This window comes from Mustelus asterias, chromosome 9 (genome assembly GCF_964213995.1).
Source record: "Mustelus asterias chromosome 9, sMusAst1.hap1.1, whole genome shotgun sequence".
In the NCBI taxonomy this organism is placed as follows: Eukaryota; Metazoa; Chordata; class Chondrichthyes; order Carcharhiniformes; family Triakidae; genus Mustelus; species Mustelus asterias.
In genome coordinates, this window is record NC_135809.1 from 76,407,543 (window position 1) to 76,479,631 (window position 72,089).

The following is a 72,089-nucleotide window of genomic DNA, read 5'->3' on the forward strand; positions in this document are numbered from 1 at the left end:
ACCAGTGGAACCAATCTAAAGCCCCTCTAATCTACACTATTCCAATATCATCCATATGTTTATCCAATAACCATTTGAATGCTCTTAATGTTGATGAGTCCACTACTGCTGCAGGCAGGGCATTCCACGCCCTTACTACTCTCTGAGTAAAGAACCTACCTCTAACATCTGTCCTATATCTCTCACCCCTCAATTTAAAGCTATGTCCCCTCGTGTTAGCCAACACCATCCGAGGAAAAAGGCTCTCACTATCCACCCTATCTAATCCTCTGATCATCTTGTATGCCTCTATTAAGTCACCTCTTAACCTTCTTCTCTCTAACGAAAACAACCTCAAGCCCCTCAGCCTTTCCTCATACGATTTTCCCACCATACCAGGCAGCATCCTGGTAAATCTCCTCTGCACCCTTTCCAACACTTCCACATCTTTCCTATAATACGGCGACCAGAACTGTACGCAATACTCCAAATGCAGCCGCACCAGAGTTTTGTACAGTTGCAGCATGACCTCCTGGCTCCGAAACTCAATCCGTCTACCAATAAAAGCTAACACATCGTACGCCTTCTTAACAACCCTATCAACCTGGGTGCTAACTTTCAGGGATCTATGCACATGGACACCCAGATCCCTCTGTTCATCCACACTACCAAGTATCTTACCATTAGACCAGTACTCTGTATTCTTGTTACTCCTTCCAAAGTGAATCACCTCACACTTTTCCGCATTAAACTCCATTTGCCACCTCTCAGCCCAGCTCTGCTGCCTATCTATGTCCCTCTGTAACCTGCCACTTCCCTCCGCACTGTCTACAACTCCATCGACTTTCGTGTCATATCGGTTAGCTCAGTCGGATGGATGGCTGGTTTGTGATGTGGAGCGATGCCAACAGCATGGATTCAATTCCCTTACTGACTGAGATTATTCATAGCCCCACCTTCTCAACCTTGCCCCTCCTGAGGTGTGGTGATCCTCAGGCTAAATCACCACCAGTCAGCTCTCTCTCTCAAAAGGAGAGATAGCCTATGGTCATCTGGGACGATTCGACTTTATCTTTTACTTATCCCCATTGCATTCTACCTAACTTCCCCTCATTTAAATGGCTTCCTAGACCATGGTCAGTCTGCTCATTCACACTACAGCCCTTGTTCATGTCCATACAAGCTACAAGAAACCTGAAAATGTTGCTCTATGTCAAAAACTGAGGCTCCTCCACTCTCACTTTTTTGATCCCCTTACCTCTGTCTTGCAATCACACCATACTCACCCTGACCAATTGAGATGATGTTAAACTCAAGGGGATGAATGCCTTTTGAAAGAAGTAGCATTCCCTTTTCCTGCTGCATTGCAACACCAGCAGTGTGGCCTCCACCCATTAACTTTGAGCTGAAGTTCTTCAAGCTGTTTACAGAAGCTGTGCTGAGCAAAGTGTCTGCTTCCAGGTGGAGGCAGTTACTGCTCAGCTTCTGCCATGAGGATCTACCGAGCCTTCCTGAAAGGCACCAGGAGCTTGCTGAATGTGTATGCTCCCAGTCCCCTGAAGCTGAACCGCTGAGTTCAAAGCCAAGACAAAAAAGTGCAGATCAGAGCGAGCACAGTCCTATGATTGCTTCTGCAATCTGTTGGATCTGTTCCCCAAGGCAATTGCCAGTCTATCTATACAAGTTCTTGACACTCTACAGAGTGGGTATTGATAATGCTCATGGCCTGGATGGACTGCTCCACCATCTGTGTCAGAGTACACAACCATTCTGCATCTCCGCCAAATTTCCACATACCTTGTGCTGGATGTCTAACTCATTGTCCAACTGAGACTCAGTCTCTGGGATCACCTTGAATGCACCTCTTACTGCCTGAGGCTTGCCCCACCACACTCTCCAGGCGCTGCACATGCAACTGTGAAATGCGCTCACCAGATTGTGCTTCCCCTTTCACGGGGGAAACAACGTTGGCACGGTCGCACAGTGGTTAGCACTGCTGCAATACAGCACCAGGGACCCAGGTTCAATTCCAGCCTTGGGTCTCTGTTTGTGTGGAGTTTGCATGTTCTCCCCATGTCTGCATGGATTTCGTCTGGGTGCTCTGGTTTCCTCCCACAGTCCAAAGATGTGCAGGTTAGGTGGATCGGCAATGGTAAATTGCCCCTTAGTGTACAATGTGTAGGTTATATGGATTAGCGATGGTAAATGTGCAAGGTTACGCAATGGGCCTGGTTAAAATGCTTTTTGGCAAATTGGTGCAGACTCAATGGGCCGAATGGCCTTTTTCTGCACTGTAGGGTTTCTATGGTCACGCTAATCCCTGCCAAGATATCAGTATCTGCACTGGTGCATGGACAGGATATGATGCTGCACCCTCCAAGACTACTTTTTCCTTGGAGGCTATTGTGGGTCCCTCAGGACTGGTGGTCACAGTAGCCAATGGTTCACCTGCACAAGAGATACAAAATAAAGGACATTATTTGCCATTTACAACCTTCATTGTGTTTGCGAAGGCAGAATCTTAACGACATTAGCACTATATGGAGAATGATATGATTGCTTGCTGGCATTAAACAACTTCCAAAGTGCTCACATGGTCCATGACCCATGACTCTTTGAATGCTTAAAACAATGTGCAACCATAGCAGCATACACTCTCCCTCTAGCCCTTTACATATCTCTTTCCAACTTTGAATAATGCCCCTTGCAATCTCATGACCCCAAGGCCTTCCTCCAATTTTACCTCTGCCAGTTGACCAGCTCCATTCACTCGCTCACAGCTGCAGAACCCCTTCCTCCAGCAGGTTGAGCATAGCCAGGTCAGGCATACCACCTTCAGTTCTGTTCTTCTTCCTGACATTGTGGGCCCATTTTTCCTACAATGTGGTGTGACAGTGCCATGAATTGGATTTGGTGCAGATTCGATGGGCATTCAAAAGGACACTCATTTCATAGTTTCATGCACTGTGAAGTCTGCACAGTCTATACAAAAATACCATATGCCATCCACACCTCAGCCTTTGTACACACACTCCCCCCACCCCAGATCCCCAACATCACCTATATAGGTATGGGAGCCATGCAGTGTCATTTGCCTATAATGTTGCCTTGGACTTCTGAGCTATAGACAAGGCACACATGACCCATCGCCTTTCATGTACATTGATGTCCAATACTTAGTCATCCTTACGGACATCAAAAGATCATTAAGCCTCTCCCAACATGATCTCCAGGTTTGGTTTGAGATGCTTTATCCATGCTGCTGTCATATGCTGCTACCTCTGTCCAGGCTACTCTGATGAATGCGAGTGGGAGCTTTTCTCTTCATATCGCCTGGCATTAAGACCTCACATCTTTCAATCACAGTCTGGAGCAGGGCTCTGAAGGAGTGATCATCCAACCTTGGGGCAGTTAAACCCCGTCTTCCCTCCCTGTCACCTTTCTCCCTTCTCGTTGTCATCTATGAGGGAAAAATGTAATTAAGATTCAGATACACCTCATTCCATTATTTCATTATGTTAATGCTCACCTTGTATGCCATGTGTATTCCTTGCCAAAAGTGTTTAATGCTGATCCTGAGAAAATATTCAAAATATCTAGACGAATAAAACTTACATGAGCCAATGATTACAAATTTTCACACAAGTCCACAAAACCTTTCTTACTTCCAATTGAATCAAATGTCAGAAATGCAATCTTCTTCACACACCCTTCTTCAGTTCCAATGCCAGATATCCCACCCTCCAATGCCAATGAACATAAAGACAACAGTTAAGCAACGTTGCGGCTGGAAAACTAACTGGCAGCTATTAATTGGGTCACTGCCTTTTTATACAGTATGTTGGAAGGTGGGAGTCTGTAAGCAACCCATTTCTGGGTCCAGCTCCCACCAACTACCACAGAGCATATTATTCAGCCCTTATTCTCAGCTTCTCTTCTTGCATATCTTACTTTCCTCTTCAGTTATCCTCTCAATCTATCATATTTGATCTGGTTCTTACTTGAAAAATCACTTAACTTGCATCATACAGCTTTTCCATTTCATCAAGATCTCTCTCTCATCATCCAAGGAACCCCATTTTTCCACTCTTTCTTTACCAGGTTATTAATTAAAACTTTGTTTCAGTGCACAAAACTGGATTAAAATAGTCTTTAACTGTAGAGGTAGAGGCAAATATTAAATGTCAATATAGTTATAGAAGGGTTACTGCAGCTAGTCTCACTCTTTTTTTTTATTGATGGATTGCAAAATTTTCTCTCTACAGATAATTATTCCTCCTTTGAAAGCTGCAATTGAATCTACCTCCACTACAATCTCAGGTTGTGCATTCCAGGTCCTGACCACTCACCTCACTGCATGAAAAAGCTTTTGTTTGGTTGTCTCTTGTTTTTTTCCAGTCCTCTTAAATCAGTGTCGTCTGGTTCTCAATCTTTCTGCTAATGGAAAAAGTTTCTCCGTATCTACTCTGTCTACACGCCTCAATATTTTGAACATCCCTTTGAAAACTCCTCATAACCTTGTCTCCAAAGAAAATGACCCCAGATTCAGGAAGATTGTTCCCAATGGTGGGGGGTGTTCAAAACTGGGATCATAGTTTGAGGAAAAGGATAATCCTTTTAGAACTGAGGCGAGGAGAAATGTCTTCATCCAGAGGGTGGTGAATGTCTATAATTCACTTCCATAGAAAGTAGCTGAGGCCAAAATGTTGTCGGATTTCAAGAAGAAATTAGATATAACTCTTGGGGCTAAAGGGATCAAGGGTAGGAGGGGAAAATGGGGGATCAGCATATTGAATTCAACAATCAGGCATGATCAAAATGAATGGCGGAGCAGACTTGAAGAGCCGAATGGCCTCTCCTGCTTCTAGTTTCTATGACCGGCAGACAATGTAAAAGGGAATCCCAAAGTCTTCTATAGGCATACAAATAATAAAAAGGGTGGTGAAGAAAGGTGTAGAGCTAATTAAGGACCTGAAAGTGAATTTATGGGTGGAGGCAGGGAGTATGGCTGATATATTGAATATTTTGCAACTGTCTTTACTTGTTACCTAGGCTATCGTGACAGAGGGGGCAAATCTGTCCCTAGGAGGGTTCAAAATTGATAAGGAAGATGTGTTGAATAAATCATTGGTACTTAAAGTTGACAATGCACCAGGACTGGCTGAGATGCATCTAAGCATATTGAAGGAAAGGAGTGTGGAAATTGCAGGGGCACTGGCCATAATCTTTCAGTCTTTCTTAGACTCAGGAGTGGTGCCAGAGGACTGGAGAACTGCGAACATCATGCCCTTATTCAAAAAGGTAGTAAGAATACACCCAGCAATTACAGACCAGTCAGATTAACCTCAGTGGTAGGGAAGCTGTCAGAAACAATTTTAGAAACCAGCTCTGTTGAAAAGTCATATGGACTTATTGCTCTTTCCACAGATGCTGCAAGACCTGCTGAGTTTTTCCACCATTTTCTGCTTTGTTTCAAGAGCAATTATTTGGAATAGAATTAATAGTCACTTGGAAAAATGTGAGTTGATTTTTAAAGAGGAAATTATGTTTAAATAACTTACTGGAGGTTTTTTTGAAGAGATAACAGAAATGATTGTTGAGAGTCATGCCGTTGATGTGGTGTAAATGAACTTTCAAAAGGCATTCGACACAGTTGCCAAACATCAGAATCGTTAAAAAAGTTATAGCGCATGGATAAAAGGAACAGTAGCAATGTGGATACAAAATTTGCTGAGTAAGAGAAAACAAACTGTAATGGTCAATGGTTATTTTTCAGGCTCGAGGAAGTACTTTTTAATGGAAATCCCCAGGGTCGGTACTGGGACCCTTGCCTTTTAATGATCTAGATTTTGGTGTGCAGGGGACAATTTCAAAGTTGGCAGATGAGATAAACTTCGAAGCATTATAAACCGTGAGGACAGTATAGAACTTCAAAAGGACACAGAAGTTGGAGGAGTGGGCAGATAGATTCCAGATGAAGTTCAATGAAGAGAAATGAGAGTTGATATATTTTGGGAGGAAGAATATTCACAATGTAAAATAAGGCGGCACCACTAAAATAAGGAGCAGAGGAACCCAGGTGTATAGGTGTACAGATCATTGAAGGTGGCAGGACAAGTGGAGTGCAGATAATAATGTATACAGTGAGCTGGCTTTATCAATAGGGGCATAGAGTACAAGCAGGTTATGCTAAACTTACATAAGACATTATTTAGACTCAGCTGGAATAATGTGTACAGTCTTGGGCAGCACACTATAGGAAAGATGTGAACGCATTGGAGAATGTGCAGAAGAGGTTTACCAGAATAGTTTCAGGAACAAGAAACTTGTAACTTCAGTTATGAGGATGGATTGGGAGGTTGGGACTGTTGTCCTCGAAGAGAAGGCAGCTAAGGGGAAATTTGCTAAAGATTTTCAAAATCATGAGTGGCTGAACAGAGTAGATAGGGAGAAGTTGTTCTTGTAAATGGATGTAGAGTGAAAAAGGCTAACAGATTAAAAGTGAAATTCAAAATAAGCAAATGTAAGAAAAAGCTTTTTCACACAGTGAAATATTATGTCTGGAATACACTGCCTGGAAGTGTGGAGGAATCATCCTATTGGACGGCAAAAGGGCAGGAGAATGGCATTAAGTTACAATGCTCATGTGCAGAGCCGGTATAGCCACAGTGGGCCACGTGGCCTCCTTGTGCAGCAAAATAATGTGATAGTTAATTGAAGTACTCTCAGTCAAATTAATTAAACATGATCTGTTCTGAACAAATCTGTGCTGGTTTTCCTCAAGTATTCCACATCATTAGAAATAACTTAATTTTTCCACATTATCACCGTTGAAAATTTTCACATTACCAAGGCAAAACTAACCAATCTGTAGTTGCTAGCTTTATATGCCAAAACAAATATCTGAAATGTAGCAGAGAAAGCACCAGATTAAGGCCCCTTCCTGTTCTGTAACTTCTTGGTTTATCATGTGTTTCTGGTTCTTGGACAACAGTTGCTGACCTTAAACCGTGAGCAACAATCGTCAAAAAAAGAGAACCCAACTTTTATAAGGTAAATACGCTAACATCTGTAATAGGCAATGTGTGGTGATTGTCCCTTTAAGGACAACACAACAGAGCAAGAATCACCGGATTCAGATTAGTCATCGGGACTCACGGCCCAGAAATCACCCCATGGGGAGGAGTTCTTCTACCTAGTGCAGAGGAATTTCGAATTAGCTACAAACATCCAGTTGTTGAAGATTACTTGTAAATAAATCTCTTTTCGTTCTCCTACTGACGTTTATGCAAGTGCACTTTTACATCTGATGACGAAGATCAATTATCCTGGCCCTACCTCTGGCCCAACACCTGTGTGTATCTTGTTTAAATCAAAGTCTGAGAAAAAGAAAAAATATACTCACCAGAGTACCTCTCTTTGGGCAAATAGACCCACTTGATTCCTCCACAGAGAACTGAACACGAAGGGCAGAATTTTCCCAAAAAATGACGTGTCATTTCCGAAGCGAAAACCAGTGCAATTCGCAGTGGACAATTCTGATTGCAATCTTCCCACAATTAGTGTAATAGAATAAACCCCCACATGAATCACGCTGAATTAGAGTCCTCAGGTGCCCAATTCACCCTAACTGGTGCTCAGCTGTACACTATTAACAAAGGGGGGTGGCATTTAAATAGCCCCCCTGTACTCCCTCCCAGTCAAGCCAGGAGGATGGCAGCGTGGAGGCCTGCTCCACACTTCCTGGAGCAGATTTTTCCAGGCTTCTGGACAAAGTGGAGGAGAGGCAGGGCGCCCTGTACTCCACAAGTGGGTAGAAGACCCAGAATTAGTAAGGCTAATTCTGTCTGGGAGGCAATGGTTGTTGTAGTCAGTGCCAGGAGCCTGACACAGAGGACCAGCATCCACTGTGACAACAAAATGACTTACCTTCTTCGAGATGCAAGTGACCACCGTCTCCTCCTGGCATCATTCCCATCTGTCACATCTGTATCAAAATTAATCCACTCCTTGAAACCTCGCAACGTCCCAGCATCTTCCTTAAATTCCCTGGTACTCCTCATCATTACCCCTTTCTGTCTAGGAACGGTGCCCACATATTCTGCCAGATGTAGAACTCTGACCCATCATCCGCCTGGCTTACAATCTCCTCTTTCGTGTCCCCGCAGAAGATAGCCTGTAATAAAAGGGAGAGGGAGAAGTCAGGCAGGAGAATGCCCAGACTCTTGTCCCCTCTCATTCACTGAACACGTCTCTTGTCTTGAAGGATGAACAGCTGACGAGACCAGGCAATGTGGCATCCCTGTTCCCTTGCAGCCCCAGCAGCACCTTGGTGGAAAGCTCTGAGGAAAGCACCAAAAAGGCATCACAGGCATCACCTGGACCATCCACCAATACAGAGCCACACACCTCAGTGGGCAATGTTAGCAGCAGTAATTTAGGGTGACTAGCTGGTGAGCATCACACAGCTGCTGAAGCACATAAGATAGAGACAGGAATGTCCCAGGGATCAGACAATCGGAGGTCTGCTGAGTCGCAGGAAACAGCTGGCCCCCAGCCAGATCCCAAGCCACTGGAAACATTTCTGTCCAAGTTGCTAGACATGCAAAGGCAGAGCTGGGAAACATAGGAGGGACTGTCAGTGACATTTCAGTAACTGCAAGGCCAATTTGAGGAGCCGCAAAGCCTTTAGTTGTAGGATATGGTGCTGGCATTGCATGGCACCCAGGCTAACACCAAGAGTGGCGATCGCAATGGAACACCTGGGGCAGGATGTCTGAACCATGTGTGGAGGAGTCCAATGTATGAAGCAGTCTCTGAGGACCATAGCTGAGGGTCTCAAGAATATGGGCCAGTCAAAGAGGAGCCTGGTCCAGACAGAGGGCCATGGCTAAGGGGCTCCAGAGCTTGCACCAGACACAGAGGACCCTTGCTCAGGGCCTTAACACCAGAGTGCAGACACTGGCAGATATCCAGTACTGGCAGCATCAGGTGATGCAGAGGTTTCTGGAGCTCACTCCAGCTGCCCCTTCATCCCAGGGGCCCATGAGCACCGAGAGGGAGGAGGAAGCGCTGGAATCCATACCAGGGTCTGTCTGTCCTCCATCTTCCAGTTCCTCCTCAGCCATGTCCTCCACTCCTTTCTGGTCCTCCCCCTCATCAGAGGAAGCGGCATGTTCCTCCTCCTCCAGAATGTCGTCCCCTTGCTGCGCAATGTTCTGAAAGGCACAGCAAACTACGGCAATGCGAGCAGCCTTCTGGGGGCTGAATTGAAGAGCACCAGTATGGTCCAGGCAGCAGAACCATATGTTCAGCAACCCTATGCACCGCTCGATAACTGTCCAGGTTGCACCCTGAGTCTCATTATAAAGTGACTCCACCTTGGTCTTGGACCTCCGCACTGGCGTCATCAGCCGCCGTCTTAACAGGTAGCCCTTGTTGCCCACAGGCAGCCCTTGTTGCCCACAGGCCATCTCAACAGCCTGGTGTGATCCTCGAAGACCCCTGGTACCTGAGTGGCCGAAGGAGAAGCTGTCATGCATGCTACTTGGGTAGCATACACACACATGCATGACGTTGAGGCAGTGGTTACAGATGATTTGAACATTCAGGGAGTAGAACCCCTCTCAGTTGACGAAGGGCATTCCCTGATGCCACAGTGCTCTCAAGACAATGTGCATCTCATCAATGGCCCCCTGGATCTGAGGCATCCCTCGATGGCGGTGATTCCTGCTGCTCGGGCATCCTAGTGGGCCTGGTCTAGGATGTAGTATGAAGCTGGGGCATAAACAACATCCATGACCTCGCCAGTGCACTTGTGCACTGAGAATTGAGATATTCAACAAAGGTCACCGCAGGAGCTCTGAAATAACTCAGTTGCGAAGATGTTCAGGGCTGCCATAACATTTACGGCGAGTTCCTTCTCCTCTACAAGGCGCAATTTCCGCAAGGACACAGCATCAGTGCTATGTCAGCTGGCCTTGGTCAGCTGGAATCTTTGGCAGCACATGGAGTCCGACACAAGTAGGCAGTTCAGATCAAAAAGAAAGCCTGTTTAAAAAAAACGCAGGTAGAAACTACAGCAGCTCAAAAAAGGAAGTACCTCAGGCTTAATGGAGCATGAACTGATTGTAATAAGTGAACTGTTTGATCTGCCCTGGAGCTGCCAGTGAAATAAGTTTTTAGCAGCTAATAAAACATCTAGTCCTTGTGCAAAACAAACCTGGCTAATTCCCTCTTTGATTTACTCTGGAGCGGTCAATCAACAGTAAGAAGTCTCACAACACCAGGTTAAAGTCCAACAGGTTCATTTGGTAGCACAAGCCACAAGCTTTCGGAGCATTGCCCCTTCATCAGGTGAGTGGGAGGTGTGTTCGCAAACAGGTCATATATAGACACAAACTCAATTTACAAGATAATGGTTGGAATGCGAGTCTTTACAGGTAATCAAGTCTTAAAGGTACAGACAATGTGAGTGGAGAGAGGGTTAAGCACAAGTTAAAGAGATGTGTATTGTCTGCAGATAGGACAGTAGTGAAATTTTGCAAGCCCAGGCAAGTCATGGGGGTCACAGATCGTGTGACATGAACCCAAGATCCCGGTTGATGCCATCCTCATGTGTGCGGAACTTGGCTATCAGGTTCTGCTCAGCGATTCTGCGTTGTCGTGTGTTGTGAAGGCCGCCTTGGAGAACGCTTACCCGAAGATCAGAGGCTGAATGCCCATGACTGCTCAAGTGTTCCCCGACAGGAAAAGAACACTCCTGCCTGGTGATTATCAAGCGGTATTCATTCATCCATTGTCACAGCGTCTGCATAGTCTCCCCAATGTACCATGCCTCAGGACATCCTTTCCTGCAGCGTATCAGGTAGACAACGTTGGCCAAGTTGCAAGTGTATGTACCGTGTACCTGGTGGATGGTGTTCTCACGCGAAATGATGGCATCCATGTCGATGATCCGGCATGTCTTGCAGAGGTTGCTGTGGCAGGATTGTGTGGTGTTGTGGTTACTGTTCTCCTGAAGGCTGGGTAGTTTGCTGCGGACAATGGTCTGTTTGAGGTTGTGCCTCAAGGCAAGAAATGGGGGTGTGGGGAAGGCAAGAAATGGGGGTGTGGGGATGGCCTTGGCGAGATGTTCGTCTTCATCGATGACATGTTGAAGGCTCCGGAGAAGCCTTGGACTTTAACTTGGTGTTGTGAGACTTCTTACTGAGCTTACTCCAGTCCAATGCCGGCATCTCCACATCATGGCTGTCAATCAAAGCAGTTCTAAGATTTTTCAGAGCAGCTCATTCAAGCTAGAGATCTCCTCATGAAATTCAAAGCTCCTGTCAATTAGGATAATCCATATTTAAATATATTTAAAGCAAGCGAGAAGCTGATCGGGGCAGGCACAGCCGGTCGGGAGACTCACAGCAAGTTGGAAGCCTAGCAAGAATCCCGATTTGACCCTCTCACCCGACTCAATGGGCCATCGGGACTCTCGGCTGAGGCCAGTGGCCCTGGAGTATCAACCATTATGAAAGGCACCACGCAGGAGGAAAGTTCCAGTCAGACTGAAAGGGATGCTACAACCGAGCATTTAAAATTCAACAAAAACATGCATCACTCTCTAAACAGCTGCCGTTAATGATCATGTCCCATGGTTCCCCAAGATTTCTGCAGGAGGAAATACCTTTTCTCTATTTATCCCATTGAAACAAGAATTTTAAACTTCTCAATTTATCATAGATTCCCTACAGTGCAGTAGGTCATTCGGTGCATCGAGTATGCACTGACTCTGACAGAGCATCTAATCTATGTCCATCCCTATAACCCAACATATTCAACTCACTAGTCCTCCTAACCTACACACTACCGCCAATTTTAGCATGGCCAATCAACCTGGTTTAATCAGATTTTACTCTTCAGTACCCAATAAAGCCTTGACTGTGCAGCCGAGGCACTGCAGGGGCTGGGGTTTATTACTGGCTGCTTTAAACACATTTTAATTTGATGTTTTTAATTTTCCTTTCTTCTTTGTTTCAGGCGTTTCCCCTCCTTTTGGGACTTGCCCCTTTTAATTTATCCCTTAGTTAATTTAATGTGTTAGACAAAAAGATTGACTGTGCAGCCCGTCACAATCCAAATCTTTTTGTTCCCAAACACACTTTTTCAGATTGTAAATTCTGACTGAGAGTTCAGCCAGTAAGATTAGAGACATTACAAAGTAAACTTTGCCATTTTTGCAGTGACTGGACAATAGTGAAATGGAGAAGGGAGAGATGGATGGAAGAGAAACACAAACATGTTTCCGGGCTCGGATTCTTTTTGACACCAGAAAGACTGCGGGAGAATCGAAACAAAGTTTAAAATCAGACAACGCTGACAAAACAAACCCGAGTTAGTCTCCAGCTGCTGATGGTCCTGTAGAGCTGGGGAAACACAGCCAGCACGGCCCGACTTTCCCCACTCACTGCCTCTGCACTCGCTTTTCTCGCTGCGCTGCGCCGCCTCCTCGCGCTTCCCGCCCTCGCGCTCGCCACCGTTTGCCGCTCTTTCAAAAATAAACCGGCGCTGGCGCGCGGACTCAGCAACTCCCGCTTCAAACGGCCCCAAAGTGGCCGCCGCCCTCAGCAAAGCCGAAAGGAAAGAGTGATCTGACTTTGGAGAAACAATGCAGTGAACACAATAGAAATAAGAAATAAACGAGTTACTGCTGGAAGTATGAACTGCAGGTCCGGACAGATACACAAACGATGTTTGAATTCTTCCTCGTCACTGATGTTCGACCACTGCAGACTATAACCAACTCCCTAATTCAGGCACCATACAGAGCAAATTCTACCCATATTGTTCCATAACTTGCCCAGTTTAGACAATGTTAAAATCCTTTAGGCATGATCTTACCAGCTTGTCACGCCGAGCGATCAGCAAGGCAAGCTGGGAAAATAGCGTGCAAAGCTAAAAATCCGATTTGTGCCTGCGCCAAGCGGCTCATGATCTTCACAACCCTTTAGGAATGGTGTGAATTGCTTCATGCCCAGAAAGGGTGTGCAGCTGATTAGCATGAGATTGACTGGATTTCAACATCAATAGCCATTTTGGCGCACATGTTTTCCCTATCCCAGCGGCTTCCCACCTCTCTGGTGTGACCTAACACCAGCTGAATTACAGCTGATCTTTAAAAGTGGGGCTCAGCTGCAGCAGCAGGGAAGGAGAATGAGTACCAGTGAGCACCAACCTTTGAGGTGAGGGTGGGTGGACGTCTCAGCCGCAGCCATGATGCGGGGTGAGGTGGGGACTTGCATAGGTGCAGAGGTTTGGGGGAGGCTCATGCTTATCTAGGGCCCTCAGGTCAGGGTCACTGCTAGTTTGGGGCTCGTGTTATGTATATTTGCCCAGGCCTCTGAAGGACCCCTGAGTGGTTTCACATGAGGACGATCGCCCCGCCCCCCGCCAAACTCCACTGATGTCGCCACAATTATCCTGCCATTTTCCTGCTGGATAGGCTCTGTGGCTCACTGCTGACATTCCATCCCAGGCCCCACAAAGAGAAACAAAGCAGCAGCTCTGGCCTGAATTTTGCATAGCTGCAGGTCCCTTCCTGCATCTCTTCAAGGGTAATCATGTCAATTCACAAATTCACATTTGACAAGGAGGGGGCTGTAGAAGCTGAAGATGGTGAGGTTCCCCCAATGTTCCTCTGGAACATCCTTAGAACTAAATGTGCTCTTTCAATGGCTTGCAAGGATGTATCTCCTCCAGATCCCATTGGGCCACCTGCAGGATTGTCCAGTTCATGGTCTGCAGCTCTTCACTTATTCCACAGACATCAGTGCCCAAGCTCTGAACTTAATGGCTTTGGCTATAGAGGGAGGTGTTCAAGACATCCAGCTGGCTCAGCATGCACTCCAGCTGCTGCCTCATGTAGCTCATATCATGTTGCCCACTCTCTCATCGGCAGAACCCCTGCACTGGGATCCCTGAGACATGGCCAAACGTATCTGCACCATGGACTCCTCCATTCACAGAGCATGATCTCTCAATACCTCAGGGAACTCTGCCAGTTGCTCGCACAGCTGCTGCCGAAGATCTGAACAATGAGCCCCAAATGGTGACAGCTGTGGCCCTATCTCACAGCATCAGTATTTTGTCCTCCCACCTCCAAGGGAGACTGCCCATAGATGCTTCTGCCTCAGATACCTCCTCTTGCATTCTGATGATGCACTCTTCACTGACCTGAATCTCAAACCATCATAGAATAGAAACACTACAGTGCAGAAGGAGGCCATTCGCCCATTGAGTCTGCACTGACCATAATCCCACTTAGCCCTATCCCCATAACCCCATGCATTTACCCTAGCTAGTCCCCCTGACATAAAGGGCAATTTTATCACGGCCTATCTACCTAACCCACAGATCTTTGGACTGTGGGAGGAAAACAGGGTGAGATGTTAAGGGGTTAGCATCCCATTAATTTCCTATGATCTTGGCCATTTGAAAAACTTAACTACATCTTGTTGTTTTGAACAATTTGTGAACAATCAGCACATATTCCCTATTCTGAACTGCTCCTGACCTTGTAGATAAACTCCTGCTCGAATAGACCGGTCCAGATTGGACTCTGCTAATGTGTCCTTGTTTGAGGGAGATAACATTTGCTTTATGTGCAAAGTAGCGTCCCAAGATATATGGGAAACTGTCGCTATCTCACACTCGAACAATGGTGGACGTGTAGTTTCAATGGCAACCGGGGGTGGGGTTTCGACATATTTATGATTTTTCTCATACTGTCTTTGTATTTACTGTTGCTAAGCACGTGATCTGGGTGAAGTTATACTGTGTACGTGACTATTGCTGTAAAAAGAGTATAAAGGGAGGAACTTCCCCCCTGTTCGGGGAGTATTGCTCGGCGAAACTCAGAACATTGTGCTGAGTTGGAAAAGCGATTCTCTGGAAGCTTGTACTTGCTTGAAAATAAAGGACTGGATTTTCTCATACAGATCAGTGTCTTGCTCTTGCATCAAGTACGTAAGGGACTCTGAAAAATGAACCTTGACAATTGGCGCTGCTGATAGCAGGGTTCCAAGATATACAGCTGTTCTCTGAGGCGGACTGAATAAGTGATCGCCTGGGTGTCGGTTACATGAGACGAACGGGCCCACAAGGTAAGATTAAAACATTGGTTTTTCCCACTGAACCTATTACTCAAGTCGACCCCTCATCCCCCGAGGCTCTGTGTTGACGGAACTCTGAGACGACTTGCGTCCTTGAACACTGACTAGTCCTACACCGGGAGGTTCGAGTCCCTCGGTTGCCTTGGTGGTTCGAGTCCCCAGGTAAAGATAAAGGGTGATTAGAGGCCCCAGATAAAGGTTCAGGGTTAGAGGCCCCAGGTGAAAGTTCGGGGTTAGCAACCCCACAATCCCACGTAAAGGTTCAGGGTTAGAGGCTCCAGGTTCGGGAGTAATTGAGGTTCGAGACATTGGAAATATTATAAATTAATTGGCAAGATGAAAATTGATTGGCGAAAATCTAAGGTTGACCTAATAATTTGAGTACTTTCTGTATTTCAGTGTGTTTGTGTGGTCTGGTTGCTTGTCGAATGTAGGTGGTTGTTGTTGCATTAGATTGAAAGCAGGAATTGTTAAAGCCTGTTTGTTTTTGTGGAATATTTATTAAATTGTTTTCAAAAAAAAAGTAAAGGGTGATAATTAGGTGAAGTTGGAGACGTGACTGCTTGTGCCGATCGAAGGGAGGTGTCTGTCTCAAATGCGCAGCCTTGGACTGCTTGTTGGGAGGGGAAATCCCCCATGCAAAGGTCAGGACACTGAAGTGGGCGTAGAGGCAACAAGGCACTGCAGATTGTGAAGCACAAGTGGTCAAAGTCTCTTAACAATGGGTCAAACTTTGAATAAGTCAGGGGATGGGACCCCTTTATATAAAATGTGTCGTGAAAACCCGAAAGACGAGGAGCTACTCAGAAGCTTGTCAGGGTGTTTAAACAAAAAACTGAGAAATGAAAATTGGCCACGAGGGGGAACTTGGGATTTGGACAAGTGTATTAAAACAGAAGAGGCTATTAGAGAGCCGATGAATTAACCGAGAAATCAAAGCTGACCAGCTGGGGGGGGAGGCGGGGGGGAGGGGGGCGCGGGGAGATAGTACACGTAGGAGAGGGATCAGTGAATGTGATAATGAGGGGAAACTCAAAAATTGGGAGGTTTTGAAGTTGCAGTGTGAGGATCATGAAATGAATGCAAGGGAAAGGGTTAAACAAGAAAGGCTGGAAAGGGAAAGACGAAACCGAGAAAAAGGATTAGAACGGCAAGCCGAACAAAGGAAAGATAAAAAACCAGAGGTACCTCCTGACATATCTGGCATGCTAATGTTGTTCCAAAATACCGATACTGACGAACAACCGGAGGAGGAGGATTGGAGAAGGTAACCTAGCACTCTGACCGCTCCCCAAATCCAACCCCAACCAAACAGTTACCAAAAAAAAACTTGCATTTGCGCAGCACTTGATGACATTGCTACAGAAATATTTCAAGGTGCTCCAGATACAATGAATTATTTTCGCATGTAGGGACTGCAAACAAATCCCTATTTGGCCTCATTGTGCAACAAATATTTTCCCCAAAATTTTAATTTTCAACATCTCATCTTGTCAGGAGTTACAGTATAACAGAAGAAATACTGGTGAAGTGCACATAAAGTTGGTGAATGCAGTGGTTGTGATTTTTGAATTTCTAGACTTAAGTGGCTCATTAAACAATTTATATTTGTAACACCAAAATATTTTCATTCAGAAAAACTGAAGGAAGCTCAGCCTTTTCAGTGTTGGTTGCAAAAGAAAGATGTGCAACTGTAGGAAAGAGTTTAAAAAATATAAGTACAAGTTAAAAAACAGCTGCTTCAGCATGTATTCCCGGCGCACCTACACCAAACGTAAGACATTTCAGTGGCAGATTAAGTACCCATTATGCATTTTTTGAGTCAGAAACTTTCATTTACACCTTGGATGTATGAAAAACTAGTAAGGTTTTTATGCAAAATGGAAGCCAACTTTACCAGATTAGGGTATTGAAAATAATGTGTAGGGGGGGGGGGGGGGGGGGGGGGGAAGATAGCAACACAATTACCAACACAAGCTTATAAAACTGGAGTTAACTGGAACTTATACAAGGTAACCAGTATATTGAGGCTCAACTCTTCTAGCCCTTTTTAGATCAATTTGAAAGATGCCAATTGAAGTTTACTCTGTAAATGGCCCATTATGTACAGTAGACATTTACATTTAGCTAATTTAATTAGAAAATATCTCATTGGCTCAATAATTTCCAGTTTAATTTTCAACATTGGTCAGTTTTTCCTTCTGAGGGTTAGCAATTAAGTTTGCTGAAACATTTGGAAATGAGTTCAGACAATTTGTATTAAATTGGCAGAAAGTGGTTTGTGTAAACGCTCCTGAATCCACAATGGTCAACTTACTGTTGAGAGATACATGAATAAAAAGTGCGAAAGGCAACATTGTGTAAAAATACTCCAAGTCCTTCTCAGCCCTCGTACTGTTGTTGGTATCGTAAATTAAGCTCTCGCAGTTCCTGCTCTCGGACTCTCCATATTGAGGGCAAAGAGGGAACAGATGCACCCTTCTTATAGACTCACGCTTGTCCTACCTTGGTTATTCTGCACTTTTCAAAGTCACTAAACACTCCTTTCATCCTTTTATGTACAATTAATTGCGCGATGTTAAATTTGTGGCAGTTGTATTTCCCCCTTCCAATTTCAATAATAAAATTACATCAGGGAGAGAAGGACAGGATCCTTTTAAAACTCATAGGGGAAACCAGAAAAAACCTCTTTCACTATCTTGAGATTAAAGTGACACAATGCCACCATCTGCTGGCGGCTCACAGCTACTGCAGTCACTGCTTTTTGTGAACCTCAAGACAAGTTCAGTAACTCCATGCCTGCACCTGGGAACCGGTTACTGCAGTGTGAATATTGAACAATATTAACAGGGATTAAATTTATCCTAAAAGGAACTGATGTTTTCAGGAATAAATTAATAATCTGCCAATCGGAATCAATAATAATATTACCTATTTAAAAAAGGTTAGATCTCTCACTGTGACATGATCACTGAAGTTCCCTTCACTAAAAAAATTAAAAACTATTTGTATTAGAATTTGAACAAAAGTATTAAGAGTGCGCAGTGTCTAGGTACATCTTTCACTGCCTTGTTGTTCTGCAGGTTAAATTGGTTGGTCTGAAGCATGATAGACCAAAGAGGGGAGTAAAGGGTTAAAAGAAACAAGCTGGCACAGAGAGAGAGGATGTAATTGTGCGATCGAGAGCCTCATGTGGTGGAATAGGGTATAGCAGATCAAAGTGAATTGCTTCTCTATGTGCGAGTTTAATAAATTACTTTTCCCCCAGTTGAAATTTTACGATAGTGCAATTGAGGCAGGGTCAGGATTCCTTAGTCTTGGTGGCCATGGTCATTTTCAAGAGTAGAAATCGGACAGAGATTTGAGCTCTGCCATGTGGGAAAGATGGCATTACATTACATCTGAAAAGTTGTAAGGAGAGTTAACCATTTAAGCACACAGTAGATTCGATCTTGTATCTGCCTGTGTTGGTTACAAAGGCAGAGCTGTAGAAATAATTAATCATGCACATTTTTGAGCGCCCCTCCAGATGAGTTCTTAGACCTTATCTTGTTTGTTGACGGCAGCTCATCTATGTCCCCCTTGGGTAACCCCCTCTCTGGATACGCGATTGTCGATGCCGCCTACATATTAGAATCGGTGGCGTTTGACCCCCCGGTGTCTGCTCAGAAAGTAGAACTTTTTGCCCTCACCCGTGCTTGCATTCTAGCCTCAGGAAAGTCAGCAAATATTTACACTGACTCTCAGTATGCCTTTGGCGTCTCCCATGACTTTGGCCAACTATGGTCTCAGCGTGGGTTTTTAACGTCCTTGGGCACGCCCATCCAGAATTCTTTGTATGTCCAAAACCTTCTCCAAGCAATTCTCCTCCCTAAACAATTGGCTATTATCAAATGCGCTGCCCATGCCTCCGATAACTCTGCAGTTACTCAGGGCAACGCTCGGGCTGATCAGGCTGCCAAACAGGCTGCCGCAGATCAAACATTTATTGTGCCCTCTATGAGCAAGCAGGCGATAAATCGCTCGCCTTCTTCGAACACGACGGGCATGCCAGATATTGTCACTGTTCAGCACTTACAGGGGGAGGCCCCTGCCTCTGAAAAGGACATTTGGAAGACACATGGATGTTCGCATTCTGCGTCATCAGGCTTTTGGGTTACTCCAATCGGCCAAGTGTGTATACCTGATGCTTTGTTGCCTTTGCTCATTGATTGTCTTCATTCTGATAGCCACCTTGGCAAGGAGGGAATGAGTGGTATTATGGTCCGTACCTGGTGGCACCCCCGACTAGCTGAGGCAGCCCAGTCTCGTATAGCAGCATGTTTGACATGCCAGCAAAACAATGTTGGTCAAGGGGTGAGATGCTCACCAGGAAGAACACCCTTGCCAGGTCGACCGTTTGAATGTATTCAGCTAGATTTTATTGAATTGCCGCGTGTACATTGCTATAAGTATTGTCTTGTGATTGTTAATGTATTTAGTAGATGGATAGAGGCTTTCCCAACGACAAACAACAAGGCCTCGACGGTAGTAAAGTTGTTGCTAACTGAAGTAATACCAAGGTTTGGGGTGCCTTGACAAATTAGTTCAGATAATGGCCCCCACTTTGTAGGAAAAGTCAATAAGGAATTGTGTAATGCGCTACACATCCAACAACAATTCCACTGTGCCTACCACCCCAGGCAACAGGAATAGTGGAAAGAGCTAACGGAACTTTTAAAGCTAAATTGACTAAGTTAACATCCAAAACCGGCCTTAACTGGTTAAAGGTTTTGCCCCTAGCTCTGTACCACATGAGAATAACACCCCACTCTACTACTGGACTCTCGGCGGCAGAGATAATTTATGGCCGACACCCTGGGATGCCAATACAAGCCCGCCCACACAGATAGATTTACATATTATGGGTGATGAAATGCAGAAGTACTTCCGACAGCTAACATCGTCTTTAAAGTTTCTTCATTCACAGGGACAGTGCACTTTTGGATCACTTCCATGGACACCGGATCAAGATTCTGACCCACAGGACTACTTCCCTGGACCACAGATAGGAGACCTCATGCTGATAAGGAATTGGGACCGACCCAAACTGGGACCGCGCTGGAAGGGTCCGTTCCAGGTTCTCCTCCAGACTCCAACTGCAATCAAGGTTCAAGAACATTCTCACTGCATACACTTCACGGACTGCAAGAAATGGACGCCGGTACCCACCGATAAACCATGAAGTTTATTCTCATCATCTTCAGCCTTTTGGCTATTTTCCCGGCACCTGGACAATCGGATTGTGGTGAACCATAGATGATTACCATTATGGGTACTGAACCATAGATGGTTATCACTATGGGTACTTGTACATATGATACTGTTGTCACTGTTGGGGTTAGGGTTGGGGTGTTCTACCTGCTGGTATTGTTCTGTGGTACACTCCGGTTGGCTCCACCTACCTGTAGGAGTATAAAGGTCACTGCACTGCCTGGTGACCCTTTAGACTGGGATTATATTGTTATACAGTATGCTCCATTCTTGTTACTAATAAAAGCCTTTATTTCCCGGGTACAATCCAGCCTCCCGAGTGATTTAATCGCGCATCAATTTTATTAGTAACAAATTTGGTTAAAAAAAAACCATGGAGCAAATGTTAAAACCCGATCGGCTTACCTTAGATCCGCGTGCAGCTGGAGCGTCGAACACTTTCGACCATTGGTTGAAGTGTTTTCAAGACTATATCGATGCCTCAACAGCCATTCAAAACGACGCCGATAGACTGCGGGTCCTCCACGCAAGGGTAAGCGACACTGTATATTCATCAATCCGCGATGCTCAAGACTACAAAGGGGCCACCGAACTACTTAAGAAACTGTACAACAAACCGCCAAACGAGATCCATGCTCGACACCTTCTAGCCACTCGACGGCGGCAGCCCGGTGAAACGGCGGGACAGTACCTGCGCGAACTTCAGCAGCTAGCCAGAGCCTGCAATTGCAAGCCAGTGTCGGTGACCCAGTATACTAACGATTTGATCCGAGATGCGTTCGTGGTGGGAATCGGCTCATCCTATATTCGCCTGCGGCTGCTGGAGCAAGGTAACTTAGACCTAGCTAAGACGGTGGAATTGGCTGACACGATGGAAACGGCCTCCAGAAGTCTAGAAACTTACCCCACCGACCACGTGGGAACATCGTGGCAAGTACAGCCACCGACTCAACTCTACCCAGTGGCTCCGAGAAACTGCGCGATCGTGCTTTCAACCTCGGACCTGACGACGGCGGCAGCTCCAGGAGGCCCACGGTGCTATTTCTGTGGATTGGCAAAACACCCTCGGCAGCGATGTCCGGCCAGACGGTATTTTGCTCCGTGTGTGGGAAGAAAGGGCACTATGCCAAAGTGTGCAGAGCTAAACCACCCTCGAAGACAAGCAGTGCGGCGTGTGATTCTCCAGAACCTGTCTCCTTGTCTCCGGCTTCATCGAGGTCTTCCACCACGTGCGATTCACGAGCGCCGCCATTCCTGATGACGACGACGCAAGACACGTGTGACCTGCAGGTGCTGCCACTTTCAGCGCCACCGACCACGTGCGATGGGCGCAGCCATTTTGGTCGGCACCAACCGCAGACGACCAGCAGGGGTCATCATTATCAACCATCTCAGCTGCCTGCAGTTGCACTCAAGACTCAACGGTGGCGTCAATCATCCTGGACCAGGCCAAGCCTCACAGACTCGATAAGTCCATGATGGGCATAGAGGTAAATGGACGCCTAATACATTGTCCGTTTGACAGCGGGAGCACGGAGAGTTTCATTCATCCTGACACCGTGAAACGGTGCGGTCTCCGAGTACAGACTGTCAGACAGACAATTTCTATGGTGTCGAGGTCCCGATCTGTCACCGTTCTTGGGAGCTGCGTGGTCAACCTAACGGTGCGGGGCACAGTTTATGAGAACTTCAGGCTCTTCGTGTTACCGCACCTTTGTGCTCCGATACTCCTGGGACTAGACTTCATGGTCCACCTGAGGAGTGTGACCCTGCAGTACGATGGGCCACTCCCTCCACTTTCAGTAGGAGAACAGCAGCCTCCAAATTGCCCAGCGCGCTCCACGTGCAGTCTCCCCGCCATCTTTATTTGAGAATCTCGTGCCAGGCTGCAAGCCCATCGCAACTAAGAGCAGGCGTTACAGCGCTGAGGATCGGATCTTTATTCAATCTGAGGTTCAGCGGCTCCTCAGGGAAGGGATCATTCAACCTAGCACTAGTCCATGGAGAGCACAAGTCGTGGTGGTTAAAACTGGAGACAAACCCCGGATGGTCATAGACTATAGTCAGACCATTAATAGGTACATGCAGCTGGACGCGTACCCTCTCCCGCGCATATCTGACATGGTCAACCAGATTGCTCAGTACCGGATGTTCTCCACCATTGACTTGAAGTCAGCTTACCACCAGCTCCCCATTTGCCCAGAGGACCGAAAATATACGGCCTTTGAGGTGGATGGTCGTCTTTACCACTTCTTAAGGGTCCCCTTTGGCGTCACGAATGGGGTCTCGGTCTTCCAACGTGCAATGGACCGAATGGTGGACAAAAATGGGCTATGGGCTACCTTCCCGTACCTGGACAACGTCACTATCTGCAGCCATGACCAGCAGGACCACGATGCCAATCTCCTAAAGTTTTTACGCACTGCATCTCACCTGAATCTGACCTATAACAGGGAGAAGTGTGTATTTAGCAAGCGCCGCCTAGCAATTCTCGGATACGTGGTGGAAAACGGGGTCCTTGGCCCTGATCCAGACCGTATGCGTCCCCTCCTTGAACTTCCCCTACCCACTAGCATCAAAGCACTGAGAAGATGCTTAGGCTTCTTCTCGTACTATGCACAGTGGGTTCCCAATTATGCGGACAAAGCCCGTCCGCTCATAAAGTCTACCTCTTTTCCCCTAACAACAGAGGCTCGCCTAGCCTTTGAAGGGATAAAAGCTGACATCGCGAAAGCCACGATGCATGCTGTTGATGAGTCCATCCCCTTTCAGGTGGAGAGGATGCATCTGATTTCGCCCTGGCCGCCACACTTAACCAGGCGGGCAGGCCCGTCGCCTTTTTCTCTCGCACCCTCCAAGGCCCTGAAATTCGGCACTCCGCGGTGGAAAAAGAGGCTCAGGCCATTGTGGAGGCCGTCCGGCATTGGCGCCATTACTTGGCTGGAAAATTATTCACCCTGCTCACGGACCAGCGGTCCGTGGCGTTCATGTTCAACAACACGTTACGGGGTAAGATCAAAAATGATAAAATCTTGAGGTGGAGAATCGAACTCTCCACCTACAACTATGATATCATGTACCGTCCGGGGAAGCTCAATGAGCCCTCAGACGCCCTGTCGTGTGGAACGTGTGCCAGTGTGCAGGAGGATCGGTTACAGGCCCTCCACAATGATCTCTGCCATCCGGGGATCACTCGGCTCTTCCATTTCGTAAAGGCCCGGAATCTACCCTACTCAGTAGAGGATGTCAGGTCAATAACCCGAAGCTGCCAGGTATGTGCTGAATGCAAGCCGCACTTCTACCGACTTGACAGGGCACACCTCATTAAGGCCACTCGCCCTTTTGAAAGACTGAGTGTGGATTTCAAGGGCCCCCTTCCTTCGACAGATCGGAATGTGTACTTCCTCAACGTGATTGACGAGTACTCCCGATTCCCTTTTGCCATTCCCTGTTCAGACATGACCGCTGCCACGGTTATCAAAGCATTGCGGGATCTTTTCACCCTGTTTGGTTACCCCAACTATATCCACAGTGATAGGGGCTCATCATTTATGAGTGACGATTTGAGGCAATACCTGCGCTCAAAAGGGATTGCCTCAAGTAGAACTACGAGTTATAACCCCAGGGGTAACGGGCAGGTCGAGAGAGAAAATGCTACAGTCTGGAAGGCCGTCTTACTGGTGTTGAGGTCTAAGGGTCTTCCAGTCTCCCGTTGGCAAGAGGTACTTTCTGATGCGCTCCATTCAATCCGGTCCCTCCTGTGTACGGCAACCAACGCTACCCCACATGAGCGGATGTTTTCCTTCCCTAGGAAGTCTTCCTCTGGGACCTCACTGCCGTCTTGGTTGATGTACTCAGGACCTGTCCTCCTGCGGCGGCATGTTAGGACCCGCAAGTCCGACCCTTTGGTTGAACAGATCCATCTCCTCCACGCCAACCCTCAATATGCCTATGTGGCATATCCTGACAGGCGAGAGGACACGGTCTCTATTCGAGATCTGGCGCCTGCAGGGGACTTGGAAACCCCTGTCGCTCCCACACCCCTGGTTAGGGACCCCTTGACCTTTATCTCCCCTCCTGACATGGCGCGGGCAGTATCGGGACCACCACTTAATCCTCTTACTCCCGTGTACAGCTTGCCTGAGTCCAGGAGATTGTCGCCACCTCGAGGCGTTCTCGAGTCCAGGAGATTGTCGCCACCTCGTGGTCCACCTGTCCGTGAGGAACTGGAGGAATCACTGGACACCGCCTTGGAGAGAGGGTCATCACGGTCACCAGAACCGGCGCTACCGCCAGTGTTGAGGAGGTCGCAGAGATGGTGCGGCCCTCTGATACGACTGAACTTGTGAATATATGGACAGTTCGTACTGTTTTTTTTGCCCCACTGGCCTTTGTTTTAAAGGAGGCGTGAATGTGGTGAACCATAGATGGTTACCACTATGGGTACTGAACCATAGATGGTTATCACTATGGGTACTTGTACATATGTTACTGTTGTCACTGTTGGGGTTAGGGTTGGGGTGTTCTACCTGTTGGTATTGTTCTGTGGTACACTCCGGTTGGCTCCGCCTACCTGTAGGAGTATAAAGGTCACTGCACTGCCTGGTGACCCTTTAGTCTGGGATTGTGTTGTTATATAGTATGCTCCATTCTTGTTACTAATAAAAGCCTTTATTTCCCGGGTACGATCCAGCCTCCCGAGTGATTTAATCGCACATCACGGATCAACGGGAAACAAGCCGGGAAAATAGACTAAGTGATGGACTATCTCACGTTAATACCTTTTCGTCTATGTCCTTTGAGTATGCTTTAAATTTTAATGTAAGCAAGTGTTGGGTCTGTACACATGTACCACCACAGGCTAAAGATGGGACCCCTATGTTCCCTATTCCTTTCGATCCCCAGGAAATGGTAGAGTGGGCATTGTACCAAAACGGGACTAATAAGGATGGAATAAGAAAGGACCAAATTGACGTCAGCCTTGTAATCTCTTGACTGAGGAAAGGGGGGTGTACTTTATCGGCTTTTAGGCTTTTATAACCAACCCCACTACGATAGATCAGGCTCCCCACCCCACTTTGTTGTAAAGAATCAAAAAAGGGGATCCATCTGCTTGATCAGGAATGGAACCATACCTGTTGGCCGTAGCAACTGCGCCCAGCAGCTTAACCTCACCTTTCTCACTGATGTGGCAAGGGCAATCCATTACATGGTGCCTAAAATCCATTGCCCTAAAACCGACTCATCTTGGAGTACTGAGGGAGTTCCAGTCCCCCTCATCCCATGGATATTTCAGGAGATGGTAGCATACAATGGCACCTATTTTGTCTGTGGTTATAATGCCTATCCATGGCTCCCTCGAGACTGGTCGGGATCTTGTTATTTGGCCTATGTAGTCCCTTATGTCTGGCATTTTAACTCCCTGCATCTCCACCCCAAGATACATCTGTTAAGATCTAAACAGGCCATCACTGAAGCTCAACGGTTTTGGATGATAGCCTTCCCTTCCTATGGGACCGCCATAGCAGCTCGAGAACTGATCAATATGGCATCAGCTCTTGAGAAAATAGCTAATGATACTGCGGATGGATTAGAGGATGTGAGCACCGCTATCTCCGAAGTTTCAGCTGAAGTCGTAGCTATATGGACGGTGGCACTCCAAAATCGAATGGCTTTAGATTACTTGTTGGCCGCAACAGGAGGCACCTGTGCCCTAATAGGCTCTGAGTGCAGTACATAAATTCCAGACTCCTCCGACAATATCACTGATTTTATCTGAGCATATTAAAAAGACCGCTGACAAAATTAGGACTGAAGGGCAAAACTTTAAGAACTCCAATCCTCCTGGCTGGTAGCCTTTTAGTAACCTCTTTGGAGACTGGGGAGGGATGCTGATGCACCTGGGAGTCATTATCCTGGTAGTTTGCTTGCTGCTAGGCTTATTCAAGGGTGTTTGCCAATGCCTAGCATATCATAGAGCACAAGTTCCCCTCTAAAGAGGTTAGTGTTATCATGGAATGATAAAAGGAGGGAATGAGATGTTAAGGGGTTAACATCCCATTAATTTCCTATGATCTTGGCCATTTGAAAAACTTAACCACATCTTGTTGTTTTGAACAATTTGTGAACAATCAGCACATATTCCCTATTCTGAACTGCTCCTGACCTTGTTGATAAATTGCTCGAATCGACCGGTCTAGACTGGACTCTGCCAATGTGCCCTTGTTTGAGGGAGATAACAGTCGCTTTATGTGCAAAGTAGCGTCCCAAGATATATGGGAAACTGTTGGTATCTCACACTCGAACAATGGTGGATGTGTAGTTTCAATGGCAACCAGGGGTGGGTTTTCGACATATTTATGGTTTTTCTCATACTGTCTGTATTTACTGTTGCTAAGCACGTGATCTGGGTGAAGTTATACTGTGTACGTGACTATTTGCTGTAAAAAGAGTATAAAGGGAGGAACCTCCCCCAGAGTCCAGTCTAGACCGGTCGATTCGAGCAATTTATCAACAAGGTCAGGAGCAGTTCAGAATAGGGAATATGTGCTGATTGTTCACAAATTGTTCAAAACAACAAGATGTAGTTAAGTTTTTCAAATGGCCAAGATCATAGGAAATTAATGGGATGTTAACCCCATAACATCTCATTCCCTCCTTTTATCATTCCATGATAACACTAACCTCTTTAGAGGGGAACTTGTGCTCTATGATATGCTAGGCATTGGCAAACACCCTTGAATAAGCCTAGGGGATTTTGGAGTGCCACCGTCCGTATAGCTACGACTTCAGCTGAAACTTCGTTCATAGAAACATAGAAACATAGAAAACTACAGCACAAAACAGGCCCTTCGGCCCCACAAGTTGTGCCGAACATATCCCTACCTTTTAGGCCTATCTATAACCCTCCATCCTATTAAGTCCCATGTACTCATCCAGGAGTTTCTTAAAACCCTCTGTGTGAAAAACTTCCCCCTAACATTTCCCCTGTACCTACCCCCCAGCACCTTAAACCTGTGTCCTCTCGTAGCAGCCATTTCCACCCTGGGAAAAACCCTCTGAGAGTCCACCCGATCTATGCCTCTCAACATCTTATATACCTCTATTAGGTCTCCTCTCATCCTACGTCTCTCCAAGGAGAAAAGACCGAGCTCCCTCAGCTTATCCTCATAAGGCATGCCACTCAATCCAGGCAACATCCTTGTAAATCGCCACTGCACCCTTTCAATCTTTTCCACATCCTTGGGGAGTATCACTTGGCTAAACTCAGAACACTGTGCTGAGTTGGAAAAGCAATTCTACGGAAGCTTGTACTTGCTTGAAAATAAAGGACTGGGTTTTCTTATAAAGATCAGTGTCTTGCTCTTGCATCAAGTACGTAAGGGTCTCTGAAAAACAAACCTTGACAAGGGCACTTGGAGGAATACAAAAAACATTAACCCTTCCCCTTCTTCAATCCCCCCTTTTGGTCGGGGCCAAGTTCAAACATGGCCCCATGACCAATTCAGAGCCAAAGGTTACCAATATATATGGGCCTACATCCTTCGTCAGGAAGACTGCCCCTTCTGCCTGTACACTTGCACTCGGCATAATTCGGGCTGTTCGTTCAATAATGTCATACAAATACAGCAAGCAATAACAATGACAATGAATACAATCAACCCCTGCATCAGGTATGATCCCCGCGACACAAACCATTGCCCTAGCCATCCGGGAGGGTTATAACTATGATATTGGCTCCCTTCATCCCGTATTGTCTTCGCTACTCGTTGGATATGATCTGCCAAATGAGTTATATTTTAATCATCTGGGATATACGTGCAGCATTCGGAGCGCACATTCCTCCCTGGAAAGCCAACACACACTCAAGTGTCAATTGGTTCTGTAAAGCAACAATCCAGATAGCTACAACCTCGGCTGATACTTCAGAGAAGGCTGTGCTCACCTCCCCGAACCTGTCTCTAGTTTCATTCACAATTCTCCCCAAGGTCGAGGCCATATGTATAAGTTCCTGTGCTGCTTTCGCTGTCCCATAAAGTGGGAAAGTTATCATAAAGAACCGTTCTGTCTCACTAATGGTGAATATAGGGTACCACATATGCTAAATAGCACAATCCTATCCAATCCCAAGGAAGCCATGGGTAGGCATTGTTTCCACAGACAAAACAGGTACCATTATATGCAGTCATGCTGCTCATATAAGTGGAGGAGAGGTTGACCAGGACATCAGCAGTGCAGTGGGGCAATGGATTGTAATCTGTTGCACCAAAGCCCAGACACCACTGGTGACATTAACCTGCTGGGTACAGTAGCTACGGCCAACAAGTATGGTTCCGTTTCTTACCAAGCAGATAGATCCCCCCTTGTTGGTTTTCCACAACATGCCTGATGGGGTTTTTAAATGTCACTTTCCTTGTCCCGTCTTGGGTTCCATTTCAATCCAAAATCCCCTCTACTATTCCCGGAGTTGACAAAGGGATAGGGAATAAAGGGCTTTCCCCCCTTTCCTTCGTGCATGGGAATATGTAAGCAGACCCAGCACTTGCTCAAAATTTTGACTGCAATACATACAAGTGAGACATATACATGAAAGTGTTCATGTGATAGGGTCGGATTTTAGAGGATTGGTACAATGATCGCTTGGATCGGCCAAATCTCATATTAATGTACTCATCCTCCCCAGCCCTCCGCTGATGCCGGGTACAGATTCATCCCGGTCCTTCAGCTAAACACCAAAAATTCCAGTTACACCACGTTACATTGCATGGGAGACCCCAATCACCTCATCCCTCCAACAGAGTTGGCAACATGGCATGGTTAAGGAATCCCAAGCAGCGGTCCCTACGGGTTATTTCCCAGGGACTTATTCCATGTGTCGGAAGGTTACAATAAACAGAGCCATCGTTACAGAGATGCTTGCGATGGTCTGTCCCCAAGTCTACACAATTCCACCTATACTTCTCCTCCGTAACTAGCAGGGCAAGGGTCGTGAGAAGCAGCAAGAAAATCATCCTATCACTTAACTAATAACCTGCGCGACCGTTATACAATGGTCCAAAGGCTAAACCACCCGCGCGCCACTGCCCGCGAACCCGTTCAGCTTGCTTGGAGGTCAACCGTCTCACATATCTGTGAATTAAGCACACTACACAATTTTAACCTCATAGGGGCCCTTTCATTTAGGGGCACACCCAGGTTTATCAAGTAGTGCTTTTACTAGGACGCAACTTCCCGCCCGTCAAGGAGCATTTCAAGCTCTCTCTCTCTGTCTCTTTGTTCCGGATTGTCTTTTACCAATTTGCGCATCCCTTTTAGTTGGGTGCTTCGTCCCAAAACATATCACCTGAATTCATCTTTTAGTGAACCTACATCATCGCCCATTCTGTCATTAATTTCATAAGGGGTTAATCCAGTTGTCCGGTTTGTGCTAACTCTTAATCGCATCAGTATAGTGGGCAATATCTCTGTCCACAATTTCCTGATATCTGCATGGCTTTAGCTAGTACATTATACAGTTAACCACACACCCCCCTTCCATAGAAAGCTTAGTGTGAATTAAATAATACTTTACACTGGCTTCTTGGCTGCAGTGGGACATCCATTCATTTGTATGTAATCTCATTAAAAGACATCGCATTCCCCATTAAGATCACATGCCATACAGCTCCAATCTTTATATAATGTACTCTTACACTATATCTAATTTAATCATTTGTATGGCGAGGAAAACAGGAAGATCCTACAGAATTATGTTTATCCATACACAACATATAATATATAACCATATTATACAAAATTGGTGAAGGCTTTTCAGGATTTGATTTTATTCTCGGGTCTATATAGCAGTGCTATACTGTATAATAAAAATAATCAAGCGGCAGTTGTATCATACCACCTTACACATCATAACTGTGATATCCAAACCCCTTTAATCCAAGCCGTTTCCAATTTTAAACTGAGCTCCAGATCAAAACCCCCGCACTCGAGGAAAACAACAGGCACCAAATCAAAACCAAAGTAGGTACAATACATACTAGTTAATTAATCAGAAACAATTTGGTTTGATTTTAACTGGCTAGATTTTAAGCTTTGCAGTATTTTATATTTAGCAAACTTTGAACAATAGGTAGCACATAAAATTCCAACGGCAGTACATAATTTTAACCAGGCTACAGAATATTAAACTATCAGACATTCGTAAATCACTATACCCTGTGGACCTTAATACTGCATTCTAAATGGGCAATTTGCATTGGCAACTAAGATTTAATTGATTAAGCTCCTACTGGAACTTGAGATAAGCAGAATTACAAAGAACAAAGAACAATACAGCACAGGAACAGGCCCTTCGGCCCTCCAAGCCCACGCCGCACCCTGGTCCAAACTAGACCATTCTTTTGTATCACTCCATTCCCACTCCGTTCATGTGGCTATCTAGATAAGTCTTAAACGTTCCCAGTGTGTCCGCCTCCACCACCTTGCCCGGCAGCGCATTCCAGGACCCCATCACCCTCTGTGTAAAATACGTCCTTCTGATATCCGTGTTAAACCTCCCCCCCCTCACCTTGAACCTATGACCCCTCGTGAACGTCACCACCGACCTGGGAAAAAGCTTCCCACCGTTCACCCTATCTATGCCTTTCATAATTTTATACACCTCTATTAGGTCACCCCTCATCCTCCGTCTTTCCAGGGAGAACAACCCCAGTTTACCCAATCTCTCCTCATAACTAAGCCCTTCCATACCAGGCAACATCCTGGTAAACCTCCTCTGCACTCTCTCTAACGCCTCCATGTCAGCGCAGGTCATCAAGTTTGTCAAGGGTCGATTCTGTGGTCGTCAATTTCATAACATCACTTCTGCCCATCTCTGCAACCGAGCTGCAGCCATAGATGGAATCCTCGAGTGAGGTCCCAAAACCTTGGTCAGCGGTCCGTGGACTATCAGTAAGACAAACTTAAGACAAAGTGGTGAAACTTGAGAGTGACCTAGATGTGAATGCAGTGAGCCTATCTTCTCCATTCACCATCACATGGGATAGGACCGTTTCTACGCTATACGGTGAAGCATCACAGACCAGCTGCAGAGGTAATTTCAGATTGAAATGGACGAGGACTCTGGACTCTATCAATGCCTTTTTCACTGCTTGGTAAGCCTTTTCACACTCTGGTACCCACTGCCATGCCTGCCCATTCATCAATAACCGATGCAGAGGTTTCCATACTGTTACCACGTCAGGCACAAATTTACCATAGTAATTTATGAATCCCAGGAAGGACCTCAAGTGGGACACGTTTTCCATGTCAGCACCTTCATTATGGATTCTAGCTTCTTCGACACTTTATGTGACCCTTCACCATTGACAACGTGACCTAAATACTTGACAGAGTCCTCTTCTCTTCTCTTTCCTAATCTTCAGCCCATGTTCCTGCAGTATCTTCGACATCTCTTCTGAGTTTCACAAATGTTCCTCGTCTGTGGAACCTGTCACCAGGATGTCATCTAAATAACATTGCACCCCGGGAGACCAGTCAAAATCTCAAAATCCATTGCTCTTTGAAAAATGGCCGGGGCCAATGTAATCCCAAAAGGCAGTTGTTTGTAACAGAGTAACGCTTTTTGGGTGAAAATGGTTAATGGTGGCAGGAAGTCTTTGGCCACCACCACCTGCAGATAAGTTTGTGAGAAATCCATTTTGGTAAATTTCTAACCGCCAGCACGGCCACTAAACAGGTCTATAATAAGGGGCAGCAGATACTGATTCGTACATAAGTCAGGGTTCACTGTGACTTTAAAATCCCCACATAGCCTCACTGAGCCATCGGTCTTCATGACGGGAACAATGAGCATGGCCCACTCACTCGTGACCACTGGTTCCAATACCCCCAAACCTACTAATCTCTCGGGTTCAGTCTCCACCTTGGGTCTAATCACATATGCACTGGATGTGCCTCCATGCTCTTTGGGCATGTATCAGGCTTCAGCCTTAGGCTCACTTTCACTTCTTTCATTTCACAAAGGGTTCCATTAAATACCTTCTTGTATTTCTCCAAAACATTGTTCACACTCGAATAAGACTTCATTTATCTGTTCACCACCTCCAAGTTAAATTTCAATTGTTTCAGTAAAGATCGTCTGAACAACTCAGGATAATCACTCTTAACGACAAACACATGTAGCTGCACACACTGGTCCCTCAGCTAAACCTTGGCTGAGACATTGCCCTTAAGAGGAATCAACTGTTCCATGTATATCCTCAGAATGATATCCAAAGGCTTCAGGGGAAGATGATTCAATGTTGCCTTAAAAATTGACACTGGGATCAACAACACTGCCACCCCATGTCCACCTCCATCTTCACTAGTTTCCCATCGACTTTGGGCATCACCCAGGTCTGTTTCACCTCGCAGAGACAGAAGGTGGTATTTTACCATCACGTTCTGCCCGTTTTTGGTGAAGGGCGTGAGGCAAGTAGCGCAATCTGTGCCCGTTTTCACACCTTACCAAGGCCAAAAAATCCACGTAAAATGGGTGTGATGTCAATTTAAATAATTCTGCATATATTTTAATCCACTTAATGAGCTGCATGCCCCACTTTACCAACACACCTGCCTTTACCACTGTGTTCGCCCAATCTGGATCGGTCTGGAACAGATATGCTCTATAAAAGTCCAATTCTGGCACTCCATCAGTGAGCGGGTTAGTGAGGAAGTTAGTGTCTACCATCAGACGGCTCCGTGCTGCTCACAGGGAATACTTTCGTGGCAGCCATGTTGCATTTTGGGTTGGGGGGCTCTGCGAGTGTGGGTGGGGGGCTGTTGCTTAGCACGGTGTCCGATGTATGATTTGCAGCACGGACCCAGGTCTCAGCACTGACCGCGGGTCCTAGGGATGCTGCTGGGTCCTAATGCATCCAGCACTCTTCCAGAGGAGGGATGTGCTGGGAGCCCTTTGAAATAGCAGTGCTGCAGCCTCAGGATTTTTCAAGCAGCGGTGTCTGTGCTCACTAGTGCATGAGTTCTGGGAGTTACTGGGGGGAGGACGGGAGTGGTTGTATTGCTGGGGGATGGGGGGGGCCTGTGTTGGTGGGGGATGGGGGTTGCGTTGGTGGGAGGCTTGTGGGGGGCGATGGGCAGTGTGTGTTGCTGGGTTAGGGGCAAGCAGTGTTCCTTAACCTCTCCATGTGTCTCTCCCCTTTTCCAAATCACCCCCACTTCAGATTGACAAGATGGCTTTTGCGATGCAACCGATTGATCTTGCTGTTCTTTTGGTTGCTGCTGGAGCCGAGGAGAAGCAGGAGTATGAATTGCGGGTACAGGAGGCCCAGGTGAATGCTCCGGCTTTGAAAGGTGACAGTGCAACACCCGTGCCACTTGTTGCAGGACCTGGCACCTCGGGGCAGGGAGGGGCACCTACTCTCGGTGGCTGTGAAATTGACGGCTGCTTTAAACTTTTATGCTCCTTCCAGATCCCCAGCGGAGATGTATGTGGCATTTTACAGTAATCTGTCCACATCTGTGTCAAGGAGATCATGGATGCTCTATATGCCCGGGATGGCCAGAATATCAAATTCCACCTGGACCAGGCCTAGCAGGAAGCCCGGGCTGCAGGTTTCATGGCCATTGTGGGGATGCCGAATGTGCAAGGGACTATAGACTGCACCCGCGATGCCCTCAAGATCCCGGTCAGGAATCCACGGCGAGTCATCAATAGAAAGGGGTTCCACTCCCTAAATGTTTGTGACCACAAGATGAACATCTGCGTCAGACACCCCAGCAGTGTGCATGACAGATTTAATCTGAGGAGCTCAGACATACCAGAGGTCTTTGAGGAGGAGCCCAGGATGCAGGGATGGCTCGGGGGTGACATGGGTTACCAGCTTCGGACTTGGTTGATGACACCTGTGCGGAGGCCTGAGGCTGAGGCGCAGACCTGGTATAACGAGGCCCACGTTGCCACCCGCTCTATAGTGAAAATGTGGTTCAGGTGTCTGGACCGCTCTGGCCGGGCCCAACAATACAGCCCTGATTTCTTCCCCTATTGTGGTGCTTTGCTGTGTCCTTCACAACCTGGCACAGTGGAGAGGTGACCTTTTGCAGGAGGAGGAGAACGTGGATGCTGACCAGCCGGGCGTTGCTGCAGAGGAGGCCGCCCAGCAGGAGGAGGTAGAGGAGGAGCCCATCGAGCAACACCACCCAGGCGCTGACGGGCTGGTAGCAAGAATCAGGCATGCGAGGGCGGCGAGGGAGGCCCTGATCACCAGGCACTTTGCTTAGTAGGGGCCGGTGTTTGTGCACGTGGGTTTCAGTCCACCCCCCACCACCGACCCTCCCCAAAGTCCTACTATCTCCTGCAACATTGTAACACCAGAGTGGTGGGCCTGGGAATGCTGTGTCAATGAGTTTCTTTGATGGGCAGAAGGATGATGATGATTCGCACCATTATGATGATGCCCTGGTGCAAGTTAGTCTGACCTCTACCTGAGCTCCACATGCACGCTGGCACCTGGGCCCACATCTGTGTAGTGGGTAAGGGATCAGTTAAACCCCATACAGGGTCCTGCGGCGGGTGGGGTAGAGAGGGGAGGGAATCGTTTGTGGGTTCTAGGGAACCATGGCTTCATTTTCTCAGTGACACAGCGTTGAGGGGCTTCCCCAACTGACATCAACATGAAAGATGCCTCTGACGACAATCAGGGTAACAGCATTCCTGTTTGAGGCAAATCTGAGACAAATTATTGACAGATCGGTGGTGAAAAATCATTTATTGCGAACAGAAAAAGTAAGGTGCTTAAAAATCTATGTAATGAGTGACCCTTCACCCGTGCCATTTTACTGCAAGTACAACTTCCTAACCTTACGTGGCCGACCACTACATCTTCGTGTCTCCCCAGGATGTACATCAGAGGTGGAGGGGGCCAGCTGCCTACCTCGCCCCATGGCCTGTGATGCGAAAGCGGGTGTTCTTTAGAAGGCCTGGACCTTGAGGGTCCTGGCCTGCTTCCAGGTGTCTGGGACGAATCCATGACACCCTCTTCATTCTGCTGCCCCTGAGATGCCCCCTTGCCATGAAGGGGGGAGTCAGAAGGTATAGCCACAGCCAGTCTCCTAGCTGGAAGGCTCCGCATGGGCCCGAGCCCTTCCTCCTCCCTTGGAGTTCCTGTGGGCCCCTGGGTCACGCCATGGAACAGCAGTAAGCTCCAGAAGCTCTGGCATCACCTGGCCCTGCCAGTCCTGGAGGACCACCTGCGTTCTACCCATGGTGGTTGAGCCCCCTGCGATGGCCACTTGATTTGGGGCCACCTGTCAATGGCAGCAGCAGGTGCCCTTTGACATTGGGTCATGCTCTGCAGCCCATCAGCCATGACCTGCTGTGACTGGGCCACGTTCTCAAGAGCTGCTGCCATAGCCCGCTGTGTCTCGTGCAATCTCTCAAGCCTCTCAGCCATGGAGCCATAGAACCTCGAGGAGCCTGTTGAGTCCCTCAGCTGTAGCCTGCTGTGACTCATCCCCGACCCTCTGGGGCTCTGATGTGGCCTCCTGTGACTTGGCCATAATTGCAGCCTGCCACTCATGGTGAGGAATCCCTGCCTCAAGGACGCCACCCTTGCAGTGTTGGCTCGGGAACCACACAAGACAGGCAATAGTTGGTCCGCCTGAATGTTTGGGACTCCTCCCAACAGCCTCACAGTTGGTCCAGTGTGGCCGTCAGCCCCTCCTGCATTCTCTGGCTCTGTTCGTGCATCTCCAGCAGCTGAGGGAGAAGTGATCTCAGAGGCCCAACATGTAGCCTGGGGCCAGCTGAATCCTCGCCTCCGGCAGGCCCCCACATACCAGAGGCCTCAGACGTTCCTTCCTCTACCCAATGTACATGCTCACCAGAAAGTGACCCAGAAGCCTCACTACTAACTGAACCCCCTGATATGAGAGTATCAGGGATGGTGAGTTGTGATGTGGACGCCAAAACGGTGCCACCCTTGGAGGTCCCGTCACCCGCTTCCTCCACGGAGTCTTTGGAGCTGTCAGTCTCAGGATGGGTGGGAGCTGCATTAGGGGCCTCAATTCCAGATGGCCTTGTGGTATCTGCTCCTGCAACACAGGACACAAAGTTAAGTGCAAGGGAGGGAGAGGAATCTGGGATGCCAGAAAGTTGCTGGACATTTTTCCATTGAACAAAGAACAAAGCACAAAGGAAATACATCACAGGACCAGGTCCTTCGGTCCTCCAAGTCTGCAGCGACCATGCTGTCCATCTGAATTGTAACCCCCTAACCTTCCAGGGACCATGTGCCTCTATTCCCATCCCATTCATGTACTTGTCAAGACACCCCTTAAAAGTCACTATCGTATCTGCTTCCACGACCTCCCCCGGCAGCGAGTTCCAGGCATCCACCACCCTATGTGCAAAAGAACTTGCCTTGTACATCTCCTTTAAACATTGCCCCTCGCACCTTAAACCTATGCCCCTTAGTAATGGTCACAAATTGAACAAAGAACAAAGAACAATACAGCACAGGAACAGGCCCTTCGGCCCTCCAAGCCCGCGCCGCTCCCCGGTCCAGGATTGACAGGTGCTTACTTCTCCAATCCAACCATGCTGTTGCTGACAGCTCAGATGTCCTCTCTGGACAGGTCCAGCGCCCACTCCTCAAAGGGGGTGAGGACCCGGAAGTCAGGATCACCTTTGTCCTCTCCCGACAGTTATGGGCATTCTTCTCCGGTGGGGACAGAAGGAGCCATTAAAGAAATGATGGTGTGACTCCTGCAGAGTATCAGATGGTGGCCCTCAGAGGACAAGTGCAGTGATACTCTTGAGGGGGGAGGAAGGAGATGCTTGGTGGGTCACAGGCTGGAAGCATGCAGGGTGCTGGGGGTGAGGGGATATAGGGGTAATTTGGGGGAAGATGTTTTGTGTCACCGCTTTGCTGTTCTGGGAACCAGTGCACTGACCGAGAAGGCAACTGCCTCCCAGGCTGCTTTGCCGTCACTTCCCCTTGGTCTGCGTCCTGCTGCGGGGGAGGATGGTGCCCCGCCTTGTCTCTGCAGCATCCAGCTCCCTGCTGATGTTGTCCTCAGTGAATCTGGGCACTGACCTCTTTGTCAGTGTTTCCTGTACTGCCTGCCCGCCCATCTATGGGGTTTTTATTGAGCTGCCCCTTGTTAGGGCAGATCAGCTGCAGGCAGTTTGGGAGAGCATTCCAGCAAGTTAAATGCAGTTTGCTTGTTACCATTGAGGGGAAGGCAAGAGAGCACTTGCAGGTGTGCTGATGTGGGGGTGGGGAGGGTGATGGGCGGGCGGGGGAGGCTAGTGGGGGCTGGATCTGTGCCTCTGTCACCTCAGCACCTCATGATACCGCAAGCCCACGGATAACCTCACGATGCTCCACTTCTCCAGCTTCCACCCTAAACACGTTAAAGAAGCCATCCCCTACGGACAAGCCCTCCGTATACACAGGATCTGCTCGGATGAGGAGGATCGCAACAGACACCTCCAGACGCTGAAAGATGCCCTCATAAGAACAGGATATGGCGCTCGACTCATCGATCGACAGTTCCGACACGCCACAGCGAAAAACCGCACCGACCTCCTCAGAAGACAAACACGGGACACGGTGGACAGAGTACCCTTCGTCGTCCAGTACTTCCCCGGAGTGGAGAAGCTATGGCATCTCCTCCGGAGCCTTCAACATGTCATTGATGAAGACGAACATCTCGCCAAGGCCATCCCCACACCCCCACTTCCTGCCTTCAAACAACCGCACAACCTCAAACAGACCTTTGTCCGCAGCAAACTACCCAGCCTTCAGGAGAACAGTGGCCACGACACCACACAACCCTGCCACAGCAACCTCTGCAAGACGTGCTGGATCATCGACACGGATGCCATCATCTCACATGAGAACACCATTCACCAGGTACACGGTACATACTCTTGCAACTTGGCCAACGTTGTCTACCTGATACGCTGCAGGAAAGGATGTCCCGAGGCATGGTACATTGGGGAAACCATGCAGACGCTGCGACAACGGATGAATGAACACCGCTCGACAATCACCAGGCAAGACTGTTCTCTTCCTGTTGGGGAGCACTTCAGCGGTCACGGGCATTCGGCCTCTGATATTTGGGTAAGCGTTCTCCAAGGCGGCCTTCACGACACACGATGGTGCAGAGTCGCTGAGCAGAAACTGATAGCCAAGTTCCGCACACACGAGGACGGCCTCAACCGGGATATTGGATTCATGTCACACTACCTGTAATCCCCACAGCTTGCCTGGACTTGCAGAATCTCACTGACTGTCCTGTCTGGAGACAATACACATCTCTTTAACCTGTCTTAATGCTCTCTCCACTCACATTGTTTGTACCTTTAAGACTTGATTAGCTGTAAGTATTCGCATTCCAGCCATTATTCTGTAAATTGAGTTTGTGTCTATATGCCCTGTTTGTGAACAGAATTCCCACTCACCTGAAGAAGGAGCTTAAGGCTCCGAAAGCTTGTGGTTTTTGCTACCAAATAAACCTGTTGGACTTTAACCTGGCGTTGTTAAACTTCTTACTGTGTTTACCCCAGTCCAACGCCGGCATCTCCACATCAGAATTAAGCCCAGCCCAGTGCCCTGTGGCAGCTAGAAATGATCTAGACCCTTTTTCCATGCACTGTGCACAAGATTGGGAGTGAAAACTCGCCCAAAAAACAGATTTGCAATTCTCCCATTTTCATGCCAGCTGGACACTTAGAATCATTCTCGTAAAATTCCGCCCATAGAGTTGTTCTATCCTGAGGGTTTATTGAGTTTGTACAGTTCACATGGCTCTCCCCACATCCTGTGTTCCAGCTGTCCCCTGTTTATATGTGCCTGTATATCCTAACGCTATAATTAAAGTACCATTAATAAATCCCCCTTTCATTCTTTAAATGGTAACTTCATTGCACATGAAAATAATTTCAAAACAAATTTGAAAAATCAGAAAAAAATGATTTCCCTCAAGCCATAAAATCCTTTTTGTAAAATAGTCTGACAACTGGTGACTTGTGCCAACCCATTTTATCTTTGAGATCTTTTCTTTCCAACATCTCTTCAATGCTAATAAGGACAATCCTTGACCTTTTCTCAGTCATGCTTTACATGTACATTATCTGATAGACAATGATTCTCTAAAAAGGACTCTTCTCTGAATGCCCCAGTATAGGATTTCCCTCAACATGCGAAATAAGTAAAATTCCATATCTATTGCTTCTACTAGAGCCAGTGTTTCTGCCATTAATGTGCTTTTAACTAAGCTTTTAATTTTCTTCACTTCACAACCAACAGCGTTTTTTATTTTTTACCACCAAGAATATGATAAACCCAGCTGCACTAGAAAAATCCATCTGAAGATTAGCTTGTGAAGCATCACTAAAAATGACTAACTTCAAATATTCTGGATCATCTAAGGATGGGAACTTGAGTGAGCTTTCTCTGAATTTAACTTCTTTTAATGTTTTGTTTGCTGTAATAACTTCCTCAACTGTAGCATGTTTCCTCATTGTACTTGGTTCCAATACGTCATAACTTGCATGAAGTCTAGTCTGAGTGCACAACCAGTTCAGCTTTCCAATCAAACTTCTTAATTAGTCTATTTCTTCTGTGTATGAAGGATACTCTTTGAGGACCAGTTCTGATTTATTGTGAAGCGATCGATATTTTCTAAATAAGACTGTTGATTCTAGGTCAGTCGCAACTTATTCTGCTTAAGTCTAACCCTTTGTTTAAAGGCACCTGAAGCCTGACTTCAAATCTTAAACTCCTTCTTTATTTTATCTCTCATCTATTGCTTGAATTCTGTAGAACCTTCCCACAGAAAATCATCAATGCGCATCATAAAGATGCCTTCTGGTTTCACCTTGTGATACTTATAGAGCATTGCTATGTCTACTTTTAGCTGAATACAACCTGTTTGTAACAGAATTGACCTAACTGAGAAATACCACATCCTGATGCATTATTTAATCCATAAAACACTTATTTAATTTCCACACTTTCCTTTCAATATCACCAGCTTTAGGTGATTTCAAAATACCTTTGAAATATCTTGCCCTGCAAAAATGTTTCTTTTATATTAATTGATTTCAGTTCCCAAGGATATTTTGCTAAAAGAGCAAAGATAATCTTCAAACTCACTTTTCCTGCAGTGGGGCAGATATTGTAATATCTTGATCACCAAGTCATGCTTTGAGACACCAAGCCACTACTCTGGCTTTAGCTTTATTTTCATACTTCAGGAAGTATCTTTTCTGTGCATATCTTTGATAAGGCTGGCTATTCCCCTGTCTGGTATTTCAGTGTACACGCCAAATTATTTCCAACTCTTTTTGTTTGGCAATGTTTATCAACTTATCTCCTAATTTGTTAGTAGCCACTGAAATTTCTTGATCATCAAGGCTTCTACTTCTTGTGACACTTTTGCCCTGTTCTATGATCCTTGTTCTTGTCAAACTATGACCTCTTCTCACTCATCTCTTTCTGGACTACCATTACTAAGTAATCACTCCCTCCTACAATCAGAGTTCATTTCACAAGTCCTTGACTATTTTCTAGGGCTGTGATCACTTATAAATTCATTTTCAGAATTCACACTATTTTCTGGCTGTCTACATCTTTATCCTATTTTGCCAATACATGGATCTTACCACCTTCCAGTTGCCTTGCACATTCAGCCAATGTTTGCATTTGCCAGTAGCTTTTCCTGTTCTCCCTATTATGGTGGTATCCATCCATTCACTGGCCCCCTATTAGCACGTACGTTACTCTCGTGCCATTTTGGGTAATTGTCCTTTGGGAAAATTTGCCTTATCTTTCACCTCAATATTGCTTTGTTCATATTCAGTAATTCCATTATTTTCTGTAAACTTCTCCTCCTAATTGTCCAACATGTGTGTGGGTGAAGCGCACAGTGCCTGTTCACTTTCTATTATTAGTTCAGATTCTATAAATGTATAATCAGTGCCAGTTAGCCTTGAGGAATGTACCCTAACAGTTTGGTTTTCATGTTATAAAATTGGTCTGACATCTGTGGAGAGAGAACAGAGTTAACATTTCGAATCTGGATGAAGGGTCACCCAGGCTCAAAACGTTAGCTCTGTTTTCTCTCCACAGATGCTGCCAGAACTGCTGAGATTTTTCATCATTTTTTGTTTTTTTACTGTTTTTCCAGAAGCTTTCCACCTTTTATGCCCTTCTCTTTCATAATATACTATGTCCCCTGAATTAAAAATTATTTTTAATGGCCTCATGTGGTGCTATAAGGCTCACCGAATTTTCTCTGAAACATCAGCCTTGATAAATGCCTGCATACAAGGCATTCAGGTGCTCAAAAAAAAACAAATTGTAATTCCTTCCAAGGCCAGGTGATGATTTCACATCATCAATGTATTTTTTGATTTCTCCTCTAACTAGTAGATAGGGACTGTAGCCCTCAACCTGGATTCTCGGACAAATGTCAGTTTACAGCTCAGTTGGTCAGCTAAGATTTCTTTGAAGCATCTCATCAATTACTGCATGATTTATTATACAAACCCCATTCTGGGCAAAAAAAAATGGCAGAAGGAGAATAATATGGGTAAATATGAAATTGTTCATTTTGGCAGTAAGAATAGAAAAGCAGTATACTATTTAAATGGAGAGGTTGCAGAACTCAGTGAGTAAGGCTCGCCGAATTTTCACTGAAACCTCAGCCTTGATAAATGCTTGCAAACCTGCATACACGGCATTCAAGTGCTCAAAAAAAGAACAAATTCCAGAGGGATCTAGGAGCCCTGGTATATGAATCACCTAAAGTGTGCATGAATAGCAAGTGATTCAGAAGGCAAATAGAATGGTTAGCATGTATCGCAACTGGAATGGAATATAAAAGTAGGGAAATTTTATTACATCTGGACAGGATCTTGGTGAGATCACATGGAGTACTATGTGCAGTTTTGATTTCCTTAATTTATTTTTAAAAATCTCAGCCTAAATATTACACTCCCTTGCTAATGTTTTTGTAGGCAGGTGGTGAGCTTGAAATATCATGGATGGGCTTCCTAATGGGCTCCCATTTCCCTGACCTCACAGCAAATTTACATTATGGCTTGCAAAGCCTTGAATGGGTTGCCTGACCTTACCTCAGTTGAGGTCTTTAAATAGTGAATTGTTGGCTACTAAAGGATCATTCCCCACCAATCTCAATTTTTAGGCTGGCAGGAGGAGTTGCCTGGTATGGGGAAAACCCAACAATAATCAGATTTAAATCCCAATTTGGAGAGAAGGGTGCCCCGTAATGCTCCCCCCGGGGTTCTCTCCCAACACTCTGATCCCCAACTGTCCAACCCCTGCAGACCTTCCCTCCCCTCCCAACACTGAGACCATCCCCCCCAAAAAGCTTACCTTTTCTTGGAATTCCGGAACTCAGGCACAAGGGGCTGCATGCGATCCCAGCTCTGACCGTTGCACCTTTTGGCACTTCAAGGTCTAGAGAGCTGTTGGCCAAACGAAGACTTTACCTCCTCCCAAGTGAGGGGTGGAAGTTGCACCTGCAGCTGATTAATACTCATTAGAGTGTGAAATCAAAGTGTCTTACCGACTGTTTGGATGGCAGGACGGGAAACCCCTCCATCCTAAAAATCCTGGTCATAATTGCTTTTGAAGCAGTTCAAAGAATGTTCACTGAACTCATTCCTGGGATGAAGAGGTTGTCTTATGAAGAAAGGTTGAATGGGTCAGGCCTATACCCATTAAAGCTTAGAAGAATGAGAAGTGATCTTATTGAAACATGAAGTCCTGAGAGGATTTTTCCTTTAGTAGGGGGAAACAAAAGCTAGGGGACATTGTCTAAAAGTAAGAGGTCTCCATTTTGTGGCAGAGATAAGGAGAAATGTTTTCTCCCTAAGAGTCACTGGTGTGTGGAATTCTCTTCCCAGGAAGTAGTGTGGAGGCTGGTCTTTGTGTTTATTTAAAGCAGAGTTGAACAGATTTTTGTTAGGTAGGGAGTCAAGGATTACGGATGACAGCAGGAAAATGGAGCTGAAATCAGAAAGATCATCCACAAACATCCACACTATCCAAAACCGATGTATAGTGGCAACGGTGTGTACCATCTCCAAGATGCACGACAAGGACTCACCAAGACTTCTTAGGTAGCTCCTTCCAAACCCACAACTATTACCATTAGAAGGACATGGGCAGCAGACATGTGGGAATGTGGCCACCAAGATTCCACTCCAAGCTACACACTATCCTGACTTGGAACTGTGTCGCTGCTCCTTTACTGTTGCTGGGTCAAAATCCTGGAACGCTCTCTCAAAAAGCGCTGTGGGTGTACCAACACCACATGGACTGCAATTGTTCAAGAAAGCAGCTCATCACCCCGCCTTCTGAAGGGCAATTAAGGATAGACATAAATGCTGGCCAGCCAGTGATGGCCACATACCATGAATGAATGAAACAAAAGTCAGTCTAGGAATCACCGAGAAACAAAACTCCAGGCAGAACAACAGACTGTTGAGCGAAGCTTGTCAGTGCTGGAAGATTTCCTACCATCGGCTGTAGAACTAACCTAGTATCTGTGTATCGACTTAAACTTGTGGTATCAGAACCAACTGTAAAGCAACAAGCCCCAATGTGAAAGAATTCTTCATTGAGCCCCTACACCAGAATCTGGAAATCCTGTGAACTAATATCCATTTCTGTGGTTCTTTTTCTTTTGCCAGTCATCGTTATAAAGTCTCTTTTTGATTTCTTCTTCACTGTATGTATATGTGCTGGAGAGGAAAGTTGCGAACAATTCCTACCCCGAATTTTGAATGTAGAATAAACTAACCTTCTGAGTTAATCATAACATCAGTTTGCTATGGGTTGTTCGTAAATTTAGACGGTGAATTTGCACCATTCCCAAATACGGGATTCCGGAATAATGAGAAGAGAGGATAAAAGTTCTAAAATTGGAGCCTTTTTTTGACACAGTTTTACCATGACTTCTGTGCTGTGATTTTTCTGAGACAAATTCAACATTACTTCAGAGGCAGAAGAAGAGAAAGACAATGGGTGGGATTTTGAGCTTGTGTTCACTGTCCATGGGAATGGCAGTGCGAGCTCAAAATCTGGAGAGATTGCAAAAGCGTGATTCTCACCGGTGAGATTGCATTTTCCGATTTTTAAATGAACCTCACCGACGGAGTGGTGTGGAACACAGGGAAAAGGTGGGTACTTAATTTTGATGCATCAGCATATCATTAGTGAGGGCTCCTGCTGGATTTTGAGTCCGCACCAAATATTCAGCTGTTGCCGGCATGACATCATGTCAGCACCATTTACAACAGGTCTACATAGGCATGAACCTGGTGCCGTCACCTCCGGGGAGCAGGGGGTATCGGAGGTAAGGGCTCAGGCTGCCATTACTTCCTGGGCAGTCCAAAACTGAAGCGACACCAGAGGAAATGCTGGGGACGTACACAAGTGCAGCTCGGGCCTTGGAATGAGAGTCACTGTCCCCATTGGAGTGGGTTTGGGGTGTGTTTGTGTGTGGGTTGCTCAGAGGCCTTATCTTCATATTGGGTCACCTTTTGCTCTGAGGGGACATGCTGGCTGCCAAGGAGGTATCGCTTCCCAGTTGCTCCATAATGGGTTACTGTTCAAACAATAGCTGAGTAGGTGTCTTTCCTTGTTGGAGCTGCTAACTAGGTGGGTGGCAGTCTGTGGTGAACCATCGTTGGTTACCACTGGGGGTTGTTCTTATGTTACTGTTGGGTTAGGGTGTTGTTACTGTGGGGGTTGTATAATGTTGTTGGGTTAGGGTGTTTACCTGTGGTAAATGTTATTATGGCACATCCCGGTGGGGCCCCGCCTCCGGAGGAGAGGTATAAGACCCTCTGCTCCGGCAGGACCCCTCCAGTCTGAACTGGTGTACTCGTGTTAGTTAGTTCCATTGTTTGCTAATAAAAGCCTTCAATAGCTGAAGCCTTGTTCCACGTGCTTGATTGTTGCGCATCAATTTTATTAGCAAACATAAAACTCTCAACAGTAAAAAGGGAGTATGGAACAAATATTAAAACCAGAACGTCTGGCGTTGGACCCACGTGCGGTCGGTGCCGCTAACACCTTCGACCACTGGTGGAAGTGTTTCGAAGACTACCTGGCAGCCTCTGTAGCTGTTACTACAGACAGCGACAAACTCCAGGTCCTCCACGCAAGGGTAAGCGACACGATTTATCTTGCGATTCTTGCGGCCACCACTTACCCGAGGGCCATCGAGCTCTTGAAGAAACGATACACGAGACCACCCAACGAGATACACGCTCGTTACCTCCTCGCTACACGACGTCGGCAGTCGGGCGAAACCATGGAGGACTACGCCAATGAGCTCCTGCAGCTTGCCAGGGGTTGCGATTGTAAAGACGTATCAGCCGAACAATATATGTACGACCTCGCCCGAGACGCGTTCGTAGCAGGGGTAGGGTCCTCGTACATCCGGCTTAAGTTACTGGAGAAAGGGAACCTCAACTTGACCCAAGCGATGGAGATGGCTGAGATGCTGGAAGCAGCGTCGAAAAGCTTGGCTCTGTACCCCGAAGACCACGTGGAGACAACGTGGCAAGAGCAAGCACTAATCCCTCCTCGCTCCGCGGGCTCGTGCTCCCATATCGATCCGACGACGGCGGCAGCTCCAGGCGGCCAGCGATGCTATTTTTGCGGTGGGGCCAAGCATCCACGGCAACAGTGTCCTGCAAAAACGGCAATCTGCAGCCAGTGTGGTAAAAAGGGCCACTATGCTAAAGTTTGCAGGTCGAAGTCCAAAAACGGCAGTGCAGCTTGTAACCCTCCAGAGCGGAGACAATCTCCTTCGGCGTCGCAGTACCCACGAGGTCCGACCACGTGCGAATCCAGGACGGCGCCATCGTGGCTGATGGAGGAGGAGGAAGACCACCAGGAGTCGCTACGTTTGGCGCCCTCACCCACGTGCGATTCATGGGGGCAGCCATCATGGTCCACGACGACGAGGAGCGACCAGCAGGGGTCCTCAGCATCAACCTCGGCTGCATGCAGTGACGCCCAGGGGCCAACGGTGGCGTCGATCTCCCTGGACCAGACAAAGCACCACAGGCTTGATAATTCCATGATGAACATCAAGGTAAATGGTCGTACTGTGTATTGTCTGTTTGACAGTGGGAGCACCGAGAGTTTCATACACCCTGACACTGCAAAAAGGTGTGGACTCCGGGTTCTACCTGCCAAGCAGACAATTTCCATGGCATCACGGTCCCGGTCTGTACCGATCCAAGGACGGTGTATGGTAACCCTAGAGGTACAGGGCACAATTTACGAGCAATACAGGCTCCTTGTGTTACCTCACCTTTGTGCGCCAATTCTCCTCGGACTAAATTTTATGGTCCTCATGAAGAGTGTGATCCTACAGTACGGTGGGCCACTCCCTTCACTGGCAGTAGGGAATCAGCCGCAGCCTCCAAATTGCCCAAAGCGCCCCGCATGCAATCTTTCCACTCTAAAAATCACCACACCTTCTTTATTTAAGAATCTGGTACCAGGCTGCAAGCCCATCGCTACTAAGAGTAGGCGTTACAGCGCTGAAGACCGGATCTTTATTAGATCTGAGGTTCAGCGGCTCCTCAAGGAAGGGATCATACAGGCCAGTGCTAGTCCGTGGAGAGCGCAGGTCGTGGTAGTCAAAAGCGGGAACAAACCTCGGATGGTCATCGACTACAGTCAGACCATTAACCGTTATACGCAGCTGGATGCGTATCCTCTCCCGCGCATTTCTGATATGGTCAATCAGATTGCGCAGTACCGAGTGTTCTCTACCATAGACCTTAAGTCCACCTACCATCAACTCCCCATCCGCCCAGAGGACCGACAATACACGGCTTTTGAGGCGGATGGTCGTCTATACTATTTTCTCAGGGTTCCATTTGGTGTCACCAATGGGGTCTCGGTCTTCCAGCGTGCTATGGACCGAATGGTGGACCAGAACGGGTTGCGGGTTACCTTCCCGTACCTCGATAACGTCACCGTCTGCGGCCATGACCAGCAGGACCATGACACGAATCTCCAACACTTTCTGCGCACTGCATCTCGCCTGAATCTGACCTATAACAGGGAGAAGTGCGTATTCCGTACGCGCAGGTTAGCTATCCTTGGATACGTGGTGGAAAACGGGGTCATTGGCCCTGATCCAGACTGTATGCGCCCCCTTACTGAACTTCCCTTGCCCGCTAGCATGAAAGCACTGAGGAGATGCCTCGGGTTCTTTTCGTATTATGCGCAGTGGGTCCCCAACTATGCGGACAAAGCCCGTCCGCTCATCAAGTCCACGACCTTCCCACTCACGCCGGAGGCCCAATTGGCCTTCAAGGCTTTGAAAAGCGACATTGCGAAAGCCACGATGCACGCGGTGGATGAATCCATCCCTTTCCAGGTGGAGAGTGATGCATCTGATTTTGCCCTAACCGCCACACTCAACCAGGCAGGCAGGCCCGTCGCGTTCTTTTCCCGCACCCTTCAAGGCCCCGAAATTCGGCACCCAGCGGTGGAGAAGGAGGCTCAGGCCATTGTGGAGGCAGTCAGACACTGGCGCCATTACCTGGCGGGGAAGCGATTCACTCTGATCACGGATCAACGATCCGTGGCGTTTATGTTCAGTAACACGCAGAGGGGCAAGATCAAGAACGATAAGATCTTGCGGTGGAGAATTGAGCTCTCCACCTATAATTACGATATTATGTATCGTCCAGGGAAGCTCAATGAGCCCTCGGATGCCCTCTCGCGCGGAACATGCGCCATCATGCAGGAGGACCGCTTGAAGGCCCTCCACAATGACCTGTGTCATCCTGGAGTCACCCGACTCTACCACTTCGTAAAAGCCCGCAACCTGCCCTACTCGGTGGAGGATGTCAGGTCAGTGACGAGAAGCTGTCGGATTTGCGCGGAATGCAAACCGCACTTTTATCGACCGGACCAGGCACAATTGGTCAAGGCCACTCGCCCTTTCGAGAGGCTGAGTGTGGATTTTAAGGGCCCCCTTCCCTCAACGGACCGGAACGTCTATTTCCTCAATATAATAGATGAGTATTCCCGGTTCCCGTTTGTTGTCCCCTGTGCGGACACGTCGACTGCCACCGTGATTAAGGCATTCAGTGAGCTTTTTACCCTGTTCGGGTACCCCTGCTACATACATAGCGACAGGGGCTCGTCGTTCATGAGCAACGACTTGAGGCAATTCCTGCTCTCATACGGGATTGCCTCTAGTAGAACCACGAGCTACAACCCTAGGGGTAACGGACAGGTGGAAAGGGAGAATGCTACAGTCTGGAAGGCTGTCCTACTGGCGCTGAAATCCAGGGGCCTTCCAGTCTCCCGTTGGCAGGAGGTCCTTCCAAATGCGCTCCATTCTATCCGCTCCCTCCTGTGTACGGCAACCAATGCTACTCCCCACGAGAGGATGTTCTCATTCCCTCGGAAGTCGTCCTCGGGGATCTCATTACCAGCCTGGTTGACGTACCCAAGACCCGTCCTTCTGCGGCGACATGTGAGGGCCCGCAGGTCCGACCCCTTGGTCGAACCGGTCCAACTCCTCCACGCCAACCCTCAGTATGCCTATGTGGCATATCCTGACGGGCGAGAGGACACAGTCTCCATTCGAGACCTGGTGCCCGCAGGAGACGTAGCAACTCCTGTCGCTCCCATACCCCCTGTCACGAATCCCCTATTACTTATTTCTTCCCCAGACGTGGCGCGGTCAGCACCGGGACCAGTGCATAACAGTTATACACCCATGTACAGCTTGCCTGAGACTCGGAGATCGGCGCCACCACAGAAGGTTCCAGGATCCCCTGCACCATCGCCTCACCAGGGTCAACCGGCCCGGGAGTCCTTGAGGGGACAGCCGGACGCTGTTTTGGAGAGAACGCCACCGCAAGCACCTGCTCCGGTGTCGCAACCGGTGTTGAGGAGATCACAGCGACGGTGCGGTCCTCCAGACCGTCTGGACTTGTGAATTTTGTACATATATGACCTGTTTTTTTTGCACCCCGCCGGCCTTTGTTTTTAAAGGAGGGGTGAATGTGGTGAACCATCGTTGGTTACCACTGGGGGTTGTTCTTATGTTACTGTTGGGTTAGGGTGTTGTCACTGTGGGGGTTGTATAATGTTGTTGGGTTAGGGTGTTTACCTGTGGTAAATGTTATTATGGCACATCCCGGTGGGGCCCCGCCTCCGGAGGAGAGGTATAAGACCCTCTGCTCCGGCAGGACCCCTCCAGTCTGAACTGGTGTACTCGTGTTAGTTAGTTCCATTGTTTGCTAATAAAAGCCTTCAATAGCTGAAGCCTTGTTCCACGTGCTTGATTGTCGCGCATCACAGTCACAACAGAGGGATGATACTAGGAGGTCCTGGACTCCAGCTTTGGGAGTGGCCAGGCTGCAAGGGTTGTGTGGGATATCTGTGATGGTGAGCTATCCAACCTCATGACTCATAAAGACTGTCTCACTTGGGGGAAGGAGAATGTGGTGAAATCTACAACTCTCTCCCTCTCTCTCTCTCAGTGGTGTGAGGCCAGAGGAGATTACTGGACAGGAAGTTCATATCCACTTCTCTGTGAACTTGGCTCTCAATTCCAGCAGTGAGAGTGTGTTGATTGCTATCATGCAAGGCAGCTTAACTGCACAACATTGAAGACCCTGAAGAATGAGGCTGCCCTCTAGGAAATTGCTTGAAAAGTTAATTACATACTTCTCAAGAATCAACTGTGTCTCATCAAGATGAATGTTGTTGCCAAAGCGCTTAACTGACCAATTTTGAGGGAGTCCAGCATGCAAGTTTAATATCCAGAACTAGGTCTAATTGCACAATCTGGGAACAAAGGTTAATCTTTTGTAACACCAAGCCTCAAGAATGTAGACATGTCTTTCAATTTAAGGCTTAACAGTACACACCTCGTGCTGTGCAGAACCCCATGGCAAAGTAGGATGGTGAGAGCTGGCACCATTCCCACTGTTCAGTATCATGTCTGGCACCATTTTTGACATGCCTAGTCAAGATGCAGACCTTGTGTCATGCATTCTCTCAAATGCACTTTAGCACTATGAAGGGTTAGGACTTGTGTTCCTTGGGTGGGGGGTTGGGGTTGTAGAATGGGTGGGTTAGATGCCATGAGACAATAGAGGCTCAATTCATCCTGCTGGAGTACAGAGGAGGCTATGTGGGGATGTGGCTGTCGTGTCAGAAGGGGTGGTGTGAGGCAGAACAGAAATTCACATGGTTGCATGTCACAGGCACATGGAGCGATGAGGGTTCGGGCTCTGTAACAACTCCTCAGTACTCACTGTGGTGTTCTTACTCTCAGTGCATGATTCATCAGAACCATGGAGCCTGTTAGCTTTTCTATTGATTGGAGTTGATCAGCAGCAGAGACAATGATGTGCTCCTGCATGTGGCCTGCATCAGCACCCTGCAGCTGCTCAGGAAGCAGGGCCACACATGGAGGAACAATATCGGAGAGTATTGGTCAAGAATCTTTGGATGTTGATGTTCCTAACTTCAGTTGTCCGAGCTGCAGTGCCAGAGAAGACTGCATCCATCCCAGGGGACAGTGGACCACTTCTGCCACATACTGCATGAGCTGACACCACATGGAACTGGAGGACACCCAATGCCTGTGGCCCTTAAGCTTACAACCGCTCTGAACTTTTATGCTAGCGGTTGTTCCAGGACAGCACAGGACATTTGTGGTATCTCACAGTCTGCCATTCACAAATTTATTGGGGTGGTGACAGATGCCCTTTATGCCAGGGCTGAAATGTTTATCAACTTTGACCGGGACCAGGTGAGCTTCGCCCACTAATGGGGATACCCAAGTTGCAAGTTCTGATAGACTGCACCCACATGGCTCTGAAGTCACTATAGCAGCATGCAGTGCCATTCAGGAACTGCAAGGGATTCCACTCCCTCTATGTCCAACTCATCTGCGACCACACAGCGCCTTATTTAGGCGTGTGCCCATTTTCCGGGGCGTGCCCATAATAGTTACAACTTGGGCTGCTGAATATCCCAGTTATCATTGAGGGAGAGTGGTGGCTGGGGAGATGGTACCTAGAAGACTAGAGGTACCTACTCAGGAGGTGGCTGATGACGCCAGTGTGGAGACTACAAATACAAGCAGAGATTCGATACAACGAGGCTTACACTTCAACGTGCAAGTTGGTGGCACAAGCAATTAGACTGTTGAAGAAGCAGTTCTGGTGCCTGGATCAGTTTGGAGGTTTCCTACAATACAGGCCCAGAGGTTCGCCTGCTGCCCTCTCCACAACCTAGCACTGCAGAGGGGAGACAACCTAAACCTTGAGAAGATGGGCGAGTGCTAGATCTCCTCGAATGAGGAGGGCAGTGGGCCTGATGATTTTGAGGATGCAGAACATTAGGCATTAGACAGAGCCAGAATTGGCCATCAAGCAAGGGATGCCCTGATGGCTTCTCATTTTGGGGACAAGCGGAAACAGCAGGTAGTAAGTTCTACCACAATGGGTGTGTACGGTCAAGCTAACGATATAGTGTCACCATTATGTAACTGTTTCGTTGCATGTTTCAATGGCAGGGGGGGCCTACAGCCATTGGCCTGCCTCTGCAGGAGAATGATGATGACTTGCAGTCAGGACAAAGCGATGCTTCTCTCATCCTCTCATATGTCTGACTCCTGCCTGACAGAGAACTGCATGTGCCATGCCAACGAACGGGTGCATCATGGGGTTCATCAAAGCTAGAATGATAGTCTCAGGCATCACAGGCCCCTCTAAGTATGTGGCCAGGTTTTCACTTTCATCTTACACCCAAGGCAGGCAGGCAATCAGCACCTCGACAACCCCTTGGCCTCTCCCACTCAGGTGAAGAGATACAAAATTGGACTGCTTTTGCCTAGATGGATGGGTGGGTTGCTCCTTCCATGATCGGGATCTTGGGAAGAGTGGCCGTGAGTTGGTGGGGGGGAGGGGCGTGCGGTGTGGGGTTGCCTGCAGCAGGGCTTCTTTACTTCTTTACTGTGTCCTCATTGTGGGAGGGATATAGCACAGCCATTCTCACACTCCATAGGAATAAAGCGCTGGGTGTGTCCATTGGGCCACCGAGCTTTGCAGCATGAAATGACAGGATGGAGACTCTGTGAGTGAACGGAATGGTTTTTATTTGTAACTATGTACAGTGGTGACCTCTTTACTTGCACCTGTACCAGCTAGGTGCCTGTAGGATTTGTTCATTCCTCCGAATAGGCTGAGGGCACTTGGTATGATTTAAAAAATGATTTATTGAATATAACTTGAAATTTAAAAATTACAGAAAGCGGGAAAGAGTTGGGGACTGGCTTCGCAGCCAGACCCTATACAGACTTGAACTCAACCTTGCAACATTCGATTGAATAACAACTGAACTGTTACCACAATATAACTTTTTGGTTATCTTGTGTTATTAAATCACCAGGCACACAGTCTCCAATTTTCAAAAACAATTCACAGCTGTGTGACCATGAAAGTTTGTTTATGACAAAAACCATTTCTGTTAACATTGCACGTTCAAATGTAGCCAATTTTCTAAGCTAAACCCAGAATTCCAAGCTGAGTTTTAAAATGTGGCCAAGTTAGCTTAAGTTAGCTTTAAAGCATAGCATAATTAGTTACTGTGGCGAACCATTGTTGGTTCCCACCAGGTAGTGCTGAGCCATGGTCTGGCCAGTACTATGAGTCTGTATATATGTTACTGTTGGGGTTAGGGTTGGGCTGTTCTACCTGTTAATATAGTCCTTATGGTACACCCCAGTCGGCTCCGCCTCCTGGGAGAGGTATAAAGGTCACTGCTCTGCCTGGTGACCCTTTAGTCTGGGATTGTATACTGTATATGGTAGCTTGTTATTGTTGGCAATAAAAGCCTTTATTTCCCGAGTACATCCAGCCTCTTGTGTGTTATATCGCGCATCAATTTTATTGCCAACAAGTAAATTCTTTTTTTTTTGGGAGAAAAAAAAACGACAAAGAAAACATGGAGCAAATGCTTAAACCCGAACGGCTTCCGTTGGACCCACGTGCGGCGGGAGCATTGAACACTTTCGACCACAGGTTGAAGTGTTTCCAAGATTACCTCGACGCCTCCACAGCGGTCACCGACGACGCCAACAGACTCCGGGTCCTCCACGTGAGGGTAAGCGACGCTGTATACCTAGCGATCCGTGGGGCCACCGACTACAAAGGGGCCCTCGAGCTTCTCAAGAAGCGATACGACAAACCGCCGAATGAGATACATGCTCGATACCTTCTAGCCACTCGATGGCGGCAGCCTGGCAAAACGACGGAACAGTACGCGTGCGAGCTTCAGCAGCTAGCCAGAGCCTGCAACTGCAAGTCAGTGTCGGCAGACCAGTACATGAACGACCTAGCTCGAGATGCGTTCGTGGCGGGAATCGGCTCGTCGTACATCCGCCTTCGGCTGTTGGAGCAAGGTAACCTCGATCTCACTAAATCCATAGAGTTAGCTGACGCTCTAGAAACGGCCTCCAAAAGTCTGGCGATGTACCCCGACGACCACGTGGAGACAGCGTGGCAGGGGCAGTCACAGACCCCACTTCATTCAGCGGGACCGAAAAACTGCGCGATTGCGTTCCCAATCTCGGACCTGATGACGGCAGCAGCTCCAGGTGGCCCGCGGTGTTACTTCTGTGGGGGGGTGAAACACCCTCGGCAGCGATGTCCAGCTAAAGCGATGTTGTGCTCCGCCTGCGGCAAGAAAGGGCACTATTCCACGGTATGCCGGTCCAAACTTCCATCCAAGAACAGCAGTGCGGCGTGTGACTCCCCGGAGCTGGCCTCCTTGTCTTCTGCATCTTCAAGGTCTTTGACCACGTGCGATTCCAGGACGTCACCATTCCGAACGACGGAGTCGCAAGACACGTGCGACCTGCAGGGGCCGCAGGTTTTGGCACCATCGTCCACGTGCGACCTATGGGGGCAGCCATTTTGGTCGGCACCGACCGCGAATGACCAGCAGGGGTCGTCATCAACCGTCTCAGCTGCCTGCAGTTGCGCCCACGAACCAACGGTGGCATCGATCATCCTGGACCAGGCCAAGCCTCACAGACTCCACAAGTCCATGATGGACATACAGGTAAACAAACGCCCGATTTATTGTTTGTTTGACAGCGGGAGCACGGAGAGCTTCATTCACCCAGACACCGTGAAGCGGTGTGGTCTCCAGATTCGGACTGTCAAGCAGACAATTTCGATGGCGTCAAGGTCCCGGTCTGTCACCGTGCTAGGGAGTTGCGTGGTCAATCTGACGATGCAGGGCACGGTTTACGAGAACTTCAGGCTCCTTGTGTTACCGCACCTTTGCGCGCCAATACTCCTAGGACTAGATTTTATGGTCCACTTGAAGAGTGTAACCCTGCAGTACGATGGGCCACTCCCTCCGCTTTCAGTGGGAGACCCGCAGCCTCTAAATTGCCCACCGCGCTCCACATGTAGTCTCTCAACGCTTAGGATTACCACACCCTCCCTATTCCAGAATCTCGTGCCAGGCTGCAAGCCCATCGCAACAAAGAGCAGGCGTTACAGCGCTGAGGATCGGATCTTCAAGAAGTTCAGCGGCTCCTCAAGGAAGGGATCATCCAACCAAGCGCTAGTCCTTGGAGAGCGCAAGTCGTGGTGGTTAAGAATGGGAACAAACCCCGGATGGTCATAGACTATAGTCAGACCATTAATAGATACACGCAGCTGGATGCGTATCCCCTCCCGCGCATATCTGACATGGTCAATCAGATTGCGCAGTACCGGGTGTTCTCCACCATCGACTTAAAATCTGCTTACCACCAGCTCCCCATTCGCCCAGAGGACCGACAATACACGGCCTTTGAGGCGGATGGTCGCCTGTACCATTTTTTAAGGGTTCCCTTTGGTGTCACGATTGGGGTCTCGGTCTTCCAGCATGCTATGGACCGAATGGTGGACCAGAACGGACTGCGGGCTACCTTCCCGTACCTGGATAATGTCACCATCTGCGGCCATGACCAGCAGGACCACGATGCCAACCTTCTTAGATTCTTATGCACTGCATCTCGCCTGAATCTGACCTACAACAGGGAGAAGTGTGTATTTCATACGCGCCGCATAGCTATCCTCGGATACGTGGTGGAAAACGGGGTCCTTGGCCCTGATCCAGACCGTATGCGTCCTCTCCTCGAACTTCCCCTGCCCACTAGCGTCAAAGCACTGAGAAAATGTTTAGGCATCTTCTCATACTATGCACAGTGGGTTCCCAATTACACGGACAAAGCCCGTCCGCTCATCAAGTCTACCTCTTTTCCCCTAGCAACAGAGGCTTGCTTAGCCTTTGCAAGAATAAAAGCCGACATCGCGAAAGCCACGATGCACGCTATCGATGAGTCCATCCCCTTCCAGGTGGAGAGTGATGCATCTGATTTCGCCCTGGCCGCCACACTTAACCAGGCGGGCAGGCCCATCGCCTTTTTCTCTCGCACCCTCCAAGGCCCTGAAATTCGACATTCGGCGGTGGAAAAGGAGGTCCAGGCCATTGTGGAGGCCGTTTGGCATTGGCGCCATTACTTGGCGGGAAAACAGTTCACTCTGCTCACGGACCAGCGGTCCGTGGCGTTCATGTTCAACAACATGTTACAGGGTAAGATCAAGAATGATAAGATCTTGAGGTGGAGAATCGAACTCTCCACCTACAATTATGATATCATGTATCGTCCAGGGAAGCTCAACGAGCTCTCGGATGCCCTGTCGCGTGGAACATGCGCTAGTATGCAGGAGAATCGATTGCAGGCTCTCCACAATGACCTCTGCCATCCGGGGGTCACTCGGCTCTTCCACTTCATAAAGGCCCGGAATCTACCCTACTTGGTGGAGGATGTCAGGTCCATAACCAGAAGCTGCCGGGTATGTGCGGAATGCAAACCGCACTTCTACCGACCTGACAGGGCACACCTCATTAAGGCCACTCGTCCCTTCGAAAGACTGAGTGTGGACTTTAAGGGCCCCCTTCCCTCAACAGATCGGAACGTGTACTTCCTCAATGTGGTTGATGAGTACTCACGATTCCCTTTTGTCATTCCCTGTTCTGATATGACCGCTGCCACGGTTATCAAGGCATTTCGTGATCTTTTCACCCTGTTCGGTTACCCCTGTTACATCCACAGCGATAGGGGCTCGTCATTCATGAGCGATGACTTGAGGCAATACCTGCTCTCATATGGGATTGCCTCTAGTAGAACCACGAGCTACAACCCAAGGGGTAACGGACAGGTCGAACGAGAGAATGCTACAGTCTGGAAGGCTGTCTTACTGGCGTTGAGGTCTAAAGGTCTTCCAGTCTCCCGTTGGCAAGCGGTACTCCCTGATGCGCTCCACTCCATACGCTCACTCCTGTGTACGGCAACCAACGCTACTCCTCATGAGAGAATGTTTTCATTCCCTAGGAAGTCTTCCTCTGGGACCTCATTACCGTCTTGGTTGACGTACTCAGGACCTGTCCTCCTGCGGCGACATGTTAGGACCCGCAAGTCCGACCCTTTGGTTGAACAGGTCCATCTCCTCCACGCCAACCCTCAGTATGCCTACGTGGCATATCCTGACGGGCGAGAGGACATGTTCTCGATTCGAGATCTGGCGCCAGCAGGGGGCTTGGAAACCCCTGTCGCTCCCACACCTACTGTTAGGGACCCCCCAACCATTATTTCCCCTCCTGACACGACGCGGGCAGTATCGGGACCATCACTTAACCCTCTTACTCCCGTGTACAGCTTGCCTGAGTCCAGGAGATGGTCGCCACTTCAAGGCGTGCCTGAGTTCAGCGGATTGTCACCACTTCGGGGTCTACCGGCCCGTGAGGCACTGGAGGAGTCGCTGGACACCGCCTTGGAGAGAACGTTACCGCGATTGCCTGAACCGGTGTCATCGCCGGTGTTGAGGAGGTCACAGCGACGGTGCGGTCCCCCAGATCGTTTGAACTTATAGACAGATGAACAATTGTTCTGTGTTTTGTACCCCGCCGGCCTTTGTTTTCAAAGGAGGGGTGAATGTGGTGAACCATTGTTGGGTACCACCAGGAGTGCTGAGCCATGGTCTGGCCAGTACTATGAGTCTGTATATATGTTACTGTTGGGGTTAGTGTTGGGCTGTTCTACCTGTTAATATAGTCCTTATGGTACACCCCAGTCGGCTCCGCCTCCTGGGAGAGGTATAAAGGTCACTGCTCTGCCTGGTGACCCTTTAGTCTGGGACCATATACTGTATATGGTAGCTCTGTTATTGTTGGCAATAAAAGCCTTTATTTCCCGAGTACATCCAGCCTCTCGTGTGTTATATCGCGCATCAGTTACATAGGCAGAAATACCTTCAAATGAGCCTTTTAACTCATGCAAACAATACAAAAGATCCCACAGTGCCTATCACTTCTTAATCTTCCTCACGCTCCCACTACACCTTGGTGCTTCCCTAAGATCTGCAGCTGAGGTTGAGAAGGCTTGCTGACTTCCATGCGCTGTTGCCTGAGATGACCTTGGCAGGCATCCTCTAGGGGAGCCTGGACCTTGAGGCCCTGGCCTGCTTTCGGGCAGCACAGGTATTGTTGTGCTGCTCTCATCGGTATGTGGGCCTGAAGGTGTGTCACTCACAGGAAGTGGGGACTTGGGCTGAGCACCCCCAGGGTCTCCTGGATGGAAGGTCGGGGCTTTGCACCATAAGATCCTCATCCCTTTGGGTGCCCCAATGGTCTGGTGGTTCTCCATGGGATAGAGAGACAGTTGAAGTGAGGTCCAGAAGCCCCGCCACCCTCTGGCACTGGCACTCAGGAATTCCCATCAGTGCCTGCACTATGCAATGTAGGCCCTCAGACATGACAGTCATGTGCTGAGCCATGGTGTGGACATCGCCTGCCATAGAGTGCATGTTCTGCGCCCAGGTTTCTGCTTCAGACACCAACCTGGCAGTTTTGGGCTCCATGTGCTGAAGTGACAGAAGGCGATGGGACCCCTCCAGTTGGCCTTGCAGTCTGAGGAGGGATGCTGTCATTTCCTCCTGATGCTCACAACTCTGCCTTTGCAGTTCCAGCAGCTCAGGGACAATCAGACGCAGGGACATATCATTGGACCAGGGCCCAGCAGAGGCCTGGCTTCCCGCATCCCTCCAACTGTTTTGGAGATCCCTGCCTCCACTTGCTATGGATTGTCAGCTGAGGTGCTCACCAGTGAGTAACCCAGATGCCTGTCTACTTAGTGATTCTACCGAGGTGTGAATATCTGTGCTGGCGCTGAGTATGGATTGCAGGTGTGGTGCCATTTTAACAGTGGATTTTAGTCAGAGCTGTTCGAGTCCGGTGGATCCAGGAGGCGGGAGGATGGTCTGGCCTGTTTTGGCTGCTTTGTCTGCAAGAAAAGGGAGATGGGATTAGTGCATTACAGGAATAAAGGAGGGAAGATTGGTTACTCACTTAAGACTTGAGGAATGACAGTATGTCTTGAGGTTTTTTACGTTTGTCTGCTGCTCCCACTTCACCATTGGCTCAGGCATGCTTTTCCTCCTCCCCAGCCAGCTTGAGGGCTCTCTTTCCAAAATGCATGAAGGTTCTGAGCTCCAGCAGTACTCGGGCTGGACGTGCTTACTCACTTTTGTTGCAGTTGAGTTATGTTGCAGTGACAGAGACAGGGAGTGTGTAGGCACGGTGTCGACATTTAAGATGGTGATGAGGCGTGGCAGGCCTGGGTCTTAGTGGGAACTGGAGTGTGAGGAGCATGGCAGCGAGTAGTTGGGAACATTGGGGAGGGGGAGGAGGAAGAGGACATTACAGGTATTAGCAAAGGCCAAAGTGGCTGGGTGAGACATGAATGGAGGTGAGAAGGGTGTGCAAGGGGTCCAGAAAAGACTGCATGAGGCTCACTTAGCATAGCTGCTCACAGAAGATCTTCTTCTGTATCACTGGAATACTTCTATTTCTATTTATTCGTAGTGCCATGTAACAATTGAGGCATCAGGCTTGGCTCAGTAATACTCTGATTGGATCATTGTAGGTTTAAGCCAAACCCCACTCCCCATTTCCCACTCTGCCACCACCTCTAAAAACTTAAAATTAAGTAATATGCAAGTGGAATGCTGAGGAAGTACAACATTGTTAGGATGTTTACCTTATAAATGAAGCAATAACCTGAATCCTCAAATGGGTGTAAAAATTCTCAATGGCTCAATTTGAAAAAGATCATGGGCGTTATGCTGATGTCTTCCACCTGCCTTTCTCAACATATATCACAACACCAGATTATATGGTCATTGCTCTTATCGCTGTTTGCATCTAAACTGGCTGACCTGTTTACACCTCAAGTATACATCAGTGGTCATAAAAACATCTTGAGGTTCCCAAAGTTATCTCCTTTTGCAAGTGGAGTAGTGATAAACATGATTTAATAATGTCAAGATGCAGTTTAATGAAAGCACCCAAAACATCCAGCCAGTTCCATTATATAGAATCATGAAAAATCTTAATCAATCGTTTTCAATATGCAAATATTGCATTGTAATGTGGCACAATGTACAATTAACGACATAATGAAAATTCACAACTTTCAGCATCAGTTGAATTATTAAAAAACAAGTTTCACAAATGTAAGGTCTTTTTCAAATTTTAAATCTAAAAATACTCTGTACTGCTTCAATGCTCCTGTCTTCTTGTATTTAATAGGGATAATACCAGCTATTGAAATTCAATGTGGTATCAGAATAGTAGAAAAACAACCTACAACTTGTCTATCACTGCAAGGAAATCAGTTCTGGTATTTCTGAATAAAAGCAAATTACTGCGGATGCTGGAATCTGAAACCAAAAGAGAAAATGCTGGAAAATTTCAGCAGGTCTGGCTTTGACAAAGGGTCTGGACTCGAAACGTCAGCTCTTTTCTTTCCTTACGGATACTGCCAGACCTGCTGAGATTTTCCAGCATTTTCTCTTTTGGTTTCTGGTATTTCTGAACTCCCCCACTAGATGGAGTGCTAACCACGCATACACTTTAGCCTCGGGTCAAGCTGAATGCCAAATACCAAAACTCATGACAATCGCAGCTCGTGTGATTAAGCCAGAAAGTGACTGCCGGAAATGAAATATATACCCGTGAACAAACTGATTGGGAAATGAGTTCAGTAATCCTGGTAGTAGCATGACACCTTGATGTTGCTTTAATAGAACTGACAGAATGACTAATCGAGTGACCCATTGAACTCATTGTTTTTGTTTGATTGCAACTTTTGGAAGTCATGTAAATTTGCCGTTATTTGTTTCCTCAGCAGTCTGACAAGGTACTTGTCCAAACTGCTTATTTTTTCCATTAATTTGGTGGTATTTCGGGCTCCAGTTGTGAACTGCATTCTTGCTGATGCTCTTGTGTGCCGCAGGCTCGAATTTGAGTCAACTGTGTGAAATATCAGGCTGCAATTCCTTTCTCTGTGTGCGTGTGTGAAGATGCTCTGGGTTAATAAGTGTATTTTAGCAGAATTTGAGGTTATATCTTAATGTAAATACAAAATATGAAATTTAAGTTTGAAAACTGTGCAAATTTTTTTGTGGGAGAAGATATCAAACAAACATTAATGAAATACAGACATTGTTCACATTGTTTATAATTGACTCCAGACAAAACACACAATAAAAGTTTGAGTAAAAGCCATGATAATTTTGTGAGAATACCTTCCCAATCCACATTGCTCCACATGTCTGCTTTCTTCCTCAACCATGGACTCTGGGGTGGTTCCCACAGATTGGAAAACAGCAAATGTGATACCACTGTTTAAAAAAGGAGGTAGACAAAAGGCAGGTAATTATTGGACGCTTAGCTTAACTTCTGTAGTGGTGAAAATGCTTGAACCTATCATCAAGGAAGAAATAGCGAGACATCTGGATATAAATTGTCCCATTAGTAAACGCAGCATGGGTTCATGAAGGGAAGGTCGTGTTTTACTAATTTGGTGGAATTCTTTGAGAACATTACATGCGCAGTAGACAATGGGGAACCTGTGGATGTGGTGTATCTGGATTTCCAGGAGGCATTTGACAAGGTGCCGCACCAAAGACTGCTACATAAGATAAAGGTGCAGTGTTACGGAAAATGTATTAGCATGGATAGAGGATTGGTTAACTAACAGAAAGCAAAGAGTGGGGGTAAATGGGTGTTTTTCTGGTTGGCAATCAGTGATTAGTGGTGTGCCTCAGGGATCAGTGTTGGGACCGCAATTGTTTACGATTTACACAGATGATTTGGAGCTGGGGACTAAGTGTAGTGCGTCAAAATTCGCAGATGACACTAAGTCGGGTGGAAGAGCAAAGTGTGCAGAGGATGCTGAAAGTCTGCAAAGGGATATAGATAGTCTAAGTGAGTGGGCAAGGGTCTGGCAGATGGAGTACAATGTTGGTAAATGTGAGGTCATCCATTTTGGTAGAAATAACAGCAAAATGGACTATTATTTAAATGATAAAAAATTGCAGCATGCTGCTGTGCAGAGGGACCTGGGTGTCATTGTGCAGGAATCTCAAGGAGTTGGTTTGCAGGTGCAGCAGGTAATTAAGAAGGCAAATGTAATTTTGTCCTTCATTACTAGAGGGATGGAGTTTAAAAACAGCGAGATATTGTTGCAGCTGTATAAGGTGCTGGTGAGGCCACACCTGGAGCACTGTGTACAGTTTTGGTCTCCTTACTTGAGAAAGGATATAATGGCACTGGAGGGGGTGCAGAGGAGATTCACTAGGTTGATTCCGGAGTTGAGAGGGTTGGCTTATGAGGAGAGACTGAGTAGACTGGGGCTATACTCATTGGAATTCAGAAGAATGAGAGAAGATCTTATAGAAACATATAAGATTATGAAGGGAGTAGATAAGATAGAAGCAGGGAAGTTGTTTCCACTGGCAGGTGAAACTAGAACTAGGGGGCATAGTCTCAAAATAAGGGGAAGCAGATTTAGGACTAAGTTGAGGAGGAACTTCTTCACCCAAAGGGTTGTGAATCTGTGGAATTCCCTGCCCAGTGAAGCAGTTGAGGCTACCTCATTGAATGTTTTTAAGGCAAGGATAGATAAATTTTTGAACAGTAAAGGAATTAAGGGTTATGGTGAGCGGGCGGGTAAGTGGAGCTGAGTCCATAAAAAGATCAGACATGATCTTATTGAATGGCGGAGCAGACTCGAGGGGCCAGATGGCCTACTCTTGCTCCTAGTTCTTATGTTCTTATGACAATCATTTGAGAGACTGTGCTGTGCATATGCATGGGTGGGGTTGTCACACCAAGAGGCATGCATAGAAAATAGGAGGAGGCCATTTGGCTGATTGAGCCTGCTCTGCCATTCAGTATGATTATGGCTAGTCACCCATAACCTGATCCCATCTTCCTCCATATTTGATCCCTTTCACCTCAAGCGCCATATCTAACTGCATCTTCAAACATTCAATGTTTTGGCCTCAACTACTTTCTGTGATAACAAATTCCTTAGGCTGACTGCTGTTTGGATGAAGGAATTTCTCCTCATCTCTGTCCTAAACCATCTACTCTATATCCTCAGACCGTGGCCCCTGGTCCTGGACACCCCAACCATCAGGAACACCCTTCTTGCATCTATGCTACCTTGTCCTGTTAAAATTTTATAAGTTTCTGAGAGCCCCTTCATTCTTCTGAATTCCAGAGAATACAATCCTAACCAACTCAATTTCTCCTCATACATCAGTCCTGCCATCCCAGGAATCAGTATGGTAAACCTTCTCTGCACTCATTCCAAAGCAAGTACATCCTTTCTCGGACAAGGAGACCAAAACTGCACACACAGCATTCCAGGTGTGGTCTCACCAAGGCCGTGTATAATTGCAGAAAGACATCCCTGTTCCTGTACTCGAATCAACTTACTATGAAGGCCAACATATCATTCGCCTTTTTTACTCCCTGCTTCACCTACATGCTTACCTTGAGTGATTGGTGTATGAGAACACTAAGGTCTTGTTGCACATTTCACCTAATTTATGGCCATTCAGATAGTAATCTCCCGTCCTGTTTTTGCTACCAAAGTGGATAACCTCATATTTGTCCAAATTATGCTGCATCTGCCAATCATTTGCCCACTCACTCAACTTGTCCAAATCACACTGAAGAACCCTCCTCAAAGCTCATCCTCCCACCTCGCTTTTCATCATCTGCAAATTTGGCAGTATTACATTTAGTCCCCTCATCTAAATCATTAATACATATAGTGAATAGCTGGGCTCCCAGTACTGATACTTGCGATATATATATATATATATATATATAGTGAATAGCTGGTGTGCCAATACTGATACCTGCGATATATATACATAAATATATATATAGTGAATAGCTGGGGTGCCAGTACTGATACCTGCGGTACCCCACTAGTCACTCCCTGCCATTTGGAAAAAGACCCATTTATTCCTACTCTTCGTTTCATGTCTGCCAATCAGTTTTCGATCCATCTCAATACACTATCCCCAATCAAATGTGCTCTAATTTTTCATGCTAATCTCTTATGTAGGACTTTGTAGAAAGTCTTCTGAAAGTCCAAATAAACCAAATCCACTGGCTCCCTCTCATCAACTGTATTAGTTGCATCCTTGAATTGTGGTAGATTTGTCAAACATGATTTCTCTGTCATAAATCCATGCTGACACTGTCCAATCCTGCTATAGGAGCAAAATTAGGCCACTCGGCCTATCAAGTCTATTCCACCATTCAATCATGGCTGATATTTTTCTCATCCCCATTCTCCTATCTTTTCCCCATAACCCCTGATCCCCTTGTTAATCAAGAACCTATCTATCTCTGTCTTAAAAGATACTCAATGACCTGGCCTCCATAGCCTTCTGTGGCAAAGAGTTCCACAGATTCACCAATCTCTGGCTGAAGAAACTCATCCTCATCTCTGTTTTAAAGGATCGTCTCTTTAGCCTGAGGTTGTGCCCTTTGGCTCTAGTTTTTCCTACTGGTGGAAACATCCTCTCCACGTCCACTCTATCCAGGCCTCGCAGTATCCTATAAGTTTCAATAAGATCCCCCTCATCCTTCTAAACTCCAACGAGTACAGATCCAGAGTCCTCAACTGTTCCTCATATGACAAGCTCTTCATTCCAGGGATCATTCTTGCGAACCTCCTCTGGACCTTTTCCAAGGCCAGCACATTCTTCTTTAGAAACGGGGCCCAAAACTGCTCACAATACTCCAAATGGGGTCTGACCGGAGCCCTATAAAGCCTCAGAAATACCTCACTACTCTTGTATTCTAGCTCTCTTGACATGAATGCTAACATTGCATTTGCCTTCCTAACTGAAACAGAACCTGCACATTAACCTTAAGAGAATCTTGAACAATGACCCCCAAGTCCCTTTGTGCTTCTGATTTCTTAAACATTTCCCCATTTTGAAAATACCTATGCCTCCATTCCTCCTTCCAAAGTGCATAACCTCACACTTTTCCACATTGTATTCCATCTGCCACATCTTTGTCCACTCTCCTAACCTGTCCAAGTCCTTCTGCAGCCCCCTTGCTTCCTCAATATCACCTGTCCCTCTACATATCTTTGTATCATCTGCAAACTTAGAACAGTGCCTTCAGTTCCTCCTTCCAAATCGTTAATGTGTATTGTGAAGCGTTATGATCCCAGCACCGATCTCTGAGGCACACCACTAGTCACCAGCTGCCATCCTGAAAAAGACCCCTTTATCCCCACTCTCTGCCTTCTGCCAGTCAGCCAATCTCTATCCATGCCAGGATCTTACCCTTAACACCATGGGCTCTTAACTTATTCAATAGTCTCCTATGCAGCACCTTGTCAAAGGCCTTCTGGAAATTGAAATAAATCACATGCACAGGTTCTCCTTTATCTAACTTCCTTGTTACCTCCTCAAAGAACTCGAATGGATTTGTCAGACACGACCTCCCTTTGACGAAGCCTTGCTAACTCAGTCCTATTTTATCATGCACTTCCAAGTACTCTGCGATCTCATCTTTAATAATGGACTCTCAAATCTTGCCAGTGACCAAAGTCTGGCTAACCGGCCTATAATTTCCCGTCTGCTGCTTCCCTCCTTTCTTAAACAACGGTGTTACATTAGCTACTTTCCAGTCCTCTGGTATCCTCCCTGCCTCCACTGATTCCTGAAAGATCACCACCAATGCCTCCACAATTTCCTCAGCTCTCTTTTAGAACCCTGAGGTGTAGTCCACCTGGTCCAGGTGGTTTATCCACCTTCAGACCTCTCGGTTTCCCCTGAACCTTCTCCTTAGTGATGGCCACTGCGCTCACCTGTGCCCCCTGATTCTCCTGGTGCTCTGGCATACCACTGGTGTTTTCCACCGTGAAGACTGATGCAAAGTAACTATTCAGTTCCTCCGCCATTTCTTTGTTTCCTATTATTACTTCTCCAGCCTCATTTTCCAGTTTCCTCTGCTCGCTTTTAAAGGCTTCCCAATCCCCTGGCTCCTCACTAATCCTCGCTACTTTGTATGCTTTTTCTTTTGCTTTTATGCTGCCCTTGACTTCCCTCGTCAGCCGTGGCTGCCTCGTCCTGTCCTCTAGCATTTTCCCCCTTCTTGAGATGAATTTCTGTTGTGACTTCCGAATAACTCCCCCCCCACCCCCCCCCACCCCGCCCCACCCCCCAAAACTCCTCCCATTGCTGTTCCACTGTCTTCCTTTCCAATCAACTCTGGCCAGCTCCTCTCTCATGTCTTTGTAGTTACCTTTATTTAATTGCAATACTGTTATATCTGATTCCAGTTTCTTCCTCTCAAACTGCAGGGTAAATTCTATTATATTGTGGTCACTTGCTCCCTAAGGGTCCCTTCACCTTAAGTTGCCTAATCAAGTCTGCCTCTTTACACATCACCAAATCCAGAATTGTCTGTTCCCTTGTAGGCTCTGTCACAAGCTGCTCCAAAAAAACATCTCTTAGACATTCTACAAATTCCTTTTCTTGGGATCCACTACCACCTGATTTTCCCAGTCCACCTGCATATTGAAATCCTCCATGATTATTGTAATATTGCCTTTTCTATCTCCTGATTTATTTTCTGCCCCACATCCTGACCACTGCTAGGGAGCCTGTACATAACTACCATCAGGGTCTTTTTACCTTTGTGATTCCTCAACTCTACCACAGAGATTCTATGCCTTCTGATCCTAAATTGCTTCTTGCTGTTGATTTAACTTAATTCCTTACGAACAATGCAACCCCACCCCCTTTGCCCATCTGCCTGTCCTTTCAATAGGACACATATCCTTGGATATTTAGAGCCCAGCCCTGATCCCCCTGCAGCCACGTCTCAGTGATGCCCACAACATCATACTGGCCAATTTCAATGTGCGCAACAAGCTTATTTACCTTGTTCCGTATACTGTGTGCATTTAGGTAGAACACACTCAGTTCTGCATTGACCACCTTCCTTCCCATACTTGTTACCTTTTTTGCTCTGTCTGAGGTTAGATTTCTGCCACCTTCTATACTCTCTGTTCTATTATTGTGGTCTGAAACTTTACTAACCTCTCCTGAGCCCTCTGCTCCTTTTAGCCAGTTGAAAGTCCTCATCATTAACCTGCACTCCTATCCTCTCTTAACTTTGATTTTCTAATTCTCCATACAACTGAACCCTCCCCCCTACTATTTAGTTTAAAGCCCTATCTACAGCCCTAGTTCTATGATTCGCTACTGTTTTCCAAGTGTTTTGCTATAAAATCTTTGATAATTGATTCTAGAATTTTCCCCACTACTGGCGTCAGGCTTACTGGTCTATGACTCTCTGTTTTCTTTCTACCTTCCTTTTTAAATAGTGGAGTTACATTAGCTACCTTCCAATCTGTAAGAATTGTTCCAGAGTCTATAGAATCTTGAAAGATGACCACCAATGCATCGACTATTTCTCAGGCCACTTTCTTAAGTACTCTGGAATATAAATGATTAGGCCCTGGGGATTTATCGGCCTTCAATCCCATCAGTTTCTCCAATATCATTTCTCTACTAATACTGATTTCCTTCAGTTCCTCCCTCTCATTTAACCTTGTGTTCCTCAACATTTCTGGTATCTTATTTGTGTCCTCCTTTGTGAAGACGGAACAGCCATTTCTTTGTTCCCATTATAAATTCCCCTGTTTCCCCTGTCCCTCTAAGGGACCTACAGTTGGCTTCACCAATAATTTTCTCCTCACATGTCTATAGTAACTTTTACGGTCCGTAGTTATGTTCACCGCAAGCTTACTCTTAGATTCTATTTTCCTCTTAATCAGTCCCCTGGTCCTCCTTTGCTGAATTCTAAACTGCTTCCAATCCTCAGGTCTGTTGTTTTTCATGGCCAATTTGCATACCTCTCCCTTAGATCTAATACAGTCTCTAATTTCTCTAGTAAGCCATAGTTTGGCCACCTTTCCAGTTTTACTTTTGCGCCAGACAGGAATAAACAATGTTGCAATTCACCCATGCATTCCTTGAATGTTTGCCATTGCCTATCCACTGTCATCCCTTTAAGTAACATTTCCCAATCTATCATTGCCAACTCGTGCCTCATACCATCATAACTTCCTTTATTAAGATTCAGGACCCTCGTCTCAGAATCAACTATTGATGCAAACTTCTATCAAGTTATGGTGGCACATTCCCAAAGAGATCACACAACTAGATTGTCGATTATTCCTTTCTCATTACACAATACTCAGTATAGAATGGCCTGCTCACTTGTTGGTTCTTCAACATATTCGTCCAGAAAACTATCCCGTACACACTCCCAGAATTCCTGCTCTACGGTATTGTAATCATTTGATTTGCCCAATCTACATGCAGATTAAAATCACCCTTAATTAAGGATGTTTCTTTATCATATGCATGTCTAATTTTCTGTTTAATTCTGAGATTGGGCAAATCAACTTTATTTTTATAATATTTTAGGTTGTTTTATTTAGAATATTGTTGCTTGATTGTTCCAGCTGTGTGTTGAAATTTGCTACAGCTGTCAAAGTCTGAACAGGGTTTTCAGAGCAGGTTGTTGAATGTGTATTGGCATGAACCCTCCTCATTTAGATGGAAGCTCTTAATAAAATCAGCTTTGCACTTACAGACCCTCATGGAAGAACTGCGTAATTATAATAATTTTGAATTAACATACTTCCATTTGGTTTCTCAACATTTCTAATAACAACAGCCTTATTCATCTATTTCAAGAAGACATACAAATCAAGGACAGAGAATTGTCCATTGAATAGAGGATTTCCAGAAGTTTGGTTTACAATTAACAGACAATATTTATTATGTTTTTAGTGCATTATGACCAACTTCCATTTGTTTAGGCTGAGGAACACTTATTACCCAAGTGTAAATCAGAGAAGATAAAGATGGAGACCAGTAACACTAGATTTCCACTCCCATTGTGTTTCATGGGATTTCTTTAGAATCTCCCTACAACAGGGCCAATTATGCAAATTCATGTCAGGGGTGAGGTTGTAAGTTTGCCCCCTCCCTTATTTTCTGACAGTATCATGTGGACAGCTATTCTAACTACAACAGTAATTGCACTCAAACCTATTTAATGTGCTATAAAAGTGTTTTCAGACGTCCAGACATTATCAAAGGAGTTTTATGAAGCAAGCATTTATTTTTTATTGTAAATTGAGCTTGGAAGATGTAGGCCTTGGGTCTTTGTGCCCATCCTTACATATACTGGAGTTTAAAAGAGGTGAAGACTAGGGATTTCAAAAAGTGGCCCCTTTTCAGGTTTCATACTGAAGTATTAGGTTTGAAGTCCTTTCCACAGAAGACGGTTGGTGCTTTCTACTGTTTCAGGCATAGACAGCTCACATTCTCCCCTGCTTCTAAACACCAGATGGTGCAAGGATGGAACTGCACATAGCCTGAACTCAGATTTTTTTTAGCTAGGTATAACAGAACCCATTGCTAAAATGAGCATTTCCTATGACCTTAATAGATTGAAGTGACTTTTGAATTAAGAGAAAGTTCACTTGCTTCAGGAAGATAAAAATTGATAAAGAAACATTAGAACTCGTCATCTCCTTCAGATAAAGTCAACATGAAATGTAACGTCATAGAGTCATAGAGCAATACAGCACAGAAACAGGCCCTTCGGCCTAACCAGCCCGTACCGACCATGGTGCCCTCCCAACTAGTTCCAATTTCCCACATTTGGTCCATATCCCTCTAATCACTTTCCATCCATGTACCTATCCGAATACTATTTAAATGTTGCTATTGTACCTGCCTCAACCACTTTCTCTGGCAATTCATTAATGGTGCTAATTCACCACATGCACAAGGAAAGCCAGTGATATTGTAGGATTATTTTGATATCTCATTTTGCTGTTTTCGCCACTCTCCAGGGCCCTACCATTCACTGTATAAATCCTACCCTGGTCTGACTTTCCAAAATACAACACCTCACACTTATCTGTATTGAAATCCATTTGCCAACCCTCAGCCCACTTCCCTAACTGATCCAGATTCCCCGTAATTTATGATAACCTTTCCTATAACAGGGTGACCAAAACTGTACACAATACTCCAAATGCGGCCTCACCAACTACTTTTACAACTGTAACACAATGTCCCAACTCCTATAGTCAACACCCTGACTAACTGCTAAGCACCTTCGTCACCACCCTGACTACCTGTAATACCGCTTTCAACAAGCTATGTACTTGTACTCCTAGGTCCCTCTGTTCCTTGACACTCCCCAGGGCCCTACCATTCACTAGATAAGTTCTACTCTGGTCTGACTTTCCAAAATACAACACCTCACACTTATCTGTATTGAAATCCATTTGCCAACCCTCAACCCACTTTCCTAACTGATCCAGATTCCCCTTGTAATTTATGATAATCTTTTCCGCTATCGGCGATACCTTCTAATTTAGTATCATCCGCAAACTTACCAACCATGCCTTGTACATTCACATCCAAATCATTTATATGAATAATGAATAACAAAGGACCCAACACCGACCCCTGAGGCACACCACAAGTCACAGACCTCCAGTCTAAGAAATAACCTTTGACCATCACTGTTTGCTTCCTACCATCGAGCCAATTTTGAATCCAATTAGCTAGCTCTCCCTGGATCCCATGCGACCTAACCTTCGAGACTAGCCTGCCATGCGGGACCTTGCCTAAGACCTTACTAAAGTCCATATAGACAACACCTACTGCCCTGCCCTCATCCATTCTCTTGGTTACCTCTTCTAAAATCTCTAAAAGATTCATCAGACATGACTTCCCATGCAAAAGCCATGCTGACTATCCCTAATCAGACCTTGACTATCCAAATGTTGGTAGATCCTGTCCCTCAGAATCCCGTCCAGTAAATTACCCGCCACTGATGTCAGGCTCACCCATCTGTAATTCCCTGGCTTGTCTTTTTTACCCTTCTGTAACGTCCTGACGGAATTAACAGCGGCCACACCAATACCTGACATTTTATATTTTTGATTGGAAGAGCCATATTGATGTTTGCTATGCAGAGGTGTTTTTGAAGCTTTGAGTGTGGGCATCTATAGTACCAGATCATTTTTTTTGCCACATTTATATCAAGGAGCTTACAGATGTATTATTTAGCTGGAACAACAACATTGTGACTATTAGTGGCAAAAACAGCAAAGTAAGAGATCAAAATAATCCTACAATATCACTGGCTTTCCAGGCGAGTTAGTACCATTAATGCAGGAAGAAGGAATGATATGTAATGCACTTTCATATTAAACATAATTCAAATACTAATCTACCGTTTCTTAAAGATAAAACAAAATCTGCAGATGTGGGAAATCTGTACCAAAGACAGAAAAGGTGATTTAAATGTCAAACTACCCTGTTTCCCACTTAAGCACATGACATATCATTCAGTTTTTTCCTGTGTGTGAGATTTCCACCCCTTCCCGTTGTGCCGTTCCATTTTAAATGCTTCTCCGCTTCTGCCTGATCCTCAGAACGCATGACTCCCTTTTCAATCAAAAATGTGTCCAACTATGCCTTGAACATATTCAATGAACCACTGCTTTCTGAGGAAGAGAATGCCAAAGACTAACGATGTTCTGAAAGAGGAAATTCCTCCTCATCTCCACATTAAATGGGAGACCACTTATTTTTAAACTGTGCCCACTAATTTTAAATTTACTCACAAACGGAAACATTCTCTCAGCATCTATCCAGTCAAGTCCCCTCAGAATCTTACACATTTCATTAAGATCACATTTCATTCTTCTGAACTCCAATGAGTATAGGCCCAACTTGCTCAATATTTCTTCATAAGTCAAACCTTTCATCCCAGGTTCAGCCTAGTGAACCTTCTCTGAAGTGCTTCCAATATAAGTATTTTTTTCCTCAAGTAAGGGGACCAAAACTCTGCACAGTACTCCAGGTGTGATCTCATCCAATACTTCCTTATTTTAGCACTTAATTTTCCAAAGAACAAAGGCAACATTCTATTTGCCTTCCTAATTACTTATTGTACATCCATACTGACGTTTTGTGATTTACTTACAAGGACACCAGGTCCCTCTGTACTGCAGTATTGTACAGTCTCTCTCTATTTAAATAATATTCTGCTTTTCTTCCTGCCAGAGTGGACAACCTCACATCTTCCCACATTGTAC